The sequence below is a fragment of the Neltuma alba genome, unplaced genomic scaffold, assembly GCF_004799145.2.
Source record: "Neltuma alba isolate B1F8T4 unplaced genomic scaffold, ASM479914v2 tig00012607_pilon, whole genome shotgun sequence".
Classification (NCBI taxonomy): domain Eukaryota; kingdom Viridiplantae; phylum Streptophyta; class Magnoliopsida; order Fabales; family Fabaceae; genus Neltuma; species Neltuma alba.
Genome location: NW_021637052.1, coordinates 5,572 through 77,660, shown reverse-complemented (window position 1 = coordinate 77,660; position 72,089 = coordinate 5,572). Strand labels below are relative to the sequence as shown.

General features: G+C 35.6%; 3 protein-coding genes across 5 annotated transcripts; 2 read left to right on the top strand and 1 right to left on the bottom strand.

Annotated features, from left to right (window-relative positions):
• Nucleotides 1-4,495: 4,495 nt before the first annotated feature.
• On the bottom strand, nt 4,496-6,439 carry LOC114729166 (DEAD-box ATP-dependent RNA helicase 35). The gene has a single exon (XM_028916140.1). It carries the CDS (start codon nt 6,425-6,427, stop codon nt 4,661-4,663), a length of 1,767 nt encoding a protein of 588 aa, XP_028771973.1. The 5' UTR covers nt 6,428-6,439; the 3' UTR covers nt 4,496-4,660.
• An 18,047-nt stretch (nt 6,440-24,486) lies between these two features.
• LOC114729165 (ankyrin-3-like) lies at nt 24,487-28,584 on the top strand. Its single transcript, XM_028916139.1, has 4 exons — nt 24,487-24,804; nt 25,093-25,368; nt 26,589-26,726; nt 26,929-28,584. The coding sequence occupies exons 1-4, from the start codon at nt 24,487-24,489 to the stop codon at nt 28,465-28,467; spliced, it is 2,271 nt and encodes a 756-aa protein (XP_028771972.1). The 3' UTR covers nt 28,468-28,584.
• A 9,318-nt stretch (nt 28,585-37,902) lies between these two features.
• LOC114729155 (urease) lies at nt 37,903-53,071 on the top strand. 3 transcript variants are annotated; one of them, XM_028916129.1, is made up of 19 exons: nt 37,904-38,034; nt 38,131-38,305; nt 38,419-38,492; nt 38,688-38,733; nt 39,348-39,453; nt 40,094-40,236; nt 41,599-41,709; nt 41,779-41,942; nt 42,045-42,423; nt 42,540-42,648; nt 45,328-45,467; nt 45,680-45,817; nt 45,890-45,981; nt 47,796-47,925; nt 48,007-48,165; nt 49,368-49,535; nt 51,326-51,460; nt 51,766-51,837; nt 52,593-53,071. In XM_028916129.1, the coding sequence occupies exons 2-19, from the start codon at nt 38,180-38,182 to the stop codon at nt 52,812-52,814; spliced, it is 2,514 nt and encodes an 837-aa protein (XP_028771962.1). In that variant the 5' UTR covers nt 37,904-38,034; nt 38,131-38,179; the 3' UTR covers nt 52,815-53,071. The 3 variants fall into 3 exon arrangements, with proteins under 3 accessions (XP_028771963.1, XP_028771962.1, XP_028771961.1); XM_028916128.1 differs by having other exon boundaries at nt 38,126-38,305; XM_028916130.1 differs by lacking the exon at nt 49,368-49,535 and having other exon boundaries at nt 37,903-38,034; nt 38,126-38,305.
• The last annotated feature ends 19,018 nt before the right edge of the window (nt 53,072-72,089 follow it).

The window sequence follows — 72,089 nt, the reverse complement described above, 5'->3', positions numbered from 1 at the left end:
TTTTACTAATTGATCCATTTCTTCAGGTTTCTTTCCCAGAGATAAACCATCAGAAATCCCCTTGAGAACTGCGACACACGATAATAACCATCAACCATACAATATTTTATCAGTCTAAACTCTCGTTTCTAGTGGGAAAAGAAACACTTCAAACTCTCGCTAAGCACAAGCTATTGAGTTATACTTTCTGTGAATGCAGAAATCGTTTTTGAGAGATCAGCCACTCTTAATTAGGCTCAACAACGCTCAAATCATCTCCACTCAGATAGATAAGCGTATAAAAAACATATACGTAATATAATTCGATAAAAAGTTATAATATTTCTGAATCATTGGCCTTGCTCTTCAAATTTGGGAAATATATAAAACTTATTTTTAAAAAGTTGTTTTTATCTCTGTATTGTAGAAAATCAAGATATATAAGTACCACATTTCAGCTAATAATAGACTTCCTTAACCACATAAAGTGAACTTCTTTTTTAAGACTATTCCCCTTTTGACCTATAATATGAGTTATCTCAATAAATATATTAAATGAATGTGCAATTTTGCTCATAATTTATTATTTTGGGGAAAATGATAAAAAAATACTCATTGAAATTGAAAAAGATAAAAAAGTGATCCAAATAAATGAAATAACCAATAGGCATGAAGTATGAATTTGGGATTTGCAGATTTTAGTAAAATGACTAATACGCTCTTAGAGTAAGACAAAGAAAAAGCGGTTGAATATTTTCACTTACTGACATGTTGATTAAAATAGGTTGCAAAACTCATTACATAAATGGTCACTTTCATTTTGTAAGTTGTTATTTTCATTATATATTCAGTAAAATTGTGGGTAAAAGTATTAAAAATAGTTGCAAATCTCCTAATGTAAATGGTAACTTGCATTACGCAAGTTGTGATTCTTTTTACTTGTTTTGCAAAAATGTCTGCAAATAGCTTATAACAAATTATAAAACTCTTTATACAAATAGTCATTTTTATTTCAGAAGTTGTCCTCATTGTATGTTTAGTAAAATTATATATAAATATATTAGAAATGGTTACAAATAAAGAGATTGTGAAACACATTATGAAAATTGGTATATTTATTTTGAAAGTTGTTAATCACTTCACAAATGCTGTTAAAAGCTACTCCTCTGATCCTTAATATAAGACATATTTAACTAATTTGATTAAATTAAGGAAATTAGGTAAGTTAGTTAATTATACAAAATATGACACATTTTTCCTAAAATATCATAATTATTTTTCTTAATACCCCATCTTCCTCTTCTATTTAATTATGGTTGAGATAGTATCCATAGGGGTAATTTAGAGAAAATTGATAAATATAAGAAATGAGTCTTATATTTAGGATCAAAACCAACTTAATAATTGAGTCTTTTATTAAGGACCGGAAGAGTACTTTCATTATAATGAAACCTAAAGGAAAACTAAATCCAAGTTCCTCCAGCCATCGAAAAGGATTCTTCGAAATCACATTACCCCCGTCATAGGAGTAAATTGCCGTCGTTGAAGTTAGTTACCGTCATTGAAATACATTACCCTGTCTGAAATAACTCGTACTCCTTGAGATTACCGTCGTCGAGAAGGTCACTAAAGTAACGCCAACTATTATAAACAAACAGGAAGCTTGAATATTGCTCTTCATAAAGCATTTTCGATGGGTCTCCAAAGCTTAAAATGTTATTGTCTAGTATTTCCAAGGAACAAAAAACCGGACCGGACACTAAACCGGTTAATGTAGTGGTTTAAGGGTTAGTGGGTCAGATCGGGTCCAACCGGGATCAGACCGGTAATTATTAAAATAGTATAATTTAATTAAAATGAATAAAAATATATGAAATTTTTTCTTTTTTTTTATTTTTTATTCTATTTTATCTTTTCTTCTTTTCTCTTTACCTATTAAAATCCTTTTTTTAAAATTATTTTATCCCTTTCTTCTCTTTCTCACGTGATACTACTGCCATTTCCCACCATAACCCGCATAAGTCATAACAAGTCAGCTTTTTCTTTCCTTCTCTCTCTTCTCCTTCAACAGTGGACACGGCAGACTTGCTTCTTGAAAACACTCATCATTACTCCTCTTTCTCAATTGCTTTCTGCCTCTCTCATGCTCTTTTCCGGTGTCATTTTTCTTTCTTTATACATATCTCATCCCCCTCCATTGTCTTCCGGCTTCCTCTTCACCGTCTAGTCTCCCACGAGTAGAATCAAAGAAGCATGCACGCAGCAGACTTCCAAACAAATTTCTGAGTCTCTCTCCATGATTTTCTCTGCTCTTACCATGTATCTCAGCAGTGTCCAGTATTTAGTATTTACAGCTTCTTCGACCAACATCAGACGCTTCATGGCTTCTCTGGTGACTAGTGAGAGTGGAAAAGAAGTGATAAAAAAAAAAGGAACCGGCGACCCATCTGACCCAACGATTTTTGCGGTTTGTACTGATTTTTTCCGGTCCATCCCGGTTCTTCCCAATTGATTGTAAGACCGGTTTATAAGCTAAACCAGACCGGACCAGGAACCGGTTCACCGGTTTTCGGTCTGAACCGGCCGGTCCGGTCCGGTTTTTTGAACCTTGAGTATTTCTCTTTCTGGTTCCGTCTCTATTCTTTGCATAAAACTATTTTTAGGGAATATAAAGATGCCTGATTTTCTAGTATTATTAAACTATTTGCCCTGAACTTTATAAAACACATACTGAGATTTACAACTTTCATAGTAAAAGTGATCACTTTGTTAATGAGTTTTGCAACATGTTTTCAGGAGATGGGTAACTTGTTTCTAAAAACCAATAAAATTCTACACTAAATTTGACAAAACACAAAGTGAGATCTACAACTTTCGTAGTGAAAATAACCACTTCTTTAATGAGTTTTGCAACCTGTTTTTAGGGAATGGGCAACTTGTTTCTAAAAACTAATAAAATTCCACGCTGAATTTTACAAAACACATAGTGGGATTTACAATTTTAGTAGTGAAAATGACCGCTTCTTAAATGGATTTTGCAACCTGTTTTTAAAGGATGGGCAAATTGTTTCTGAAAATCAATAAAATTCCACACTGAATTTTACAAAACATATAATGGGATTTACAACTTTCGTAGTAAAAACAACCACTTCTTAAATGGGTTTTGCAACCTGTTTTGAGGGGATGGGCAATTTGTTTCTAAAAACCAACAAAATTTCACGCTAAATTTTACAAAACATATATTGGGATTTATAACTTTCATAGTGAAAGTGATTGTTTTATTAATAAGTTTTACAACCTATTTTTGGGAGATAAGTAACCTGTTTTTGACCACCAATAAAATTTTACGCTGAATTTTTACAAAACACATAGTAAGATTTACAACTTTCATAGTGAAAGTGACCACTTCTGCAATAGATTTTGTAAACCTATTTTCACTGGATGGGCAACTTGTAAACACAAATAAACCATTTAGTGAATGTACACATAAAGTACATCACAATAAACATTGAACTATTAATTTTCATAATTAACTACATGTGTAATGAAATATACCATTCACGTAACGACATTTATCAAAAACCAGCAGACATATGACAGCAGTTATATTACGTAATTGCTTGCCACCATTTTCTGATTTTTGCTACATCATTCACCAAATACTGAATATAAACCCTCAAACCCAATAATCCTGTCTTTATTTCACCACGAAGCAACCACAAAAATGAACAACCCAAACCCCACCATTAACTTCTACTCACTTACGTAATCCCACAGGTTCACTCCCTCTCTTCTTCTCTCTCTCTTTCCTGTTTTTTCTTTGCTTCTTCTCTAAACTTTATTTCTCTCTCTCTCCCCTTTATAGTGTTAGTGATAAGATTGACAAGGGAAGACGAAAGATAAGAGGTACCAAGTCTCAAACCCCAAGCATAATGAAATATTCATTCGGAACATATCAGAACGCCGTAGGAGAGACCACATCTTCTTCTTTTTCATCGAACCCTTTGACAGTTTATGCTTAGCCTTCAGTTTTGCTGCCTATGAAGAAGAAAAGAACCTGAAGAGAGAGAAAAGAGCTTTCTAAACATGAAGTGAAAGAGAAGACAAAAAACGATGAGAAAAAAGGCATTGAGGTAATTTGTTAAAATTTTTAAATCCCAATTCAATACCTGTAGACCTATTTGTCCTTTGTTAAATTAGAATGACTAATCTGGAATTTCAAAATTCAAATAATATTTATATGGGATTTTCCCATTATTTTATAGATTGTTATTTTCTTATGAAGTTTTTTTTTTTTAAAAAACTTCATATATGTTTAATATATATATATATATATATTTTATGAAGTTATATATATTGAATATAAATAAAGTTAACAAATATTGAATTTTAGGTCAGATAATGAGTATGGTAGCAGGGGAAGAGGTTATAGAAAGTACCATACAATTGCAACGAGCCAACGGAGACCATTTACTTCTATGGGCATAAAAATAAGTGCAGCAACAGGAAGTCGTTATAGGGAGAATCTTTCGAGACCGCATGAACATATGATAATCAATCCAGATGAATGAAGCACAACATTGGACATTTAAGATATGAAATACAGTTGATAAAATTTCATCCGACAAAAATCATGTCGCAGTTCCAATACATAAACTGATACACAATGAAGCGGTGCTTTTCATATTTCTCCTCTGTATCCACCAGAACCAAAATAATCCCTTCTGTTATTTGCAATTGCCATGCTCTTCTGATGTTCCAATTTGGGGCAGTCCCGAATGCGATGACCAAGCCCACCACAATACGCACAGCCCTTGACCCCACTTTTATCTGTGATTTCCTCGTTATATTCCATTGGATCATTTAGCTCTGCTAAAACTGGGGGAATGCGCTGTTTAGCTTCTTGCAGCAGATGTTTCAAGTCAAGCAAGGTTGTCTCAGTTTGATTCTTGTTAATGAACGTTGTTGCTATGCCAGTCTTGCCACATCGTCCAGTTCGTCCAATCCTATGAACATAGTTTTCAATTTCAGCAGGCATGTCATAGTTAATAACATGCTGAATATCAGGAAAATCCAATCCTTTGGATGCAACATCAGTTGCAACCAACACATCTTTCTTTCCAGACTTAAAGGCTGCAATTGCATACTCTCTCTCTTCCTGATCTTTGCCTCCATGAATAGCCACTGCTTCCACTCCTTTCAAGAGAAGATATTCATGAATGTCATCCACATCAGCCTTATTCTCACAGAATATTAAAACTGGAGGTGGGGTTTTTTGCAGGCACTCAAGGAGATACACTATTTTTGCCTCTTGCTTAACATACTCTACCTCCTGGATTACGTCAAGATTTGCTGCCCCTGCTCGCCCCACATTGACAATGACTGGTTTCACTAGAGCACTTCTAGCAAAATTCTGAATTTTGGTCGGCATAGTGGCAGAAAATAAGAGCGTCTGCCTTTGAGCTTTGAAGTGATCAAACACTTCTCTAATGTCATCTTCAAATCCCAAATCTACCAATCTATCAGCCTCATCTAATGTTAAATACCTGCAATTATCAAGATTCATTTTTTTCTTTGCTAACATATCCTTTAACCTCCCAGGGGTGGCAACAACAATGTGGACACCCTTCTTCACAACTTCTAGCTGTGACCTCATATCTACCCCACCAATACAAAGCAATGGCCTAAGCTCAGGATATCCAGCTTCTCTCAGAGGTATCAAGAACTGTTCAACTACTTCATAAGTCTGTCTAGCTAGTTCCCTTGATGGGCAAATAATCAGACCAAACGGACCTTCTCCTGGAACAATAGGCATCATAATTTCCTCTTGCAGTGCCACCATAATCATTGGCAACACAAAGACTAGAGTTTTCCCTGATCCTGTGAATGCAATTCCAATCATATCCCTCCCGGATAAGATCACAGGAAGGCCTTGTACTTGGATAGGCGTTGGTTGTACAATACCTTTTGCTTTCAACTTCTTCAAAATAGGCTCAGGAAACCTCATATCCTTGAAATTCTTAATTGGGGGTGGGATGTCTTCACCATCGACTATTATATGCCACTGCTTCCGAATCAAATCGCATGCATTTTTAGACATTCTTCTGATTGGCAAAGGTGGTTTCCATCCAGTAGGCAAAGGATCTGTATAGGTGATTCCCTTCGCCAATTCCCGAACAGACATCAGAGTTTTTCGATCTGACAAGTTCTCGATCATTTCTTTTTCTTGTTGGACAAGCTGCTCTGTTGGACTAATCTCAGGTTGATCCCGTTTCAACTGTGACACCTTAACCAAAAGACTTGGTTTAGCTTCAGCTACTCTTGATTTCTCTAAATCATCATCAACTGTGGCGGAGGATTTTCCTTTTCGCTGAAGAATCTTCTGAGCCTCCATGGCCCTACGCTTGGCCACAGGCACATACTCCACGTAATCATCATCTTCCTCCATATCTATTATGAAATTGACCACAAAATTGCAGTTCCTATAATAGATTTTGGAACAAAACAAAAATTATTACCAACACAAGCAATTAACTAATGACATAAAATTCACTAATTTTAGTGTCCTAAAAGCTAAGGATGGCAATGAGGAATAATAGGGTGAGTTTTTTTACCACTTGTCCCTGTCTTGTTCACTCACGGGTCATTTGGTACACATCAAGTAAAAGAATGAAAATTGAATCGGAAAAAAAAAAATTGTCAGTAACCATCATGTTAAACGACTAATGAAAAAAGCATGACATTGTTTAATAATGACAATAAGGACAAGATAGACATTGCTTGTTAGGGCTGCACAACACAATCTGGACTCAGAGCCCAACCCAAAGTAGGGCTGCACAACGGATAGAGCGACCAGACTGAACTAGAGTCTATCCTGAAGTCTAGTCTGTTTCATAGACGGGCTAGGTTAGGCAATCTGTGGTCCAATCTAGTCTAGTAGCAACCCAAGGTGGAGCTTGACCAGACTTGGTCCACCAAATAGGGCTGCACAAAGACAAGACTCGACCAGGCTAAGCATCAATCTAAAATTTGGTCTAAAAGATAACCGGGATCAACTTTTTTGTCTGAGGACCGGTCCAGTCCGGTTTGGCCTCAAACCATGACTGGGTGGCAACAAAGCTATTGTTTTGGGAGGCTTCAATCCACAGATCAGAAGAAAACCTGCATCATGCATGATGTAGAAGGGAAAAAAATATTCCTTAAAAGGACTTTGTATGTGCCATTTAAATCATGTAGAGCTCCTGACTTGTGACCTGTGAATGTACATCATGCAATAGAATGCAATACCATTAGATGATATAAAGCAATAAAGCAATTTTAACAGTAGCTTCTCATCCCACCACCTTCATCGCATATCTCAACAATTTCTTCCAGGGGCTTGTAATTGTAAAACCAAGCACAATTCCAAAAAAATAAATTAAAGCCAGGTAACGATGAACAATAACAAGCCAGAACCTGAATCCAATAATAAGCATGCAGTAGTACTGTTTCACGCCCTCTGTTGCCAAATAAACATTGAACAGCAAAAAGCCAGGAACCATTTAATGCACTCTATTCCCAAACATCGAAAAATTTTAAGGTCACAGAAATTCCACTCCCTCAGTTGCTTCACCTCGAGAACGAGAAGGGGTGAATGAAGAGGAACAGGAATCCTACCTCACCAAAGAGGATGGAGACGAAGCGGTTCCTGCAGCTCGACAAGGACCCACGACAACAACTCCACAAGCAGCTCGACGAGAAGCCGCAACCCCAAGCAGATTCACGAGGACCCACGAATCACAACCACAAGCGTCGACGACGACGTACGAGTCACGACCACGAGAAACTCAGTGTGGGAACAAGAGCTAAGAGGGAGTGAGGGATGGGCTCGACGAAACAAGACGGCTAGACGGGGGAAAGAGACTGGATCTGCGTTTAATCGAAGGAAACAGAATGGCCGAATGAGATAGCGAAGAAAAAAGATATATTAAAAAGGTTTATATTATTGATTTTTTTTTTTTTGCCAACAGGTTTATATTATTGATAGCCCTTGCAACTTGATTAAATTTTTATTTTAGTCCCTATATTTTTTCCCATCAAAACATTAGCCTCTATTTATATGGATTTGGATTTGAGTTTAAAAGTGATAATAAGTACAGGGATCAAAACTAAAATGTATTAAAGTATAGAAATAAGAACCAATACATTTAAAAAAAAAAACCAGAACCAATTACTGTTAAAAATATAAATTTAAAAAATACAACTTAAATGTGTGATAGGACAAAGAAATATTTTTATTGATAAAATTAATTTTTAACAATAAAATCTAATTTCAAACATTTGAATTTATGCTTTGTTTTCTTATCTTCAAATCTGATATCATCAACATGAGAGGGTGTGATCATTTTTAGCGAGTAGAACCCTTTTTCAATTATATCAACATATTTTTAATTAAGTACAAATGACTTATGTGTTGAGAACTCTTACAAATGACTAGAAATATATTGCTTACAACTGGAAAAAAAAGGATTGAAAATAATCACATAAAGTACTTCTAATAAAAAACATGAGGTAAGGAGCATTTAACATTTTGAAATATTTTTTCAGGCACATCTAGTGTTCTAAAACTTTTTATGGTGCAATTTCAATACTGAACTAATTTTTTTGGTGCAATCTCATTCAATCCTAACCAAAATTTAAGATTGTTAAAATAATGACTAGGAAAATTTTTGACCAAAAATTATCCAAGTGTTAGGGCTGCTGAAATGGAAATCTGACCCCCCCCCCCTAACTTGTTTTATTTATTCTGGTGCAAAAACTTGGTTTCTCCCCTCCGATTCAGGAATTAAAATCTTGTGATATCACTAATGCAATTTCTTTTGACAACCCATTTGTGGTGCCTCTTCTAGCCTCCCTCTATCGCCAAAGAAGTCAAATTTTCATCTTCCTCCAAGCCGCCTCTCCTTTATTATTAGAACCAACAAATCCTAATGCCTTCAACAAACCCACTATCTTTATGTACCCAAATCAAGTGCAGTAGACAAATGTTTCTCTTGTGTGGGTTGGGACATTGGGTGCAAGCTTGCAATGCTTTCCATGGCTAGTTGATATTAGAGACCTACGGATTGGCTAGAATCAAGTAACAAATGGATGGAGACCCCAAGAAAACTTGCCTCTTGTAACCCCAAATACAAGAAACCGAACAAATGATCTAGGTAAGACCTTAAGAGAACTTATCTCTTACAACCTTAGTCATGAAGACACCATAAGGTTCATCATTCCCTTAATAAGGTTGATATGACCAATTATAATTGATATTATTAGAGAAAAAAATACAAGTTTTGGACTGGCTCACTTTCTATCTAGAACCAACATAAAACTTACAATAATCTAGTTAGTAGCAAATTCTACAAAGAGAATTAAATCATTTGCAAACAACAAGTATGACATAGAAGGTCCATTCTTATTCAGTCTAATAGGTCTCTAATTGCTATTATGAATCTCCTCTTATATCGAGTGAGCAAATTTATTAATGCAAATGACAAACAAATAAGGTGATAGAGGATCACTCTTTCTTAGCCACCCTAGACGGGGTGAAAGCTTGTCACACCTTACTTATATAATACCTTAGCATTCATTTAGAACCATTCCAGACCACTTTGGATGGTCTTAAGCTTAAAAATTTCAATTTGGACGTAAATTTTCGAGAAATTACTGTTTACTGTCCAGTTTTCATATTACAGGTCCAACTTTGAAAAATCATAACTAATTCTAGAAAAATCGTATGGAGGTGTTCCAAAATTCTACGGAAAGCTCTTTCAATGCTATTTAAGGGGAAAATACTCAATTGGACTTATTCTTGCCCAATTCGTACAGTTTATTGGATTAAAATTACTATTCATTTGGTAAAATCTGGACTTTCCAGATTCTGCGCCTTAACTTCGAAAATTCATATCTCATTGTATACACATCCAAATGATGTGATTTACCACTCATTTTAAAGCTTGGGATATGCATTATAAGTGTACCAAATTCCGTAGCTTAACTCATTCATATGATAGGTCGAACTGAAGCTTGAAATTAACTGCTTCAGGACCTACGTTTTATCCCTTAATATCTCCTTACTTTAATTCTTTTTATTTCTTTGACATACATAGCATGGGCTTAATCTTTCTCATTCATACTCATATACTTTCATTCATGCCATAAACATCCTAAGCATATACATTGAAGTAATGGCATTCATAACATAATTTATAGCATAGGAGAATTATACATTGAATATTAATATCATTCATTTGCCTTAATAATTCTCCACTTCTTCTCCTTGCTTCTCATGCCATTAGTGCCCATCATTGATTGACCTAAACGGTTGGTTAGGAAGGGGGTGAGATTTGGGGGAATCTCAGTAGCAAACATTACCACATACATGCACAAGATGGATGCTAGTGTATGGTATGTAGTTTTTCATAAATTTAAGTTAACTAGTGACATGCCATCATGCTTTATGCTTGGTATAAAAATGCATGGCCATGGGAACATATTAAAAACATCATTTCCAGCAACAATCATCATGTCACAACATCATTCAAAAAACAAATACAAACCAACACATAAGCATACCATGTCAAGCACATAAAGGGTAAGTTCACTACCTTGCACCTCAAGCTTTCCTCTTACTTTTCCTTTGACTCCCTTGACTTTCCAACCATGTGGGCATTCGGTCAACATCACTAAACATCCTCTTGGATGTTTCAAAGGTCCTAAACATAGCCATAATGATGACACAATCCATTAGGACCATTAGATTACATAAAGTTCAAGACTAGCTTTCTTGAACCTCAACCCCTTTCTCTTAGTCTTAGGATTTTCTTTCTAACTTTTCTAATATAAATCTTATCATTTTACATCCTTATGATCTATTTCCTATCAATTAGGACCACCTTAGATGGCTTTAGATTCAAGAATATCAAATCTGGAAATTTTGGTTCGCGGGTACTGTTCACGCAGAATCTCCAGAATTTTTGCTCAACTTTCAAAATTCATAATTAAATCTAGAAAACTCCAAATTGAGTGCTTCCAAGTCTCACTGAAATCTAATTAAGTTAAATTTAAAGGAAAAATAGTTTCAGGAACCAATTCTACTCAGAACAGTACCAGAATTGTACGGAACTCGACAATCTCCCAAAAGTTCAACACTGTTTCCAGATTTCAAACCCTAACTTTGAAAAATCACCATAAATCGTACACATATCCAAATGGAGTGTTCTACCCATGGATTTAAAGCTCACAGAGTGTACTTTAAGCATGAAAAATTTCAGAATCAGATACGTACAGTAACTGATTCGAAATAGGTATCAAATCAGATGCTACAGCCACCACATACCTTGATCTTGAAGCTTGAACTTTGTTCCTTCTTCTTGGCCTTCACCCCTACATTTTTCTCTCTAAATTTTGACAGAGTTTTTCCTCTTAAACTCATGTTGGCTGAAAATATGAAGGGGAAGAGGCTCTATTTATAGCCAAAAAAGTTGGCTTGAATGGACCAAAATGCCCTTGGTAGCTAATAGAAAGGGTAAGGGCAAATTTGGAAGTTCAAGTGGACTTTTGCATCATCATTGCATCATCTTATTACATCATGCTTACCTCAACCTTCTAGAAGATGCCAAGTGTCATGAAAGTGGTGGAGGAGATGGGAGATTAGATCCTAACCGTTGGATCAAACTTGTTTTATAAGCTTCCTCCGAATTTACTTGACCCACGTTTCTCTGGCTTTCTTTATGGCTTTTCGGAGCTCAGAAAATTGTTCTGTCTGCTTTATAAATTCCCTTTAATTTTAGAGAATATCTATAAATTTTCTTAGGCCATAACACTTCCTTTAAACCTTGCATAAAAATTCATTTACCAAAATGCCCTTTTATCGGCAAAACCGGCTCTTTAATTTCTTAAAGCCACTCTATTGGCCTTTTGGTTGCGGGACTAATTTTATAAATTAGTACAACCTTTCAACCATTTAACCTCATTTTTGTATACATTTTTGAAGTCTCTTGCTATTTTAAATAATTACCTCACATGGTATACTTTTTACCGGTAATAACCTCATAAATTCCGTTGAAGCTGCCTCAGGGGTATTTTCATCTTTTCTCTTCATAGAAGAGCCTTAGAATATTATTTCCAATTTTCTAGGATTTTCTTGGAATTCTCTACGTACTCTTCCATTTTTACCCCTGTTGGTCATAACCTTCTGAATTTACAGTTTAGTCCCTACTTGGACTTAGCTTCATACAATCCTCTCTTTGAGGTTTCTAACTTAACCTTTGGCCTGTGTCTAGCCTCTTTTCTCTTTTTGGGCCTTCGAGACTTTACGGGAGCTTCTAACCTTAATTATACTCGAGCCCCTGAAAACTTTTACTTTGCAGTTTAGTCCCTGAAACTGCTTTAACTTCCTTTCTCATCTTTAAGACTTCTGCTCACAGGGGTCTGGTAACCTATTTAATTTAGGCTATTTTTGGAACCTCTAGGCCTAAAAGTCTGGATGTTACAAAGCTTCCATCTTATTACCCTCCCAAAGAATCTGCATTATAGGTGTGGAGAGGTAAGCATTAATGAGCTTAATCATATTGGCAGGCAAATAAAACTTTTGGAGACATGAAATAATTAACAAAGTCTTATCGGAGTCTATCATAAGCTTTTTCAATATCGATCTTAATTGCCATAAACCCTTTTCTTTCCCTTCATATTTCTTGTAGAGTGAACTACCTCTTGAGCCACTATTATGTTATCTGAGCTAACTCTCCCAAGCACAAAGCTACACTGATTAGGGGCAATGACATGTGGAAGAAATCATTTAATTCTATTTGGGAGCATTAAGTGATCATCTTGTAAAACATGTTACAAAGTCTAATGGGTTTGAAATCATTTATACTTTTTGGGTGTTCTTCTTTGGGAATAAGAATGAGTAGAGTTCTGTTCCCATCTCTGGCTCTAAAAGGCTACTCAAAAGCTTGCTTCTGAAACCCAATGACAAAAGTGCTCACACGTTGCCACTGACTTTGAAAGAACAACATGTTAGTTCATCCAATGAATCTACTTATCATGCTCCATCCATCCTGAACAGATTCTGAAAGAACCTAAGGGTAATTGATTTAATTTCTGGCACATAAAAAAGCTATCTCTTATGAGGCCCAAAAAAAAAAGTAATCTCTTAAATCCGATTAAACTCTAAGAATACTAAAATTATAACAAACTAGGAGTATAAGACAATGCCTAACAGAACTGATGGTAACCTTATGGTTGTAGGAAAGACAAGTTTGGAGTAAGAGGAAGTTTGATTATTATTGGATTAGGTTTCTAGATAAAATACAGAACAAACCTATACGTATAAACAATGTTGCTTATCTAAATTGGATTATTATTAAGCTTTCAATAGAAAAACTTCATTGTTTTTTTTTTTTGGATGCCAAATTTCATTTTCGAAACTGTACATATCACATTTGGCCAAAGTTCAAATTCAAACCAATATCTAACCAAGAATGAGCCAAATGAAGATCCTCTGACACATTTCTAATTAAATTATGGCTAAAGTATACTTTTAATCTTTTAACTTTATATAAGATTTCATTTTGGTCCCTTAACTTTAAAAACTAAATTTTTAATTCTCTAATCCTAAAACTGTTAATAAAAAATCATGATATTGAGCTCTTGAATGCTGATAAAATATTACTAAATGCTAACATATTAAGTTTAATATTTAAAACAACCATGATTGTTATGAAAAATCATCATTTAAGACTAATAATTTTAGGATTAAAAGACTAAAAGTATACTTTTTAAAGTTAAGGGAATAAACTGAAACGTTACATAAAATTAAAGGACCAAATGTATACTTTAGCTTTAAATTATTATTTTCCTATTACTGGCCATAAATCCCAAATAGCTAGCATGCTACAACCGTAAGCCGAGTTTTTTTTTTTTTAAAAAAAAAAGGCAAAAATCATGCTCAAATCTAATGCCCTAAACAACTTTTCAATTAAAAAAAAAATCATATACACGAGAGATTTTTTTTGGCCGAAAGTACATGAGAGATAATAGCCCAGATATTGTTAAAGATTATAAAGAAGTTTTGAATCAATTCCTTATAATTTGTTTTTCTTTTTATTCAATCCTTATTGTTCACTCAATTACTGGTGCCAGTCCTTCTGTCAGATTTCATTAGCTTAAGCTGATAAGAGTGTGATGTGGCATTGAGTAACGTCTGACCAGGCACATACATTGCACATAGATCTTGCATTGGCAAAAAAATCCCTAATTCTTTCGCGTCACCTTTGTCTTCTTCAGCATTTTTGTTAGTTTTCAGGTAGTGGGAATGATTTGATTACTAGATGGGGGAGATAGAGGCGGCTCATCCTCGTTGTAGGACTTACATTAATCAGATTACTTTGTCTATTTTTGTGGTAATGTTGGGTTGGGGCGGTTCAACAACCTTGATCTCAGAAAATGGGGATGAATTTTCTCCAGTCTTTTAACTCTATCTTTGTGGTTGTTGTGTGCGACAACACAACTTGGATAATGAACTTTACCCCAAGGTCTGAAATTATTGATTCAGATTTTCAAAAACAACTTGATCAAGATATACTGTAAATAAGCATGAAAGAGAGATCAAAGACCATCAAGGCACACAAACTCGCTTTTGTAGCAACGCTAGCAATTCTAGAGCATTCCACCGCCATGATGATCGCTTGCTGCGAAGTCTGCAAGCACGAAAAAAGCATTACCACCAATACACTTTTTTAATCCACAAATTTACCAATAATAGAAATCAAAAAATAGAATCTGAAAGTTTTCACCTTTGCAAATATGGAAATTCTAAAGCCTTTTTTCTCTTCGCAAATGCAGAAATTAATAAGCCATGAAAATGCAAACCTCTGTAACAAAATTCCAAACTAACTCGTATAAAAAAAAAATTACAATTTGCTCTCCCACGTGAGAGTTTTTCTCTCTCCTCTGTGAGAGTTTGTTACGGTGGTTATCGCCGATTTCTTGGGAAAGAAACTTCGTCGCCCACTGCGGCGGAGGAAGAAAGAGTGTGCTATATTCTCGTTCATAGCGACAATATAGCGGTGAGGATTTAGAGAGTCTGGTGTGGAGTCCTGTAGATGGAGGGAGAAAGTTCGAGTGTGAAAGAAGTTTTTGGCGGTGGAAGAAGTGGTCGCAGTGGCCTGAAGGCTGAGCTGGTGTGGAAAAATGATGTACAGAGAAAAAACAATGGCGGTGCGTTGGTTGGCAAATTGATAACAGAGAAACACTTGAATAAAGGAACAACGATTCAGATGATTAGAAAGGGATGGAATCTGATGAAGAATGAGGATCTGGAAATTATCGATATTGAGAACCATGCTTTTATGTTCCAATTTCGTCGGAAAGAAGATTATCTGAGAATTTTGCGTGGTAGACCTTGGTCCATTCAAGGTGTGTTATTGAATATTCAGCTATGGCAAGAATATATGGTGTTCAAGGAGGTTGAATTTGAGAGATCGCCATTTTGGATCCAATTCCATGACCTTCCTCTAGAGGCTATGGATTTAGAAAATGCAATCACCTTGGGATCAATGATCGGAGAAGTAGTTATGGTAGAGGATCCTAGAAGAGGTGACTTGTTGACAAGGAACTTCCTGCGTGCAAGAGTGCTCATTGACTTGCGAAAGCCTTTAATCACTGGAATGTGGACACCAAGGCCAGGGAGGGATCCTACTGAGATTAAAGTCAGGTATGAACGATTACAAAATTTCTGTTCCCGCTGTGGTATACTTGGTCATGATATGAGGAGTTGCTCTAGGGGAGTTGATGCGAATGATGAAAATGAACCTCCTGAATATGGGAGTTGGCTTAGTACGCAAAGTGCTAGACCAATTGAAGATGCTATAAAGTGTCATAAGGAAGGTTGGGAAGAATTTGTGAATATTGAAACGAGAAAGGTGCTGAATAAAAGATTGATTCAATCTACACAGGGGAATCCTGAGGATAGGAGGGAACAGGGAATAAAGGGGAAGATGACTTCTTTAGAAACTGAAAAACATAGCACTGTGATGAAAGGGCAACAGGGGAGAGATAAGGAGAATAAGAGGGGAGAGGAGGTGATAGAAAATGATAATCAGGATTCGGTTTGTGTGGTAAGCAATGAGAAAAGGGAATTGACTAGAGGAAGAGAAAAATCTGATTTAAAAAATAATGATGAAAGTGTTCAGCTGAAGATTGGAGTACAAGAAGATTTATCAAAAGCCTTGGTGGTCTATGGTAGCTCTTCTCCTTTATCTGAGGTTACCAAGAAAATGATGAAAGTCAGAATAAAAAGAGAATTAGAAGAGAGGGAGGAAGGTCAGCAACTGAAGAGAAGGAAGCTATGTTTTGCAGATGAAATTGCCTCTGCAAACTATGAGAAACTTGGTGTTGAGCCATCTGTGAATAGAAGAAATGTTAGGAGCTTCAAGAGGCAATCTAGAAGAGGTAGGGGAAGGAGATTGGTAGCTGGCAGGGATTGTAGTGGAAGGGAAGGTGGTAGTAATGATGGTTTAGTGATTAAAGAAATGTGCATGTTGCTTGTTGAGGGGTTTAGTGGCTGTCCTTTAACAGCCACTAAGGATCAATGAAGTTCATATCATGGAATTGTCAAGGTTTGGGGAGGACCTTGACAATGAATAAACTAAGGGATGAGAGTCTGAAGCATAAACCCTTAGTAATCTTCCTAATGGAAACAAGATTGAGAGGTAGGAAGCTGGAGATGTTAAGAAGAAGATGTAGAATGGAGGAAGAGTTTTATGTGGAGCCAAGAGGGAGGAGTGGCGGGTTGGCTCTTTGGTGGTCGTCTGAGGTTATGATTAATGTCTGGTATCACTCTAAAAATATCATTCATGTCAGTTTGGAGTCTATGACCCATAAGGTACCAAAGTATGTGACATTTGCGTATGGAGCTCCTTGTGATGATGAAAAGAAGCTTGTTTGGAACAAAATGAGGAATTTGGCTACTGGAATTAACGAGACATGGTTATGTATGGGTGATTTTAATGATGTGCTGTCTACTAATGAGAAGATGGGAAAATTACCAGTAGACATTCGCAGAGTAATGAATTTCCAATGTATGCTTGCTGACTGTGAACTTTTGGATTTGGGTTTTCAAGGTGCCTGGTATACCTGGTGTAATAAGAGGTTAGGTAATGATCATGTAAAAGAAAGACTTGATAGAGCAGTAGCTAACAATGAGTTCAGAATTACTTTTCAGAATACAACAGTTACTCATGTTGAGCCAGTGGGATCTGATCATCACATGTTAGTTGTTGATTGCGATTATAAGTATGTAAGGGTCCCTAAGGTGTTTAGATTTGAGTCAGTTTGGACTGAACATGAGGATTTCTTATCTGTGGTTAGGAATGGTTGGAGAAGAGGGGATGGTTGTTGGAATGGCAGGGTGGAAGAAGTTGTTGGAAGACTATTATACTGTCAGGAAGATTTAGTAAGATGGGGAAGGAAAGTGTTCCCGAATGCAAAAAAGTTAGTGGAGCACTTGACTTGGAAACTTGCAGTATGTAATAACAGTGTTCCTGATGCAAAGAATAAGTTGGAAGCTGAAACTTTATTGAAACAGATTGAAGAAGCTTGGGATAGGGAGGAAAAATACTGGCTTCAAAGGTCAAGGATTAATTGGCTAACAACAGGTGATCGAAATACCAAATTTTTTCACTCTTGTACTGTGCAGCGTAGGTTAAGAAATAAGGTTGTTAGGCTTAAAAATAATGAGGGGGAGTGGTTAGAAGATGAGGGGGAGATTAATAATGCTTTTATTAAATTCTATTCTGATTTGTTTGCATCAGGAGGAAGGAGGGATATGGAGGATGCTTTGAAATATGTAGAAAAGACAGTTACAAATGAAGATAATCTGTTACTGGAGAAAGAGGTGACTTTAGAGGAAATTAAAGCTGCTGCTTTTCAACTAAATGGAATGAAAGCCCCGGGACCCGATGGCTATTCTGGATGCTTTTTTCATGCTGCTTGGAGTGAAGTGAGTAATGATGTAGTGGAGATGGTCAAAGATTTTTTTGGGGTCAATAGAAGCTTGATACCTATCAATAGTACAAATATTGTACTTATTCCAAAAGTTGAGCATGCTGAGAAAGTGGAGCAGTTTAGGCCAATTGGTTTATGTAATTTTGGTTACAAAATCATTTCAAAAATTTTGGCAAATAGACTAAAGCACTTATTGATGAGAGTTGTGTCAGAAAATCAAAGAGCCTTTGTGGCAGAGAGGTTGATTCAGGATAATATAATAATTGCACAAGAAGGTTTCCATTACCTAAGAAACCGAAAAAAGGGAAAGAGGGTGGAAGTGGCCGTCAAAGTAGATATGAATAAGGCATATGACAGATTAGAATGGTGCTTTATTGAGGAAGTTATGAGGATGATGGGCTTTGGAGAGAGATGGATTCGTTGGGTAATGGAATGTATGAAGTCTGTCAGTCTGAATTTAGTAGTGGCTGGTAAAAAAATTGCAGAGCTGAATATGGAAAGAGGAATTAGACAAGGGGATCCATTGTCCCCTTATCTTTTCATTATTGCAGCTGACATTTTATCTAGAATGGTGCAATGGCATGTTGACAGAAGGAAATTAAAAGGTATCAAGCTTGCTAGTGCTTGTCCAATCCTATCCCATTGTTTTTTTGCTGATGATGCATTATTCTCCATTAATGCAAGAAAACAGAATTGCAAGGTTTTGAAATCAATCTTTGATTGTTATTGTAAAGCTTCTGGGCAAGAAATTAATTTTGATAAATCTTGTGTTTTCTTTTCTAAAAATGCACAAGAACCCCAGAAGAAAGATGTATATGATATTCTGGGAATCAAAGCTACAGAAGATCCTGGGAAATATTTGGGACTGCCTTTATTATGGGGAAGGTCAAAGTCAGAAGCATTAGCATTCGTCAAGAACAGAATGGTAGGAAAGCTGCAGGGGTGGAAGCAAAAATTACTTACTTTTGCTGGGAGGGAAATCTTGATCAAAGCTGTGGCTAATGCAATCCCTATTTTTCCTATGTCATGTTTCAAGTTGCCTATTAAAACATGCATGGAGTTGGATAGCCTGATTTCCAACTTTTGGTGGGGCCAACGAGAGAGGGAAGGAAGAATTCATTGGAGGGCTTGGAAGACCTTGAGTGATGCAAAGAGTGAAGGAGGTATGGGTTTTAGGGATTTAGCACTCTTTAATAAAGCTCTACTTGCTAAGACTGCATGGAGAGTTCTGCAGAATCCTGAGGCTTTATGGTGTCGGATTTTGAAAGGGCTTTATTTCCCTAAGTGTGACTTTATGGAGGCTAAAAGAGGTAGTAAAGCTTCTTGGTGTTGGTCTAGCATGTTGGAGGGAAGGGATTTGTTGCAGAAAGATTTGTGTTGGAAGGTTGGTGATGGTTTAAAGATCAAAATTTTCTCAGACAGATGGATTCCTTCCACTGAAGGTTGCAAATTGTTAGAAAGAACTCCTGATGAAAATTCAAAAGAACTAACTGTAGATAAGCTAATAGTTAATGGTTGCTGGAATTTTGCGGCTGTTGAAGGTATGCTGGATGAGGATGAGAAGTGTGACATTAGAAGAATTAGAATTCCTGCTTTGAACATTAATGATAGACTCGTTTGGTTGAATAGTAAGGATGGTGACTATTCTGTGAAAATGGGTTACAGGACTGCAAAAGAGGAATCCGAGAAGTGTAGGAAAAAAGGTCCTGAATCATCTTACCAACCTTCTAAAAAACTGTGGTGCAGCATTTGGAAGATCAGAATGCCTCCTAAGGTATTACAATTTATGTGGAGAGCAGTTAGTGGTGCTTTAGCAACTAAAGAGGCTCTTTTCAAAAGAAAATGTTCTAACAGCCCTGTATGTGAGATCTGCAAAAGTGGTATGGAAACAATTGAACATTTGTTGTTTTTATGTCCCTGGGCTAGACATTGTTGGTTTGGATCTCCTCTATCTTTACGATTTGAAGAATCTGGTTTGAGTAGTTTTGGAAGATGGATTGAAAATTGGATATTGCAGAAAGAGGGACCTGATGAGGAGGGACTAGCAATTTTTGTAGGGATCTGTTGGGGAATTTGGAAGGCTCGATGTAAGTTTGTGTTTGAGAAGACAGAAGTTGATGCATGTAGTTGTGTGATGAGTGCTTTGAGGCTGGTACGAGATTTCGGTGAAGCAATGGTTAAGAAGAAATTGGTGAGAGCTGCTGTAGAACCTGTTGAGAGAAGCTGTAGACGGGAAAGACCAGCAAGTGGAGAAATAAAACTAAATGTAGATGCTGCATTTTGTCATGATAACAGAAGGGCAGCAATTGGGATTGTGGCAAGAGATGAGGATGGTTTGTTCATTGGGCGTTTGGGAAAGGTGGTGGAAGCTGATTCTGCTTTTATGGCAGAATGTTTGGCTGTGACTGAAGCATTCGAATGTGCTGAGTTTCTCCATGTTGATCGTGCTGTAGTGGAAACTGATTGCCAAGATTTGTTTTACAAATTGAAGAAAATGGATGGTAAGGGGTGTGAATGGGGTAGTTCTGATATGTTGAAGTGGTGTATCATGTTGAGAGGCTCTTTGAGGAATTGGTGTGTGTCCTTGGTGGCTAGATCAGGGAATGAAGCTGCAGATCACATGGCAGCTTGTGCTATAGGAGGAATGGTACCGAATGGATGGCTGAATAGGCCACCATCCTCCTTGTTGACCTTTCTGCAAAAAGACCTCCATGATACTGAACTATCTTCGGTTGCTGATGTGGGAGAAAGAACAGGAATTTGTTGATTTTATTTTATTTCTTTAATCTTGTGCTACTTTCGTTTTGTTCTTATCCTTTTCTGCTTTGTCAGTATCTTTTGGTATTTGTAAGCTTTTGCTTGATTATGAAATAAAAATATCGTACTATTCAGCTAAAAAAAAAAAACTCGTATAATAACAAATGCTAAATCCTCATAGTCCCTGTTGAGATGCCGCCACGGTGCCACCATCTAGATCTCACATTTGGTGGTTGAATCATTAAGCAGATGAAAACACCAAAGAAGACGATGACATGGAAGAATTTTAGGGATTTTTTGCCTGTGCGAAATCGACGCGGCAATGTGCGTGCTTGATTAGATGTTATTCAGCGCCACATCACCCTCTTGCCAGCTTAAACTAACGGAATCTTGACAGAAGGATTGGTTTAATAATTGAACAAACAATAAGGATTAAATAAAATGAAAAAAAAAATTATAAGACCTAACTCAAAATTTGGTCAAACTATAAGGACTTGACTTAGAGGTTAAGTTTTCCAAGATTATATTACCTACTAATTGAAACATATGGAGAATTAGTGTAGAACAAAAATATATTTGCCAATAAAATGTGTGGGAAAATATAAAAAAATTGTTTTGCAGCTCAAGAAAAACCTATATTGGTCATGATTTAGTGCTTATTTGAATTAATTTATTTTAAATTATTTTAGTGAGGTAAATATGTGATATGAGTTAAACCAGAAAAGCATTTTTTTAAGTGCTTTTACGCTTAATGGGCCCATTTGGATTAGAAGTAAAAAAGTAGCTTATGTTTAATTTAACTTTTAAAAAAGTTAGATTGGATAAAAGTTAAATTAGGTAATATGATTTATGTTTTGATTGACTTTTATAAAAATTAGTTTTTAAAAGTAAAAGTTATTTGGATTATGATTGAATAAGTAAGTTTAGTTTGTAAAATGACTAAAATGGGTATAACTTTTATTAACTAACGAAAAATTATTAAAAAAAAATATGAATTTACAAAGTATAATAATTTTAAATTATTTTAATAGGAAGAAGTTAAATTTAATGAATCAAATATATTTAGAAAAGAAATAATAATAACGTGAAAATTTTTGAATTAAATAATATTACATAATTAGATATACCCTACACAATTTATGTAAATATAAAATTAAAAATAATATTTAAAATTAAAAATCTTATAAAAAAACTATGTTAAAAATTATTTTCATTTAATAGAACATAAAGTTATTTATAATATGATAATTTTTTTTAGAACATTGTATTATTAAAAATTTTGAAAATGAAAAAACCAACGTATGAGGGAGAAGAGAAGAAGGGCAAATTTGGTATTCAATTTACAATGAATGCTCTCAGGACGTAACATTAGACCAAACGCACAAATACATAAGCCATAAGCACCTCTTCACCAACTTCTGCTTTTCACCCTGCTTACTCTGGCTTTCGGCCCAAAAAGAGAATGGGCTAAAAGTTTAACCAAACACCCCCTTCAATGTGCAAACTGAGTTTTCTCACTTATAAGTTATTTTTGCCTTTGTACCAAAAAAAAAAGTTATTTTTGCCTCCCAGACCGCTGCACCAACACACACAATGGCAGATAACGGTTATCTAAATTAACTTTGACCATTAAATGATTATGTTTGACTAGTGCCTTTAACAGTCAAACTTAATCATGAATAACAATCCATGGCAGAATTGTTACCAAATAAAATCTCCATGGCGTATAAAACCCATAAAAACTTATAGTATTAGGTGCTCATTCATAGATACTTCTGGAGTATTTAAACATCTTATTCTCATGGATATATTTCGCGACAGTATTTAAAAAACTATAAGATCCTCTTGGTTTTTGATGTTTTAATATTGAACTTCCATTTATTATTTATGTATCCACTTAATAAAAAGCAGGCCAAATCCGGCCATTTAGTGCACCATAAAACATTCAGTCCAAGTGACAAGCCTTTTTTTATTTATGCCCTGTCCATTCCCAACGTGTCACTTTCTTGTATGTATTTTATTCTACTATTCTTTTCTCTTCCCAGTTATTATCCATATAAAAGTTTGGTTATTTTATAATCTCCTTGTAAAATCCCTTAATGAGGATTATATTGTGATTGACCAAAACAAAGTTGTCTTTCATGCTAAACAACATATGACTAGGTTTTCATGTTAATAGCTCTAGAAACCACACCATGAAACTATTTCCTCCCTTCATTCAATCTATAAGCCATTTTCAATAAGTTTTATCAGAACAAAAAAAAATCAAATATTATTAACTCTGTTTTTAAATTTAACAATATTTCAGCTTTACTCATTTTTTATACCCACGCTATTTGAATACACAAAATTTATATTATAAGAAATAAAAAATAAAATTATATGTTTACATAAAAATTTAATCATCTGACTTATAAATAGAAAAATTTCTCCTTACCTAGTAATCAGTATTATGTTTGATGTGCTGATTTTCATAAAAGAGTGATTTTGAAATTAGCACCTTTGACTGAAACTTAACGGAACACATATTTTATCTAGTCATTTACTATTTTCAAATTAGTTAAGAAAAAAAATAATATTATGATAACAAATATATATTAAATGCCTTTTCTTTCCTAGTTTTTCCCAAAGACAATGAAGGAGCAAATCCCCTCCCTAGTACTCTTTTCAGTTTTATTTATAAGGCTCTGTCCATTGAGAACCACGCCTTTTTATGAAGTCCAGCGAGCTATTTCAGTCCTCAGGTAATTTTATAAAGTTGTAAAATGTTTTTTAACATTTAATTAATTTTAACTGATTGTTAATTTTAAAAAATTAATTGACAAGGACTGGTCAAAAGGAAAAAAAAAAAGGAGATGCAAGGAACAATTGGCAAAAAAGCCCTTATTTGAAATTTATTAGTAAAAAACACTTGATATTCTTTTGAGATAACTGAGAGTATTCTCAAATAATTTGAAACCAATCTTTATGACGTCGGGAGTGTTAAAATTATAGCTCTACTAACAAATGCGCTTCTCGATATTTGAACTTATGTTCTCTTCGTTACGGGCATAAGACTATTTATCATTTCAACTAGTTATTGGTTGATATAACCACGTCTTTTTTTTCCTCAAAATAATATTTATTTATTACAAATAACTAACTTAATTAATTTTTTAATCTATTCAAATTAGTCAATTAATTATCATACTCCTCCGGTCCTAATATAAGACCCATTTAACTAATTTGATTAAATTAAAAAAGTTAGATAAGTTAGTTGAGTATAAGAAATGTGAAACGTTTTTTCTAAAATATTATAATCATCTTTCTTAATACTCCTTCTTCCTCTTTTCCTTGATTATGGCTAAAAGAGTATCTATATGAGTAATTTAGAGAAAATTGATAAATATGAGAAATGAGTATTATATTTATAATCAAAACCAACTCAATAATTAAGTCCTATATTAAGGACAGGAGGAGTACTTTGTAATAATTTGAATAGTTAATTAGTTGTTCATGATCCTGGTTTCCTTTGTTTGCTTACCCAATACACTTACCGGCAGTCCCAACACCCAAACGCTCTCAACTGTCTCTGCCAAGTCAAAAAATTCCCAACCAAATTCAAATGTTTTTTTTTTTTTTCCCTCATTTCCCTTTCTCTCTTCTTCTCTATAAATCTTCGTCTCCTTGCTTCGTTTATGACGAAAGGTTTCACAGTGAAGAGCGAGGCTGAAAATGATGATGCTGGTAAGCCCAGGCTCAGGGATTAGAAGGCAGGTGTTTCCGATCAATTACGAAACAGAGGTTTCGCAACGGCTCATCGACGCCGCTCATAATGGCGACACCAACGGTGCTTTGGAATGCATCGCCAATCCTTTCGTCGACGTCAACTTCATCGGAACGGTGAACCTTAAGTGCAGAACGACGGAGATCGTGCTGCACGACCAGTCGCCTCATGAAGTTCGATTCGGATACGAGGAGTTCAAGACGGAGGTCACTGCTCTGTTTCTTGCTGCTCATACAGGGAATTTGATCCTACTTAGGAAGCTCCTGGTAAGGCTCATCAATGCTTCTGAAATACTAAAACAAATAAAGGCAAAAAGAAACTATGGCATTTTATTTTTAAATTTTGAATTGAAATAAGGATCTGAATCTCAATTATTCTTTACTGTTGAATTTTGTGATCAACATTTATATATTTGATTTTGTGCAATAAATTAATTATTATCTACGGGGGAGGCTGATTGATGAAGCTATTTAAATCTGAGCATTTTATTTGATGCATACTTTTTTCTGTTAAACTCTATTAAGAGTATTATGATGTCTTAAAAAATGGGATAGAATGTTGGAGGTGATGTGAATGAGAGATTGTTCCGGGGCTACGCCATAACGGCGGCGGTGAGGGAAGGCCACCGTGAAGTTGTGGAAATACTTATTAACGCCGGAGCGTCTCAGGCGGCATGTGAGGAAGCTCTCATGGAAGCAAGCCTCTTGGATTGGCCCATAGCTGCTGAGCTGCTCATGGAATCCAACATGATACGTCCTCATGTTGCTGTTCATGCCCTTGTCTCTGCCTCTTGCCGAGGATTCACGCATCTTGTCCGTGTTCTCCTCAAGGTAAACTCAACTAGTGATAAAAACACATCATAGATGAGAATTGAAAAGGCGAATATGAGATTGGAAATACCCCTTCTCTAGTCATAAGTAGTCTTAAATATAAAAACTAAAATATAGAAGCTTGATAGCTAATTTACAACCATCATAAAAATTAGTTAACTACTTGTATAAAAATGTGTTTTGGTTTCTCTATAACAGCCATTTTAACCATTTACAGTGAATCCATCCCCATTGATAAAAACTCCTTTTAATATGCGCATTCAGGAAGAATAGTTTCGAAAAAATTATAGATTTAAAAAATCAAATGGATTGAAGTCTTACATTTGTGACCAATAAAGCTGTTTAGATTAAACCAAACCATAATTTGAAAAATAAATTTGTGAATGGACTTTTGAATAATGGATTTTGAGAATACATTTTAAAAGAATGGATTTTGTGAAAAAAATGATTTTGATAAAATAAGAATGTTCGGATGGTTGTTATCAGATTTTTTTTTGGGTTGATGAGTTAATATGATAATTAGATAAAAGATAGATTTTAATTTATATTTTTGTTTGAAATAATAAATTTGTAAATAATAAATGATATATGAAAAAATATAATTAATTAATATTACCTTCAGTTCTTAGTATAAGAGTTAATTAGGTATTCAATTTGATTTTGAATATAAGACACCAGTCTACCTTATCTCACATATTTATCTATTTTTTTCAAAGTAACCCTAATGTTAATTTACACATGTTAAAGGTTCCATCAAATAGCAGTTCCAATACATATTATTAATACATATTTTACAGAATGTAACGCCTATTTAGTATAAATAAATAATTTAACTAATTTTCTTAACATTGACTAATTAGTTATCTAGCTCTTATATCAAAGATCAAAGGTAGTAATTGATATTTATATCCCAAACTATGGTTTTATACCTTCAAAAGCAAAAAAAAAATTCACTTATTCAAACCATGGTTTCAAATTCAAAAGTGACTTTAAGAAAAATATGGTGTTTGGATAGTTTTCTCTTCAAAACCATGGTTTGAAGAAGTATCAGAATACCAACACAAACCCTCCAATTAGCTCCTACCGAAGAGAGCATGAAATATGAATTAGATAGTGAAAAAAATAAAATACTGCTCTTTATGTAACTAATGTATGTAAAGGGTCTTTAAATATCAAATATTAATTTTTTTTCTCCTGAAATCGTTCCCAAACGTTGGCAGCATGGGGTAGATGCCAATGCCATTGACAGGACATTGCTTCAATCTTCAAAACCATTTCTGCACGCTAATGTTCATTGCAATGCACTGTTCGCTGCCGTTGTTAGCAGGCAAATTGATGTTGTGAGATTGCTCTTGCAGGTAATCTTCGCATGCATGAGATCAAATCTCAATTTGAAGCAAAACTGTCTTATATTTTTGTAAAGATTAAAGGCCGTAGGTCTAAACCACGGTACTAACCACTACTCGTACTCAAAACAAAAAAGAGAACAACTTTATGTGATGTGTCATTTAATTAATGCATTAAGTCAAATTGTTTTGTGGATTGCTAAATCATGATCAGGTAGGAATAAGGACAGATATTGAGGCCAAACTAGGGGCTTGGGCATGGGAAACTGATACCGGAGAAGAATTTCGTGTTGGTGCCGGATTAGCCGAAGCATACCCTATAACTTGGTGTGCTGTGGAGTACTTTGAAGCAAGGGGAGCTATATTAAGCATGCTGCTTCATCACCTCTCACCCAACATTTTACACTTTGGAAGGTCCCTTCTCCACCATGCCATTCTTTGTGAGAATGAAAAGGCTGTGAATGTGATCCTAAATTCTGGTGCAAACACAGAATTGCCAGTGCACAAAAAGTTATACGCTATTCACTTGGCTGCACGGCTTGGATCGTGCAACATCCTTCGATTCCTACTTGATGCTGGTTGTAACTTCGACTCACAAACACAATATGGAGATAGTGCATTGATGATCTCTACAAGGCATAAGCATGAGGATTGTCTTAAAGTGTTGGTATCAGCAGGAGCTGATTTGGGTCTTCTAAATTCATCTGGCCAGTCTGTGATGTCAATTGCAAGGTCTGTTAAGTGGATGACCATCTTCCAGAAAGCAATCTTGGACTTGATTCGAGGCGGAAAGGTAGTTAAATCGAGCAATGCGTCTGTGTTTTCGGCTTTAATTTTTGCAACTCGTTCTGATGATGTTGAGGCTTTGAAGGAGCTTATTGGACAGAGGAATATAAATATAGATGAGCAAGATGAAAATGGATTCTCAGCTGCCATGATAGCTGTAGCAGAAGGTAAAGCAGAGGCTTTCAGGTTGCTTCTTAAAGTTGGAGCTGATGTCCTAAAGCTAAGAAACAAGCACAATTTGACAGCCCTTGACCTTATAAATCAAAACAAATCTGGGAAAGCTTTTGAGAAAATAATGCTTGAATTTGCACTTGAAAAGGGGTTTAATGATGTCTCCAATCTTGCATTGAATCCTTTGCATCATGCTGCTCGCCATGGGGACACAAATCTGGTTCATAAATTAATCAAAAAAGGATTTGATGTCAACACTTTCAACAATGATGGATACACCCCATTAATGTTAGCAGCAAGAGAAAGCCAAAGTGATGAAATGTGTAAGCTTTTAATCTCTTGTGGTGCAAAATGTGATATTGAGAATGAGAGACACGAGACAGCTCTTTCACTTGCCAGAAAAAATAGGGTAGGAAATTATGCAGAGCGTGTGATATTGGACGAGCTAGCTCGAAAACGAGTTCTATGTGGGGCTCTTGTGAAGAAGCACACGAGGTGTGGGAAAGGGTCACCACACACTAAAGAATTGAGAATGGTGGAGAGTGGTGGAACACTACGATGGGGAAAATCAAGTGGAAGAAATGTGGTATGTAAAGCTGCTGAGATTGGTGCAAGTGATAAATTCAGATGGAATCGCAGGAGGAAGTATGATGTTGATGAGCCAGGATTGTTCCATGTAGTCACTACAAAAAACAAAGAGTTCCATTTTGTGTGTGGTGGCGGAGTTGAAATGGCTGAATTGTGGGTAAGGGGTATTAAATTGGTCAGCACAGAAGCCATCTTTGGAAGGAATTAAAGATATTGAAAACTATATTGTTTATAGAAGTTGTAGCCTGAGATGTGGTAAGAGACAAAGTAGGAGAAATACCAATGTGTTTTGTAAAGTGGTAAACTAATCAATGGTGTTTGTAAACTATAAATTCACAACTGGGGTCCTTAATGTGAATACTATCATTTACTCATGCTGAGACTTAAACATAAATAAAGCACAATTTAATGAGTTAGAGAAATTATGGTTTTTCAAAACTTAATTACTGCTTTAATTTATATCTTGAATGACTGATAATCGTAATGGGGTGAGCATTATGTTTGAGAACCACTGGAGATGAGGAATGTTTAGAATTGGAAGTGGAAGTGAAATCATGAAGTATTTGGTACTAGGAAACTTATCTCCATTTGGAAACAAATTTCATCAAATTTGATGGGAATTGGCTCCATGGCCTATACCATGGAAATGGTTTGAGTTGCTGAAAGTGAGTTTTCTCAGAGTCTTGTCAGCATCCACATGTTACTCGGACAATCTCCCTCTCTAGCATAAACGACAGCAAAAATTAGATGTGCAAGAGTTATGTCTGGGCTTATGGAGTGTTTTTATCATGGGCTCAAAATGACATAACTTCAATTGCATATACTTTGGGATTCCAACAGTTGCTTCCTAGTTCGTACCATGTGCGTGAAATTTATAAAATCATACGTCATTACCCGGTGACTTGAAGAAACCGTGATTGAGGGTTGGAGGATGCTAGGCGTCATTGATTGGGTCCCTTGTGAGTCCAAGTCAAATTTTAGTTTAAGTTTAACTATTATGTTTCCTTTGTCAGCCCTCATTTCGATGGAGAGAGAAAACAAGGGAGGAAATACGCTAGGAAAGAAAATCGAGAGCGAAGCAAATTTTTTCCTATTTAGATATGCAGAAAACTAGGAGAAAAAATTAAGTATGGGACTAGTCTAAAAAAATGTTTGGAAGCATCCAAAAAATACTTCTTAGAAGTATTTTTTCGCAAAATGAGATAAACTTCTCTATATATTTATTTTGTACACCGTAAAAACACTTTTAAAACTATAAATTTGATTCTATTCAAACACCGCCTAACTTTTCCTCCAACTTTTCTCCCCATATATGAAAACTCATTTTCTTTCCATGTCCTCCATCTTTTATTTCTATATTATATTTTTAGCATTTACTAATAATGTTGAAGAATGTAAATTCAAATTCATTTATTTCTTTTTATCATACCTAATTTTAAAATATTATCCATTTTTTATTTATTTACCTTAAAAAATAATATTTTTGATTTTAAATTATTTGATGATGCTAGTGTTAATATGATTTTTCACTGTGGTATTTAATTTGATTTTAATTTTAAGCATCATATATTTTTTACATAGAAGGGTATTTTAGTCATTCGAATATTTACTTATTGTCTTTCATTCTTATTTTTTCTCATTCATTCAAACAAAGAAGGGTGATAACATTTTTTTCTCAATCTTTTGTTCATTTTCTCTTCTTCTATCTTCTTTTCTCTCAACTCTTCTTCCCATCCAAAGTTTTTTTTTTTTTTTAATGATAGCAAGCCGGAGCATTAATTAACATCAGCCATAGAAATCAAGAAGCAGAGTTATAGTTTTAATTAAGATTAAGATTTTATGGACTTAATTTCTAAAGTAGGGTATTAGATTCTTTTACGCTTATTCAAAGGAATATCGATGTCCCATACTCTTTGAATTTTGAATCAAATTTTCAAATAATACCATATATATTTATACATGCGATCTTGCGTTTTTCTGGGAATATAATTGGACTTTATAATTATTATTATGAGTTTAACATGTCTTTATAACATGTTTTCGTTTTGTTTGGTTATTGAATGAAAGTGGAGGAAAAATTTCTTTTGGTATAAGCAAACAATCCTTAAATCGTTTTAGGTTTGAGATTAATTTATGTCTAGTCAAGAGCGTTAACCTTATAGCCCTCCCAACAAGTATACTTCTCAGGATTCGAATTTGCGTTCTCCTTCTTTCTTACGGAGTGAGATCACTTACGATCTCAACTAATAATTTGTTGGTGAAAGAAAATTTATATATATATATATATATTTATCAATTTATACTTTGCTTGGATGAGCTTAATAAAATATTTTTATATTTTACAAGATAAATTTTTCTCATATTTATTTCAAGTACAAAATCACCTTTCGTATCTAGCTAACCCAAATTGGCATTATACGTTAGATAAATAATTTTAAAAAATAATTATTATAAAAGCAAAATGAATTGAAACCTTATTTTAAAACTAAATCCAACCTTTGAATAGTAGGAACACTAGGAAAATTTAAATTATCTTAGGATTAATATGCTTGCCAATATCATCCGCTGGAGCAAAAGAAACAAAATACTTTAGGAAGGAAAAAGAGAATAACCAATAATATTATTTCTTTGGATTAAGGTGTGTTCAGTACCCTAAAGTATTTTGTTAGGTGCGTTTAGTTCTTAAAGTATCTTGTGATGCATCTAGCATTTTGAAGTATTTTAGCTGTTATGTTTAGTATCTTGAAATATTTCGTGGTGCGTCTAGCACCTCAAAGCATTTTTTTCAAATGCATCTAGTATTGTAAAAAAATACTTTATGGTGTTTAATATACAATTATTTAATGGACCTTTTGATGAGTTAATGACGGAATTAAAACTCTTCATGAAATAATACTTTAAAAGCATGACTGCTTCTAAAAAGACTAATACTTTAAGAGCGAAATTACACCATAAGATATTTTAGAGTATCAGATGTACCTGAAAAATACTTCAAGATATTTTAGAATACTAGGCACACCTTACAAAACACTTCAAAATGTTGGACGTATCGTAACTCTTTTTCAGATTATGCGTTTGATAATTTTAGCCTCTTTGTCAACATTCTCGCATAAGTTTGAATTACAATGGCTAGGATGTATTGCTATTTAAATACAAAAGAACCAGGAACCATTATTGTCATAGTATTATATTCTATGATCGAACACCTCTCAAATAATTATTATGACAAAATCAAGCTTTTGTAGGTTCTGCTTTTGATTGTAAACGTTTGTGGGTCAACTCTTCTAAGAATGTCAGATATCCTTTTTTTTTAAAAAAAGTTAAGGTGCGACTAGCACCCCGAACTATTTTTCCAGATGCGCCCAGTGTCCTAAAGTAATTTTCAGTGCATCTAATATTCCAAACTAATTAAAACGGTGCATCCATATCTCAGGCTAATAGAAAAGTTAAATTTGACCGTTACCTTGCTGACTCAGCCGAAGGTTGACTGAAAAATCCTATGTGGCAGACACGTAGGCGTCTGATGTGTATTATTTTGACGGGTTAAGGTACACTTAGCACCCCGAACTATTTTTTTTAGGTGCGCCCAGTATCCTAAAGTAATTTTTGGTACATCCAGTGTCCCAAACTAACTAAAATGGTGCGTCCACATCCTATGCTAACAAAAAAGTCACGTTTGACCGTAACCTTGCTGACTCAGCTGAATGTTGATCGAAAAATCCTACATGGCGGACACGTAGGCATCTAATGTGTATTATTTTGACTGAAAATTCAATTTATTTTCTCCTCTTCTAACATTTATCTTCTGCCAGTTTTTAGACTTAAAAAAAAAACCACTAATTCACCCTCTTAGATTCTGGTACATGTACCACCCATTCAATCACATTCTCGTCTTTAACATTTTATCTCATTTCTTCCACCACTCCAATTTGAAACCACAACCACCATCACAACACACTTTCGTCTCTGTCAACTCCTCAACCGACTCGCATTTGCTTTCCTCCTCCTAGAACACAGTAAACTTCCCCTTGGTCACTCCATTGACATTGCCGACGCTTCCCGAGAAAACACCCATTGCCACCGGGCTTGTCTCGGGAGCTTTAGTCAAAATAATACACATTAGACACATGCGTGTCTGTCATGTAGGATTTTTCAGTCAACCTTCAGCTGAATCAGTAAGGTAACGGTCAAACAAAACTTTTCTATTAGCCTGGGATATGGACGCACCATTTTAATTAGTTTGGGACACTGGATGCACCAAAACTTACTTTAAGACACTGAGCGTACCTGAAAAAATAGTTCGGGATGCTGGGCGCACCTTAACTCGTCAAAATAATACATATCAGATGCCTGTGTGTCCACCACGTAGGATTTTTCGATCAACCTTTGGCTGAGTCAGCAAAGTAACGGTCAAACTTAACTTTTTTGTTAGCCTGGGATATATATACACCGTTTTAATTAGTTTGGGACACTGGATGCACCGAAAATTACTTTAAGACACTGGACACATCTGGAAAAATAGTTCGAGGTGCTGAGTGTATCTTAACCCTTAAAAAAATTAGAAATTGATTTTTTTTTGGCCTGAAAGAAGTTGATTTTAATTACTCTTCCATCCTTTCGAAAGATCTAATTCTTTTCACTTATCTATTTTAAATGTTGGTTCTTTTAACTAAATTTCTAGTTCAAACTTCTCAATAAAAAGATAATTCATAATTGTATAAATACATTGATAACAAACAAAAAAATAGATGGGTTTTGTAACATCCCAACTTTTGGGCCTAAAAGTACCAGAAATAGTCTGAATTGGATAAGCTACTAGATCCCTTTTGAGCAGAAGTCCTAAAGATGAGAAAGGAAGTCAAAGCCAATGTTTTAAAAGCCGGACCGGACATTAAACCGGAAAGATCAACGGGTCACGGTTCAAACGGTTAGATCGGTCAGACCGGTGGTCGGACCGGTTACATAATAATTAAATAAAAATAATATTATATACATATATAATAATACAAATACAACATATATATACATAAAAAATTAAGAATAAAACATCAAAAAATGTAATATAATTACCATTACAATATGCTTCGCCCATGTATACATGTCCATATATCAACCCTCAGGTAAAAAAATATTAAAATATTAGTTTAGCTTCAGCCTACTCCCTGCCCCAATCTGGTGTTGCCTGACAAATAGTCTAATCAACATTAATCTCTCACACTATTTCAATTCACATATTCTGACCCCCGTTCAATTTTTTATTTTTGCTTCTCACACCTTTTTTACCGTCAGCCTCCTAAACTTCTTCTTCTTTATCTCTCACATTCTCGTTGCTGTTAGCTTCCTGGTCATTGTATTTCATTCAACTTGGATTTTGAAACAAAGAAACACACACCAGACGATTGACAGACGAGCAGGACTGGAGGAGCTGGACCAAGACACGGCCACAAACCTTCATCCATCTCCTTCTCGATTTTTTTTTCTGGTTTTTCTTCACCCATTTCCCTCTACAAGTTTAGCCGTCCGGTTCTTACAGATCCGTTCCGGTTTCCGGCTTAAAAGCGGGTTCCGGTCAGAAAACGACTTTTCTCCGGTTCAAAACGGTCTAATATGAAAAACGGCTCTCACTGAAAAACCAAGCCGTGGCTGAGTCCGGCCAACGGTCTAACCGGTCGGACCGTCCGGTCCGGCTCGGGTTTCTAAACATTGGTCAAAGCAGTTTTAAGGACTAAACTGCAAAATAAAAGTTTTCAGGAGCTCAAGTATAATCAAGGCTAGAGGCTCCAGTAAAGTCTTAAGGGCCCAGAAAGAGAAAAGAGAGTAGAAACAGGCCAGGGGTTAAGTTAGAAGTCTTAAAAAAAGGATTGTATGAAGTTAAGTCCAAGCAGGGACTAAACCGCAAAAATTCAGAAAGTTATGACCAACAGGGGTAAAAATGAAAGAATATACAGAGAACTCCAAGAAAATCCCAAAAAATGGGAAATAATATTCTAAGGCTCTTCTGTAAAGAGAAAAGACGAAAATACCCCTGAGACAACTTAAATGGAATTTATAAGGTTATGGCCGGTAAAAAGTACATGGTTCGAGGTAATTATTTAAAATAGCAAGAGACCTAAAAAATGTACACAAAAATGAGGTTAAATTGTTGGAAGGTTGTACTGATTTATAAAATTAGCCTCGCAACCAAAAGGCTAGTGGAATGACTTTAATAAATTAAAAAGCCGGTTGTACCGATAAAAGGGCATTTTAGTAAATGAATTTTTATGCAAGGCTTAAAGGAAGTGTTATGACCTAAGAAAACTCATAGATACTCTCTAGAATTAAAGGGAATTTATGGAGAATACATAAGAATTTTTTGAGCTCCAGAAGGCTATAAAGAAAGCCGGAGAAACATGGGCCAAATAAATTCGGAGGAAATTTAAGGATTAAGTTTTGATTCAACGGCTCCCTTCTCATCCACCACATTTGTGATGCCTAGCACCTTTTAGAAGAATGAGGTAAGGATGATGCAAAAAAATGATGCAATGATGATGTAAAAGTCAACTTAGAGTTTCAAAATTGGTGTTACCCTTTTTATTAGCTACCAAGGGTATTTTAGTCCATTCAAGCCAAAGTTTTGGCTATAAATACCCCACCTTGGAAGAGCATTTTGACAGCCATTTGTAGAGGGAAAACTTTACCAAAATTTAGAGAGAAAAACGTAGGGGTGAAGGCCAAGAAGAAGGAACAAGATTCAAGCTTCAAGATCAAGGTATGTGATGGTTATAGCATCTGCCTTGATGCCTATTCAAATAAGTTATTCTTTGTATCTGATTCTGGAATTTGGCATGATTAAATTACACTCTGTAATCTTTAAATTCATGGGTAGAACACTTCATTTCGATATGTGTACGATTTATGGTGATTTTTCAAAGTTAGGGTCTGAAATCTAGAAACAGTGTTTAACTTTTGGAAAAGTGACGAATTCCATACAATTCTGGTACTGTTCAGCATAGAATTGGTTCCTGAAACTATTTTTCCTTTAAAGATAACTTAAGGAGATTTCAATGAGCAAAAAATTATGTAGTCTCTTGGTCCTAAAGAATTGGAACCACTCAGTTTTGATTTTTCTATAATTAATTATGAATTTTCAAAGTTGAGCAAAAAATTTAGAATTTCTGCGTGAACAGTACCTGCGAAGCAAAATTTTCAGATTTGATCTTCTTGAATCTAAGGCCATCTAAAGTAGTCCTAATTGATAAGAAATGAATCTCAAGGATGGGAAATGATGAGATTTATGTTAGAAAAGCTAGAAAGAAAACCCTAAAATTAAGAGAAAGGGTTGAGGTTCAAGAGAGCTAGTGTTGAATATTATGTAGTCTCTTGGTCCTAATAGATTGTGTGATCATTATGACTATGTTTAGGACCTTAGAACATCCAAGAAGATGTTTGATGATGTTAACTGAATACCCACATGGTTGAAAAGTCAAGGGAGTCAAAGGAAAAGTACGAGGAAAGCTTGAGGTGCAAGGTAGTGAACTTACCTATTGTCATTGCTTGATGTTGTATGCTTGTGTGTTGCTGTGTACATGTTATATGAATGTTAATGTGACATGTTTTAGCTACTATAATTACTATTCATGATGAGTAGATTATGTCTCCATGGCCATGCATCAAGAAGTTAGCTTTGAGCATGCTAATATATCACTAATTAACAAGAGAATAAACAAGTTGCGTGTAGTGCATTAGCATCCATCTAACATGATTAATATGGTATTGTTTGCTACTGAGATTCTTCCGAATCTCACCCCTCCCTAACCAACCATTTAGGTCAATCATCAATGGGCAATAATGGCATGAGAAGCAAGGAGAAGAAAGCGGAGAATTGTTCATGTTAATGAATCATATTATTATTCAATGTGTAATTCTCCTATTATGTAATTTATGTTATGGATGCCTATGATGCCATGTAATTAATTATAATATTTATGGCATGAATAAAAGTGTATGAGCATAAATAGGAAAGAGTAAGCCCATGTTATATATGCCAAAGAAATAAAAATAATTAAAGTAAGGAGATGTTAAGAGATAAAACGTAGGTCCTCGAGCAATGAGTTGTAACTCCAGTTTGACCTATCAAACGAATGAGTTAAGTTATGAGATTTGGCAAACTCATAGTACACATCCCAAGCTTTAAAATGAGAGGTAGATCACCTCAATTGGATGTGTACACAAGGAGATACGAATTTCCAAATTTGAGCCACAGAATCTGGAAGTTTCAGATTTTATGAAATGAATAGTAATATTTATTGATTAAAATGTATGAATTGGGCAAGGATAAGTCCAATTGGATATTTTTTACTTAAAGAGCATTGAAATAGCTTTCTGTAGAATTTTAGAACACCTCAATACGATTTTTATGGAATTAGTTATGAATTTTTGAAATTAAACCTGTAATCTGAAACTTAAACAGTGAATAGTAATCCGAGTAATTAATTGGAATTTTTAAATCAACGGGCTTGTGTCATGATCTGCTTCAACCATAACGCTTATGAATGCGTACTGTGAGGGGTTAAAAGTAGGACGTTTCAGGTTTAAAAGAACTGGACTTGAACTCTAATGGGTTGTTCTTTTCATTTTTGAACTCTATTAGACTAGGTTTTTTAAGCGCAATTTTCTTTTAAACATCTTAAAATATAAGTCCAACTCTTTAAATGGGCTAGGTTGGTGAGCTTGATGATTCTGGGGTGTTTGAGTAGAAACTAAAAATGTGTTTAGATAGAAATCAAATCATGGTTTCAAAAGTATTTTTACGGTTTATAAAATAAATATGTGAAGGAGTTTGCCTCGTTTTGTGAAAAAGTGCTCCTTAGAAACACTTTTAAGGGTTGCCAAATACTCCCTCAACTATAATTTGAAAAGTGTTTTTATGGTATACAAGAGATTGCCTTGTTTTATGCCAAACACTCCCTCTAATTCTAATCTATAGATTATCTGTGGAAATTCATTTTGTTGAAAAGGCATATCTTCATATTCCTCTTGGCGATGCTTCTCTTCTTAACATCACTTGGCCGATAATTTTTCATTCTCTAGTATTGATGTTACCGCTAAACATTGTTTTCTTGGTTTTAACTCCGTTAAACTAGAATTGTTAAGTACTCCTCCGGTCTGTAATATAAGACTTATTTTTCATATTTATTAATTTTCTCTAAATTGCCCTTATGAATACTCTTTCAAGTATAATCAAGTAGAAGAAAGAGAAGGATATTAAGAAAATGATTATAGTGTTTTAAGAAAAATATGTCACTTTTTTTTATAATTAACTAACTTACCTAACTTTTTCAATCTAATCAAATTAATTAAATGGATCTTATATTAAGGACTTGAGTATTTTTTAACTTGTAATTATTTTATTATGAATGTTATTTTGTCCTGGTCCGGAAAAAAAAAAGAATGTTATTTTGTCTTTCGTTTAAAAAAAAAAAAAGAGCAAAAGTTTAGTGTCTTGCTGAGCTGACGTCTGGCGCAACGACATCCGACACGTGAATCATGGGCAAGCGTCGAAGTTAAAACGAATGCAACGTACAGATGGCAAAAGAAATGGAGTCATCTACTGAGCTGCATAACCGAGCGCAAAAGGACATGAACTAAAGATAAACTCTAAACGTTGCCGAATAAAAAAAAAAAAGGACAGCAATTTATCGCAGTGAATGCATATCACGGTCCTGAGATTCAACTTCTCTCTGTCCTGATAATCGGAGGCACCTCAGCTGAGCTTCTGAATTCTAAAGATTTCACTGTAGGATTGTTAAATCGTTTACTTATTTCAGTACTTGATTTGTAACAGTTTCTTGTCTTCTCTTTCTTGAACTGGCATTTTACTTTTTTAGTTCAGTGAAGCTCCCTTGGCTCCTCCTTGCACTTAGGACTGTGAACACTGAAAAATGAAACTGCTTCCGAGAGAGGTCGACAAGCTAACCCTGCATAATGTCGGCTATCTTGCCCAGAAGCGTCTTGCTCGTGGTTTAAGACTCAATTATACTGAAGCTGTCGCTCTTATAGCCACACAGGTTTGTTTCTATCTCTCTTGGTATAAATTTCCGACCTTTTCTTCAGTGATGTGAAGGAGAAAAATCCTAATGGGATTATCTATTTCAATTTTATTTTTCCTTTCCCCCCGTAGGTTCTAGAATTAGTTCGTGATGGTGAAAAGACTGTTGCTGAATTAATGGACATTGGGAAACGGCTATTGGGAAGGTATTATGTCATTTTCAATCTTTTGATGTCGTGTACAATGTCAACGCCATTTCAATCGCATCCCCTCTCTATTTTCCCCATTTTCGGAAAATAGTTCAATCTCTTCAGTTGATGACCAGCTAATAGAAAATGCAGAAGGAGCTATCTTAAACATCTGAAACTTTCTTCCTTTTTTCATCTTTAACAATATGACAGGAGGCAAGTTCTTCCAGCCGTTCCGCATCTCTTGGATTCTGTTCAGGTAGTCTATATTCTTATTCTGCTTAGTGGTAAGCTAGTTATTAGTGTGGATTTTTATGTTTACCTGGCAATTCAACGTAATCGTTACGTATGACTTGGGTGACTGAGGTGGGACATAGAGTATGAGGTTAGTTACTGAAGTCAATCTTGTTAGTAGAAAGAGAAGCTACATGTGTGAGAAAGCGTGTGGATGAGCTTGATTTATGTGAGAGTCCTTTGCTGATATAAATAGGAAGAACTTGATATGCGTCGTTTCGTTTTTGAATCTCAGGCCAAAAATAAATTGTTTATGAATCAAGTTCTATTATTCCCTCTTTGCTACCGCTTTTAAAATTTCAAATGGACAAGTGCCACTAAAATTTTGTTCTATGCACTGGCTCCCACCGCCCAAAAATTTCAAAACTGCGACTTCTGGCAAATATTCGCAGTTTCTATATGGTTAATAAAGTTAATGTATGGCTAACGTCTTAACCACTGTTAACCACTTGTCTCATTGACTGTTTCAAGTAGGAAAAACCTTGTAATTACCTTCTGCAATTCCCTCGAAGAAAGATAAATTAAAAAAACTTCACCCATATGTTATTTTCATTGATTTACAACATAAATTTTATCTAGGTTGAAGCTACATTTCCTGATGGGACAAAGTTAGTCACCATTCATGATGCAATCGCTTGTGAGAATGGTGACCTAGAACTGGCATTATATGGTTCTTTTCTTCCAGGTATGCCCTTATTTTGATCTTTGGATTAGATTTTTTGCTGGATTTTTTTGCTCAGTGCTTTCACCTAAGAGCATGCTATTACCATTCTGAAAACTGATATGATTCTTATAAATTTGCAGAATTCATTTTTTGTATTTGCAGACCAGATTTAATTTATGATATGACTTTGCTAACTTTATAGTTTATCTGTCTCCATTTATTAACAAATTTGTTATAATTTTTACCAATTTAATTTAAAATCTGCATTTTCATTGTTAATGAGAGAAAACAAGTTCATCTTCTTTCCTTCAAGAATTCTTGGGTGATGAATACTTTCTAACCCAACATAATGAGAATTTTGTGAGGAAAAATCCTTGATTTACCAACGAAGAAATGCTCCCCGTTTTTGAGTGAAATAGCTTAGCTGTCTATCATTACCTAAAACACTTAGTGGTACATCCATCTTGAATTAATATTCCTTTCAGACTTATCTCAATCGAAACATACAGAAATAAAAAGGTTCAATGCGCTTTATGAAATCTGTATCTCCTGTTATATTGGTTGAAAATCATAGATTTGACTTGAGGAAATACGGAGGTAGTAATTGATGGTTGAGCCTGTACTTATATTAGCTTTTCTCTGTTGGGAATGTTTTTGGCAGTACCTTCACTTGACAAGTTTCCGGCAATCGAAGATAATAGAATACCTGGTGAGATAATTTCTGGGGATGGAAATCTGGTTCTTAACTCTGGAAGGAAAGCAGTAGTTCTCAAAGTTGTCAACATTGGGGACAGGCCAATACAGGTGAATTCAATAAATTGCCTTTCAGATCCTTTTTAGAGTCAGCAGTTGGAAGACATTTGCGGTCATGGTGCTCAAAAAAGAAAAAAAATCTTTTTATTGAAATTTATTTATGCCTTGTTATTGTTATTCAATGATTAGTCAGCAGACTAATTAGAATTTATCTAAATAAAAACGGAAAAACTGAGATAAAGCAGGTCAAAACAGTGTTCTGTCCTAAGCTTCTATTAATTCTTACTTTCCTTTTTGTGTTTCTAGTTCTGCCACGAATCACACCTCTATAATCATCTAGATCTGATCTATAGTAGCATCCAGCTGATTGAGGATGGCAAGGAAATCTATGGACTGTTAAACGTTTATTTATTATCTTTTCTGTTTTAAGGTGGTTATTTGATGATAGTTAAAGTTGTCTGCAGATATGGAAACAGAGCAATTCTAATTGAAATAAAGCCCATGAATGAGCCGTAAGAGGTTATTAGCCTTGAGAAGTATTATTACCAGCAAACTTGTGATGCTTTGAGGATCCACTCTCAAACTGCTAATGTCATCATCTCAAATCATTCAAAAGTTCTTCTCTTGTTCTCTCATTTGATTGAGGATTCGATTGGGTAGTGATTGATGTGCTTTACCACAATCTCTATTCAGACATGCCAACAACATGAATATGCAACAAAACCCCAGAACATTAATTGCATGAATAACAGAGTTTCAAATCTTAGTGAACACCTCAACAAATGACTTAATACTTGTTGGTAAGTTGCAAAAATCTATAATCTGTGGTTTCAAACTGATTCACGTAATGATATTTATTTGTTGTACTTAGTACTGGGGGATGGTGACATGTTAATTAATTATAGTATGCAAAGTGAAGTGCTGAGTGGAGAATATGGGGAGCAACAAAGGAAGATTGTGAAAACTTTGTTCAAGTCTAACAGAAGGTGTATTCTTGCGTCAATTGGCTGGATGCCTTGGTAAATAAAAGATGGAGTTTTGGATGAGCAGAAATACAAGAATGAGAGGACAAATTGATGGGAGAGATAAATGCCATGCCTTGTTATACTGCATTTCAATATTTCATTTTTTTTATATTATTTACAAATGTGCTGATTAGTATGCTGCACCACCATTAAATAACAATAAAGATACTTGGATTACATAGCAGTCAATTTATAGAAGAATTTCATTGAAAAGGATTTTAATTAGATGAATTTGAAACTAAAGAAACCAATTTAAAATAATTAATAGAGCGACTATAATATTATTTTAAAGCAAAGTTATAAAGTTGAAGCTGTTTAATTTCGCATTTGCTGGTTCAACAGAACTTAATTGAACGGACCATTTTGTAATATTTCAGACAATTTTCAGGTTGGCAGCCACTATCACTTCATTGAAGTAAATCCTTACTTAGTATTTGATCGAAGGAAAGCATATGGCATGCGTCTCAATATAGCAGCAGGGACTGCAGTACGCTTTGAGGTAGAATTCTGCATTGTATTCTCCTTCCATGTTTATCACCTTTAACTGAAGCATATCTCTTCTTGCCAGCCAGGGGATAGCAAAAGTGTTAAACTTGTAAGCATCGGAGGTAACAAAGTCATCAGAGGTGGTAATAGCATTGCTGATGGACCAGTGAATGATGCCAATTTGGAAGCAGCCATGGAGGCTGTAAGCATAAGGAAGTTTGGACACATGGAAGAAGAAAATGCAAGGTGATCCGAGCAATGATTATATATATCTGTTTATTTCTTTGCTCACTCTGCCTTTTTGAATAAATAGAATAATTATTTGTTTCCTCAAATATGATATTTCAGTGAAGGTATTGCAGGACAAGACTCCTCTGTCACCACAACGATTTCTCATGACAAATATGCCAACATGTATGGCCCTACTACTGGTGACAAAATCCGTCTTGGTGACACTGACTTATTTGCTGAAATTGAACAAGACTTTTCTGTCTATGGTGATGAATGTGTTTTTGGAGGTGGGAAAGTTACAAGAGATGGAATGGGTCAGTCATGCGGGCATCCATCTTCTTGCACCTTGGACACTGTAATTACAAATGCTGTGATCATTGATTACAGTGGAATTATCAAGGCAGATATTGGCATTAAAGATGGCCATATTGTATCAATTGGAAAAGCAGGAAATCCAGATGTTATGAGTGGTGTATCTCCTAATATGGTTATTGGGGTAAGTGCTCTTTCAGAGTCACAAAGCAATGAGCTTTTCTCCCCCTCTATAGAAGCCATAGTGGAATTTGTAGATCATATCTTAACATCGCTTATATATATGTCATCCATGTCTAGGTCAACACTGAAGTTATTGCTGGGGAAGGATTAATTGTAACAGCTGGCGGCATAGACTGTCACGTGCATTTTATATGCCCTCAATTAGCATACGAGGCAATATCAAGTGGTGAGTTCCATGACTACAAACATTTATTCTGAAAGTGCTAAGTACTTGTTTTTGCCATTTAATAGCACATTTTACTGTAATAATTAACATAGACTCGCACAATGGTGAATGAAACATTGATGCCTGATGTGTTTAAATCAGAAGTGACATCAATACTACTTAGAGGCCATTTGGTACAAAATGGGAATGGGATAGCTCTGTCCTATAAACAATAGAAGCGTTCTTTCCTATAAAGCTACTTTGTCGTCTATCAAAGGCAATAAAAATAATTTTCCTTACCTTTCTCCTTCAAATAACCTTTCTATATACCAAACACACCACTAAAGGCAAATGTTATGGTAATGTTGTGCTAAATGAATTGTTCTCTCGCCTTTTACAAATCATAATTTTTGTGCAAGTATAGAGAGAGAAGAACTAAGTAGTGTTGTGACTTTAGTTTAACGAATGGTGCTCGAATATAGTCTAAGCATGGCCGAACTTGCCAAAACCTTGCACGGACCTAGTCCAAGCTTGGCTGAGTGTGTTGACACTTGCCATGACCTTGCTCGGACCTAGTCCAAGCTTGCCTGGACCTTGCCCATGCCTGTCCACACTTGCCACAGCCTCGCTCAAACATGCCCACACTTGCCACGGTCCTTTCTAGATCAAGTCCAGGCATGCCCATACTTGGTATGACCTTGTCTGGAGTTGCCCACACTTGCCACAACCATGTCCAGGTCTAGTATAAGCATGCCCATACTGACCATGTCCAGATCGAGTATAAGCATGCCCACACTTGGCACAGCCTTGTCCAGACTTGCCCACACTTGCCTAGACCTAGTCCAAGTGATGCAACACATACTTACACACACTTAGGCTCACGCAAACAAAGATGATTTAATGGAAAGGAGATAGAAATAACAGAGGATAAAGGGAGGGAGGTGCAGAAACAAAGAGGGAGGAAGGGGAGAACGAACATGAAAATGAGGGAGAGATTAACAGAAGAGAGGGAGAGTGGAATTGCGTAGTCTCAAAATTCATCAAAATCTATCTATTATAAGTACCTAACAACATCTATTTATAGACTTAGGTTTCCTTTCTATGAAGAAATCTCCTATCTTTCCTATGAAGAAACTTCAGTCCACTTGCTAAGACAGTCATCACTTGCCAAAATAATAATAAAGCATACCTGGGTTTCCTTCCTAAGAAGGAAACTTAAAAACTAATTAAAAACACCAAAAAAAAAAAAGTCTATTACTTGCAAGCTATAGCAGAAAATAAATAAAATATTAAAGTAACCTAGGCTTCCTGAAAATATTAACTCTTATATTCCATCATCAAGGTAGCCACCATCTTACCCTGAGCTTTGCCAAGACTTGCTTGGACTAGCTTGGAGCTTGCTCATACTTGCCATCAATATTGAGTTCTTCCTTATGGAATGTAACCTCTAGGCCTTTCTCGCTGTGAGGATGAGATGGAATGGGAGAAGGACAAATTAGAGTGATTTGGGTTGAATCTTGGTGGATCATGGCAAAAAAGCCGCTTTGCCACTTAGAATACTTAGTCACGTATTTAGGTCGTTTGTAAAGGATTGCACCACCGCTTGATGGGAATTTCTTCAAGCATGATGACTAGTTGCACGAATCAATGGTTCCTCTCATACTAGGTTAAATTACTATTGTTGGTAACAATAAAGCTATTATCAAGCTGATAGAATACTTATTAGTGTGTGATAATGGGTGATTTGGAGGAGTCAGAGAAATATTAGGAATAAATATTATATTTAAATTATTTTAGATATTTTCTGTTTTATTTAGGTTATTTTTTGATTTGTTGAGTATTCCTCAAGTTTAGGAAAAATGGATTATGATACTTGCATATTAAGTCAATAATTTTGTTTATTTATTTATTATCTAGGTAGTTATTTCCCATTATCTGAGTTGTGGATTATGGGAGTATTTTTAGGAGTTATTAGTTATCTTTTGGCCTTTAAATATTAAGTTTCACCTCATGTAAAAATAATCAGTGAAATAAAATAAAAATTCAGTGACTTGGAGATTCTCCCCTTCACTGCTAAGTTTATTTAACCGAGATTCTTGCTTAAGTAATCCTTGGTGGATTTTATCTTTGGCTGTTGGAGAGTGAAAGTGAGATCCTTACTTTATTTTCTAATATATTAACCCTCATGTTTCCTTTTTCCTTCAGTATTTCTATATTTTGGAATGATCTCTGCCATAGACCCTTAGGTTCAAGTTGTTCTTTAACATTGTCTCAAAGCCTGGTTGAACGTATAGTTCCATTTGGATTTTTGTTGTCCCTAGTCTTAAAGCTAGCATGAATGAACTTGATTTATTATGTGTAGATTTACATAAATTCTGCCTATTTTTTGTCCATGTTGATTTTCTAATAGTGAATTGTAAGGCTGCCAGAATTCAATAGAAAGGACAGACTTGTGTGGTCAATGAATGTTGTTCACTTGTGTTGCATCTACATGGTTACTTCATCGCCGTCATCATATATTATTTTCGATGCACTAGACTGGTTGGTGGTGTTACACTTCTCTCTCACAATCTGTCAACAAAGCTCTAATTTTAGAGAATAGTTTGATTTTTATCCTTTTCTCACTTTCACATGGCTGATATCAGCAATGGCAAACGAGCTTGATGGAATTTAATGAGTCGTTTTGTGACTTATTTGCAGGAATCACAACTTTAGTGGGAGGTGGAACAGGACCAGCGGATGGGACACGGGCAACAACTTGCACACCAGCACCAATTCAGATGAAATTAATGCTGCAATCAACAGATCCTCTTCCACTGAACTTTGGTTTTACTGGCAAAGCATGTTTTCCTCATTCTCTTCTGTTTATACTGAATGCTTGTTCTTAGCCGCTTAACTTTGGTTTTACTGGCAAAGCATGTTTTCTTCATTCTCTCCTGATTATACTGCACACTTGCTTTTGGCAATTCTGTAAAGTTAATTTCTTTTGTCTTGCCATGTTGCACGATACACTTTTATCTCATTTGATTGAACCATCCACTGGTTTCTGCAGGGAAATTCTTCCAAGCCTGATGGACTACCTGAAATAGTCAAGGCTGGAGCTATGGGACTGAAGCTTCATGAGGACTGGGGATGCACCCCAGCTGCAATAGATAGTTGTTTAACTGTTGCAGAACTCTATGACATCCAGGCATTGCTTTGATAGATGAGTCTTTTCGTTTTTGTAATTTTAATTTTGTGTTGCTAACTTTTATTGTAACAGGTTAATATACATACTGACACATTAAATGAATCTGGATTTGTGGAACATACAATCGCTTCGTTTAAAGGAAGAACTATTCATACTTATCATAGGTATATGTTGTGGATTTACCTGTACCTCCTCTTGTCATTCAGGAGTGGAACCAATTTATTGTACATTTTTTTAGCACTAGAACATTTGATGCTATCCTTAATTGACTCTGGGGTGGGAGATGAAATAGACAATTGACTAAAAATTTCTTCTTTTCATGTGACAGAACACTACCGCACCTACACTTGCACTATGATCTTGTATTTGGATAAGATGCAAAAGGTCTCCTTAAGCTTTGGGTTACTTGCAAACAGCCCCTTGAACTTTCAAAATCAGCAGTTAGGTTGCTAAATTTTTGCAGTCCAAAAATGGGGCCTTTTATTTAATTTCCTAGTGACAGAGTTAGTTCATTTGCTGCTTCAGATTCCTATATATCAGCTAGAGATAACTGCATTCAAAAGTGCCATTTTGAGAGGGAAAATGAGTTGGTGCTGTGTTCCAAGAAAATCAGACTGAGGGACCTGTTTTTTGGAATCTTAAAGTTGACCCAATTTCCAATCTTATTAAGTTTAGAGACCATTTGCAAGCAAACCAAAATTTATGGGGCTTTTTCAAATTTTCCATTTACATCTACAGTCACATACTATACGGAGGGAAAATTGGCTAAAGTTTATGAGACTAGTTGGGTCCTGTAGGGCTGGCTAATTTAAGCTCGTCAGTTTTGTATAGGGTTGACCTGGCCCGTATTTCCACCTCTAGCAAGTAGAGTTGGAAAAAGGGGTCAAGCCCGTTTAGGTCGGAAAATTGTGAGGGCTGGGCTTAAAATTTTTCCCTTCAAATGGGAAACGGGCTTAAAGGGCCTGGCCGAGAGCTTAAACGAGCCGGCCAATTTAACCTTTTTATAATTTTTTTTAAAATTTTTTGGTACAATTCTAATATTATTAATTTTTTTACATTGTTAATGATAGTTTAAATATTTAGTTGTTATTATCATTTTGAAATTAAATTTCACATAATGGTCTAATTTATTGGTTTTAGACAATAATTTGTTCGATTAAATTTTAAAAAATGGGTTAATTTGGACTTTAATGATGATTGGATTTATATTATATGTGTTGATATTTTTAAACTATATATATTTTATAAGAGATTATTTTTATATTTATATAACTTGTGATTCTATAATTTGAATTGGAAATTTACGAGTTTCAACAACAATACTTCTCAAACTAAAGTAAAATAATAGCTAGATTATAAAATTTAAAATTGAAATTCCTATAAAGGAGAAAAATTTGATATTTTTGCTACGAAAGAAGAGCATACTTATGAAGAAGAGCAATTGATTATAGTGATAATGAAGTTTCAAAAAATTAATGATAGTGTTCGTCTATTGTACATTTACACTATTGATAGGACTTTTGGATATTGTTGTCTTTGTTGATGGATGTTTTAGATATTCTTGGATGTTGACAGGTATTTAGATATGATGATATTTGTATTTGTGACTTAATTTTATTCATAGTTATGTCTTTTATTCATAATTTCATTGGTTTATTTTCATTTTTTGACAAAAAATGTGAGAAATATGAAAAATAGCTCCCCCCCCCTAAATGAGCTGAAAGCCTGCCGGCTAGCTTGAGCTAGTCAGCTTAAGGGATGGGCCCAGCAAATTAGAGTATCCTTAAAATTTCGGCCCTGTAGGGTTGACCTTTTTAAGCCGCTGGCTCATATTTCCATTTCTAGCTAGTGATCCAAAGTCTGATGGTGGGGTTGGCTGTTCTGTATTGTCGCATCTTGCCACTGATCAGAATGTAAACTGAAAACCAGTGTGTAGACTTTGTCTAACTTGGCTGACTTTTACATGCAATTTGGGCAGTGAAGGTGCTGGTGGTGGCCATGCCCCAGATATCATCAAAGTATGTGGTGTGAAGAATGTCCTGCCGTCATCAACTAACCCTACACGACCTTTTACATCTAATACAGTAGATGAAAGTCTTGACATGTTGGTAAGTAAAAATCTGCTGCTAGTAATAATTATGTTGTTTGTGCCATGGACTTAAGGTCTCAGTTTAGATAGTGACCTGCAGATGGTCTGCCATCACCTTGATAAGAACATTCCAGAAGATGTAGCTTTTGCAGAATCTAGGATAAGGGCTGAAACAATTGCCGCTGAAGATATTTTGCATGATATTGGAGCAATTAGCATTATATCTTCTGATTCACAGGCTATGGGTCGAATTGGAGAGGTTTTTCCTTCACTCAAATCAACACCATTAATTAATACTGTGTCAGTAATCTTGGTGATTATATGCATTTACTTCCTCATTTCTTGGGCTTCAGTTTGGCCGACAGATTCTCATGATATTTATATTCTTATGGTCATATTTTATCTTGTGTGTCACATTAAGATTCATGATTCAAATGGCCTTTCCACTTTCCTAGTCCATTGTATTATTTTGCTTCGATCATGGATTTATTTCCTTGTCTTTCCCATCTTTTGTTTAGTCATGGTGCTCTGGCCAACCATCTCTTATGTAAGTTTTACTCCTTTGTTCAAATAAAATGCTTTCACAGATCTCACAATGTCTCGGAAATGTTCATAATTAATTCAGGTTTTTTTTCTTTCTTCTTTTTGGGGGTCTTGACCATGTGCGTAGAGAAAAAGGGTACTTGCATCAAGAGCATAATTAAATCCTGAAAACTATAAGGTGTCAGCCTGCGGTCTGTCTCTCAATCTGATACTTTTTCTAGTACATAATTGATATCTCTGGACCAAATATATGCCTGCTGTCATAATGTGAATTGCGCATTACGGAATTCCATTGTTGTCATTTCTCCTTCCCTCCAATTTTTGTCTTGATCATGTAAATAAAGGAAATGAGTTCATCATCCCAAATTCATCAAATTTGGACTGTCCAAATTTAGTTTCTTTTTTATTTCTATTTTTTTAAATAATTATTTTAATGGGTATAAAATCAAAAACAAAGATAATCTCTCAACTATCATTTTTTTGAATGATGGTTTTTTTATTGAAAAATAATTTATTAAAAATATTAAATCTAGACCATCCATATCTCATCCGGACAGTTCAGATTGCTCATCCGGTGATGAGCACTGGATGCTCATCCCAGTCCATAAATAAAGGGGGGGTACTTGTATCAAAAGCGTAACTAAATCCTGAACAAGAAAGGGTGTGAATCTGTGGCATGCCTCTCAATATGTTCATGATCTTTGGCCCAAAAAAAACTGTTTAAGACCCTTGTTTTTGTAAGTAGTTGATAACTGCTTACCAAAACATATGCCTGCTGTTGTAATGTGAATAGCGGCTTTTGGAATACAATAGTTATCATTTCACCTTCCCTCAATTTTTTTATTTGTTCGTTCTTCAGTGAAAATCAATTTTAACATGATTCTCATGCTTAGAGCTATTGGATTCTTTGTATTTTAGGTGATATGTAGAACTTGGCAGACTGCCAATAAGATGAAGTTGCAGAGAGGAGCACTTCTGCCTAGTGATTCAAACAATGATAACTCTCGAATCAAAAGATATGTTGCAAAATACACCATAAATCCAGCAATAGCAAATGGGTTCTCACAGTTTGTTGGTTCAGTTGAGGTATGATGTATATTTCATGCCTTTCCATATTAAGAATGAATTTTTCATGAAAGGAAAAATCTAAATTTTGCACCTATACTATGTCAAAGAACCCTTGGTTTAATTCATTACTTCCTGAAATAGGATGTAATTGTCATTATACCTTCTGACCAATTGAAATAAAAATGTTATGGGGATGTGGCGCTGAGAGAGAAGAGGAAAAGAACAAGTGCAGGTTATTGAACTCTGAAATGGTAATATAAGGGGAGGGGGCATAGGAGAGAGAATGCTCTCCTCTCAAATATTCATACGTGAGTAGTCTTGCTTTGCTATTGTTTTCATTTAGCTTTCATTTCTGTGACTAGTTTGCTGTAATTCTGGGTTTAATTGCCTGCAGACTTTCAATTATCTTAGTAAGAATAGGACCACTGGCTACCACCTTCATTCTGACATTGATTAAGATTAATCTCATATTTGAGCATAAATAATACATATTACAGCTTGGTTCTGTCAGCTTTGGTATTTGAAATGGTTGGCCAGGGCACGATAAGAACAGGGATGGCAGGATAATGGAAGTTTTGGAGAAGAGGGTTGAATCTGCAGATTCTGATGTTGCAATGATGAAGGAGTACTTTTCTCACCTTCAGGACAAACTCGATTGGCTTCCATTGGGAAACACAGGTGATGGCAGAGGAAAGGAGGTTGTGGGAGCTAGTTCGAGTTGCTGGTTGAGTCAAGGGACAAATAGGGGGATGAAGCAAACGATGGGAAGGTGCTTGAACAGAAGGATATGCTCGCTTAGAGGAAGCTCAAAAATACTCATGCTTGCTGGAGATGACCCTGTAACGATAAGGTGGTTCATTGGAGTGATATGTTTTTAGTCAATAATATTGGCGAGGAATAAAAGGTTGAAGCTGCTGCAGTGAGTATGGAGGATAAGGCCTTAATGGGCTTCAATGGAATGCTCTTGGCCTCTTGGGTATCCATAGCATTGTGGGAAGCTTTTAAGGATCTAGTGAGTCAGTTACACAGTAAGCAACTGGAAAAGATGTTGGGAACCTGATTAAGCTTGGAAACCAGGTTTTTAAGCTTGATAACTGGTGCCAAAATGATCGACCTATATTGTGCCTTGCCTCAGAGCCTCAGGTGTTAAGGCGAGCACCTTTGACTACGCTGGTCAGTAGTGAGCTTTAAGGATCAGGTTGCCTTCTAGCAAGGGAACACAATGGTGGTGTTTATTCATTGATTGGACATTGAAAGATGTGAGACCTGGCTCTAGTAAGTAATTGTACAGGATTCCAGCAAGGTTTTCTTGGTTTTCCAGCAATGAGATCCAAGTTGAATCAGGCTCGTATGCTAAATTGATGTTAGAAGGGTGAAGGGGGAAAGAGAAGGAAGAGGGATAATTTGAGGAGGGAGAAGCAGAGGAAATTGAGGGATACAGAGCTCAAAAATATTCAATATTATTGTACTCATCAGAAGTTCTAATAATTGAGGAATAAGTGGGGCTATTTGCGGAAGCATAATTCTAAATCTAGTTAAACGCTGCTATTACCCCCAAAAAAAGTAGGATAAACTTATATTCTAGTTGAAGATAACTACATCCTAGATAGAATAAGATAGATAGGATAAGATAATCCCGAATATCTTTTCTTACTTTGACACTGGGAGAATCTAACTCTTAAGAGACAAGCATATAATAGATTTTGTCAGAGTTACAGATTTTCCTAAGATTTTCGTAATCTCAGGCTGAATTTTCCATTTTCCATTTTCCATCACTAAGATGATATCAATCCACTGATTCTCTGCAGGTGGGTAAGTTAGCTGATCTAGTGCTATGGAAACCATCATTTTTTGGTGCAAAACCTGAGATGGTCATCAAAGGCGGTGCAATTGCATGGGCTAACATGGGTGATCCAAATGCAAGTATCCCCACACCTGAACCGGTAAAGTTTACCCATCTGACTAGATTGACTTGGCTATTATATCAAAGATGGTGGTCATGCTTATCGTTAGAGGGATTCAGTAACATCTAATCCTCCTTTTGTTCCAAAAATTACGCTTCCGTAGCTTTTGATATATGTTACAAACCCCCCCGGGGGGGGGTTGCCCCTACATGCTCTATTTTTCCGTTATTTAAGCTAGCTTTTGCACAATGTATTTTCCCAAAGGTATTGGTGAGAGTCTAAGTAGTTAGGACAATTCTGGTTTCCTGTACTTCAACTAAAGCGAAAATACTAAATTTTTGTAGGTGATGATGAGGCCTATGTTCGGTGCATTTGGCAAGGCTGCTAGTAATCACTCCATTGCTTTTGTGAGCAAGGCATGAAACCTTCTTTCTCTTTTTCAAATAAATTTAGATCCTCTCCCTTTCCAATCCCTTCCATTTATCTCAATTCTAATCTGTCAGCATAGGACTGATCTGAATTGTTATACCATATTGGAGGTGCAATATTCACTTCTTTCCTTTCCCATTTTATTTGGATTATGGATCTATATGAAAATGATTGAGTGGAACCATCAGAAGACCCGTCAAATCAATCCAATGACTAAAAATTAGAGTTGAAACAAATGGAAAGTTTTGCGTAAAGAAGGTAGGGTTAAGGTCCAAATTTACCCATAAAGTATTTGTGAATGAACATCTGGCACCATAACGCTCACCTTGGTTTAAAATTGCCCATGAAGATTCTAAATGGATGCAAGCCATGGATGTTAATTTAAGCAAATGTCCATTAGCTTTTAGAATATAAACACGTGTGGGGCCCATCATTGTAAAGTAACAAGCGTTCGCTTAAATAAACAGCCATGACATTTTTGCACCCTTTTAGAATCCTCATGGGGATTTTTACACTCAAGTGAACATTATAATGCAAGGCGCCCGTTTGTGGATACTTCATGGTTTTTCTAGGCCTATCAAGTCATATCTGAGTATTATTAGGCCCAAGTGACTGTAACTATCCGAATGTGATTTTTCCATGCATAAGGTTCTAGACCTTACTTAAGAGTAATCAGGTTATTTGTTTCTTCTGCTCTGATTCTTGACTCACGTTGTTGCTTTCTTACAAAACTAACAAACAGGCAGCGCTAGAGGAGGGAGTAAAAGCTTCATATGGTCTGCTCAAGAGGGTGGAAGCCGTGGCGAATGTGAGGAAGCTCACAAAACAAGACATGAAGCTCAATGACGCGCTTCCTCATATCACTGTGGACCCTGAGAGTTTCACTGTTACAGCTGATGGCGAGGTCCTTACCTGCGTTGCAGCCTCCTCTGTTCCCCTTTCTCGGAACTATTTCCTCTTTTAATCTCAACCATGTGCACTTCAGTCCATGGAATTGGTGTCTTAGGAAAGAAGGACTATCCTATGTTCAATCTTTTGATCTTTTTTTTTGTTTTTGGGGTAAAAACAACTTGTATTAGATTTCGTGTGGTTCAACAATAATGAGTTTCGACCGAATCTCTCGTAAAACTTGCCATTGCTGAATCTGTCCCACAATTTGATTACCCAACATTATTATCATTCGTCGTAATCTGATGCTTTGCAATATATAGTGTGTAGATAGATTTGGATTCTCTGGTACTGCTACAATTTCGATTTCTAATTTTGCTTAAAAGAAAAACTTGATACTTGGATGTTAAAAGAATATACAAAATAGTAGTATTTTCATTATAAATTAAAAAAAAATAATTATCAAAAGTAAAAATAAAAATGGTATCCCTTTTTATAGTAAGACTAATCTTATTGAAGATAAGTAAAATGCTATGCCTAATGGCGTTTATTAGCCAATTTTAACAGTTCAAAATCTGCTGTGAAAATGAAAAAGGCAACATTTTATTCTTTTATAATTTTTAATCAGGTCATTGTAGGTATTATCACTATGCGAATGGCGACTAACGCTCTCTCTGATAGCGGTGGAGGAGGTCTACTGGACGATGGTGATCCAGTGACAAGAAGAAGGAAAAAATACCAAAAAGTTAGAAAGGAACAGGCAGGAAACTCTGAGAAAGTACAAGAGAAGGAATCAGAAAGTCAAAAAGAAGAGAATGCTGAATCCTTCAAAGAAAAGCTGATGGGAAAGGATCCAAACAAGTGCTCAAGTGATCAGAAAGGGAGCAAAGTCTTTGATGATGCTTGGAACGATTATCTTGATTTGATGAAAGGCTATTTCAGTAATGAAATGGTAGATAATGATCAAAACCAGACCAAGGATGAAGATAAGGACTTCCCAATGCTAAAGGTTTCTAGGGAAGAGTTTGAGCTTTGGTGTGCACCATGGAGAAAATCATTGATCATAAAACTATTGGGGAAAACGATCCCATTACGGACCATGAAAGAACACCTAGAGAGAATATGGAAAACTAAAGAGCCTTCCACCACCAGGGACTTAGACAATGGGTTCTTTGTCGCTTCCTTTGACGATGAGGAAGATATGAATCTCATTTATCAAGAGGGACCATGGATGATAGCAGATAGATATCTCATTGTGCAAAGATGGAGGCCTAATTTTGATCCATGGAATGCTGAAATACAGAAGAAGATAGGAGCATGGGTCAGAATTCCACTATTACCTCTAGAGTTTTTCAACATTGAAAGCTTGAGAAGAATCGGGAACATTTTAGGAAGAACATTAAAAGTAGACATGATCACCTATACTTGTGAAAGGGGAAGGTTTGCTCGTATTTGCATGGAAATGGATCTTCAAAAGAGGCTCAAATCAGGCGTAACCATATTTGGAACTAGAAGGGTAGTAGAATATGAAGGTCTCCATTTGATTTGTTCCAATTGTGGCAAGTACGGACATCACCGAGATGTTTGTCCAAAGAACTGTAAAACTCAGAAAGATAGTGAAAAGGCATCTCCGTTATCAACAAAGGAAGCCCAGAATCAGACCAGCAAGATAGTTCATGCTAAGTTAAATGCAGAAACAAAAGAACCAAGTACCAATCAGCAGAAGAATCTCCACAATATCTCAGAAAGCAGAATCTCAAAGAGGCCAAATGAGGAACCAGATGCTGGAGGTGCGACTAGAGTTAACACACCACTGCGATTAGAAAGGCTTGGCGTGTGGAATCTAGTTCAACGGTCGAGAGGAAAAAAATTTGGAAACAATGCTAATCTTGGTGCATGAGCAAATACTCAAGAGAAGAATCAGTTGAGTATTAAGAGCGCCAATCAAGCTCACGAACCTCGCAACGGAAAGAAAAATGAAATCCAAAATAGGATAGAGAGTGCTAAAATAGCACAAGTGGGAACCGGTAATCCTAGATACTCTAGGAAGGAATCACTATTTATGAAAAGGTGGGTCCCGGTGGAGCAGAAAAATTTATCTAAAAATAAGAATGGAAAATCAAGAAAGGATATTATTTTCCCAGAAGCAACAAGAAGCAACATGACCCAAGATTCAGGAAAAATAGATTTTTGGTGGGCCCACAATCCTTTTGAAGTGCTTATGGATACAAGTGATAATAGGCCTAAAAGTGACGTCAACATTGTAAGCTCTTCTATCTCTAATGGGCCTCACTTAAAAAACAATTCTAAAGATAAAAACAAGCAGTCTTTGGACGACATTCAAATGCCTTCGGAGAACCAGATTTGTGATGCTGTGATGGTCCAATCTCCAACAGAAAGAGTCCAAGTGTTGCACTCTCCTCCATCAACAATCAACTCAGGTAATATTTCTAACTCTCAGGGGTTTGTAAGCTTGAACGCCCCTCCCTCAAATTCTTCATGAATTGTTTATTTTGGAATTGTAGAGGCACAGGGTCCAAGGCCTTTCCTGGGCTCATTAGAGGGGGAAAAAAGGTATAAGGTTAATTTTTGTGCTTTATTTGAAAGTAAATTTGGTGGAGAAAAAGCAAAGAAAAATTAGTAAAAGCCTCGGTTTCCAATATTGTGAAATTGTTGATTCCTCGGGTTTTTGAGAGGGTATTTGGGCTTCTTAGAATAATGACAATTTTGTGTTCTCCATTATTGAAGCAAATGACCAATTTATTCATGTGATGGCTGAAAACAAAGATAAAAAAAATTTTGTTGCCTTGGTTTATGCCTCCTTGGTTTATAGGAGGGGACTTCAACGGCACTCTTTTTGTTCGCGAACGCAAAACTAATGCCATAAAAACCACTTCGATGGATAGAGAATTCTACAGCTAGGTTCAAAATATGGAACTATATGACATGGGATGTTCTGGACCTTTTTACACTTGGAAAAGGGAGGGATGTGAAAGTCGTATTGATCGTGTCCTTTCCAACATAAAGGCCAAGAACATGTACATTGATGCTATTGTGAAGAACCTTTCGTGGTTTAAATCTGACCATCGACCACTCCTTCTGCAGCTCTGTATAGATATGTTTTCTCACAAAAAATTTAATCATCCATTTCAATTTAATGCCCCTTGGATTCTCTATGATGATTTTAGCATATTAGTCAAAGAGAATTGGAAGACAAGCTTAAATTGGATTGAGAATATTGATAACTTCACAAAAGATCTTGTTGAGTGGAGCAAGATGACCTTCGGCCACTTGGGAAGGAAGAAAAGTTTATTGATGGGAAGACTTGAGGGCATATCTCGCACCATCTCTTCCTCGGGACCTTCCTCTTCTATGGAACAACTCCAACAAAAACTTTAGGTTGAGCTAGAGGAGATCATCATTCAAGAAGAACTCTTGTGGGCTCAAAAAGCCAAATGTGAATGGTATAATCTTGGGGACAATAACTCAAAATTCTTTCATGCCAGAGCCAGTAGCAAGCATCGTCAAAATAGAATTGAAGCAATTCAAAAAAGCAACAGTGAATGGACTAACGATGTTGATGCTATAAGAAGCATGGCTGCGGATTTTTTTATGAGCTTGTTCAAGGATGAAGGAATCATGGTAAGAAACTTGGATACTAATATCACCTATCCAGAGATTAATAATGAGAAAATGATGACTTTGTCCAAAAATATAGAAGGTGAGGAAATTAAAGCAACTCTATTCAGTATGGGTGCTCTAAAATCCCCAAGACCTGACGGTATGAATGCTCTCTTTTATCAAAGTCAATGGGAATTTGTTGGTAACTCGATCACTAATTTGGTGCAAAAAGGCTTTATTGAGCTAGAAATTATTGCATCTATCAATCATACTTTTATTGTTCTCATTCCTAAGAAGGACAAACCAAAGACTATTAGAGACTTTTGCCCTATTAGCTTTTGCAATGTTATTTACAAGATCATTACAAAGGTGATTGTGAATAGAATGAAGAGTTTTTTGCCCGATATTATTTCTCTTAACCAATGCAACTTTATACCAGGTCGTACAAGTGTAGATAATATCATCATAGCCTAGGAAGTGGTCTATTTGATGAGAAATATGAAGGGTAAAAGAGGCTTTATGGCAATCAAGATAGATCTAAGGAAAGCATATGACCGCATTAGTTGGGAATTTGTTTGCAACTGCCTTGATGAGATTAATATACCAAAAGATATGAAAGAAGTTATTATCTCACGCATCTCTTCATCCTCAATGCAGATCCTTTGGGAAGGGGAATAAGCCAATAAGTTTAATCCCTCTTGAGGCCTCCGTCAAGGCCATCCTCTTTCCCACCTCTTCATTCTTTGCATGGAGAAATTAGCACGCATAATCCATAATGAGATGAGCTGAGGGCACCGTAAACCCATCAACCTAGGTAAGAATAGCCCTTCCATATCACATTTATTTTTTGTTGATGATTTGCTAATTTTTGCAAAAGCTAGCAGAGAACAGGTGAAAGTTATTAAAAACTGTTTGAAGCAATTCTATGAAGCATCGAGATAAAAAGTGAATGAAGGAAAAACCAAAGTGTTCTTTTCAAGCAATGTGAATCACAACAAAGCAGGCCAACTTAGTGAGGAACTTGGATTTGCACGCACGGCGGACCTTGGCAACTATCTCGGTGTTCCCTTGAACCATGATTGTGTTTCAAAGGAGACATACCAATACATTATAGATAAAATGAAAAGCAAGCTCAGTAGCTGGAAGATCAATAGCGTGTCTTTCGCAGGACGGGACATACTAGTCAAATCTATTGTTAATGCCATGCCTACCTACGTCATGCAAACGGCCTATATCCCGAATATTACCTGTAATACTATTGAAAAACAGGCTCAAGACTTCCTTTGAGGATCCTCTGATGAGAAACATAGGATGCACCTTGTCTCATAGGATGAGGTGTGTAAGGATAAGCATTCTGGTGGTCTTGGTATGCGTGACATGAAGCAACAAAACTGAGCTTTTATGATGAAACTTGGTTGGGGACTAGTTACCACACGAGACTTTCTTTGGGTCAAGGTGATTCGCCACAAGTATAGATGTGGAAATGATCTTATTCCCCATATTAACATCAAGAAAGTAGGTTTTAATACTTGGAGAGGAATTAAAAGCAGTTGTCATCATGTGAAAGAGGGAATAGAAGAAGCCAAAGTTAGCCATATTAATGACATTACCCGATGGAAGTGGAATAAAAGTGGTGCCTTTACCACAAAATCAACCTACACGTCCCTCAATTCTCCCTTAGTTGATAAGCCTGGTAACTAGAAGCATATTTGGAAGCTGAATGTCCCCCAAAGGTGTAAAACTTTCGCTTGGTTACTGCATCATAAACACTTGATTACCAATAAACGCAAGCATAAAAGGGGCTTGCACCAAGATGGCCTTTATGGTAAATGTAAACAAGATGTTGAAGATAAGATACATGCACTCTGAGATTGTCAAGAAATTCGAAAGTTTTGGGAACCCATTATCAAGCAAAGTTATCATAACAGCTTCTTTAACACTGACTTGCAAAACTAGCTTCACATTAATGAAACCAAATTAGTTGGGTTCATTGAAGGCAACTGAAAGGATTTTTTTGTGATTGCTTATTGGCTTCTTTGGAGAACTAGAAATGAGTTTATTCACTCTAACAGTATCTTGGATTTATCGGTGGTAAAAAGGAGAGCTCATGCAATCATTCAATGCATGAACAATACCACAAGCAAACTCAAGAGAGTTAACATGAATACAAACCAATGTCAAGTGACTTAAAATAAATGCTAATGACCAGTCTGCCAAGCTAGTGGTAGAAGTAGATGGAGGTTACTCTTTTCACTCTTAGCAAGCTGCTTGTGGAGGTATCCTAAGATCTAAAAATTTTCTCCCCAAGTTAGACCATGGAGATAATCTCACGACAGAGCTTTGGGACTGTTTAATGGGATTGAAAAGAGCTTGGGATACTGGAGAACGAGATATATGTCTAAGAAGTGACTCTGTTGATACTATAAATCTTATCATGGCCAGTGAAAATAACCTCCATGAAGATTGGGGTGTGATTCAGGAAATCAAAAGTATGATGACTTGGAATTGGAAAGTAAGGCTCCAAGTGGTTAGTCAAAACTCCATTCAACTAGCAAATAATCTCGCTAAACAAGCAACGAGTGGTCGTTGGGACCTGTAACTCATGAGCATTGATTTTGTTTTGTGGACCCTTGCGTCTTAGCTTACTATTTAGTTCTATTGTCTTTTTATTCCTGTGTATAAAAAAAAATTTTAATTAGGTCTCAATACATTGAATATGTCAAAATAGGAATAAGACCAGATGTTTGGTATAGATGTCCCTTCAATGTCAAATATTTACTTCTATTGAGTATAACTAGGTTTTTAGCTGACTTTTCATTAAATTTTATGTTGCTTCTTATCTTTTTTTTTTGAATAAGAAGGATTTATTACTCAAATATGTACAAGAGAGATACACGAGGACGAGGCAAGTAAAGAGGAAAGCAAGAAAACAAATTATCCTATGCTAGTGCCTTTAAGAGAGCTCATTGCTTGCAAAGTGTGATTAGTTAGAGCAATGGCTTCATTAATTAGGCTAAGAGCGTGCTTAAGTGCAAACAAACAAGTGCTTCACACAGTCCACAGCTTCCAACACATAATACAGAAGAAAACATTCCATAAGGGCTTGTCTTGGTTGTTTTTGAGATTCTCCTTGAGCCATTCTTCAAGGGGCTGTGTGTTAAGGTAGGCCATCTCAAGGTTTAGCAGTATAATAGACTAGTATGCCTTTGCTTCTTTGCATAATCTAAAAATATGGTTGATGTCTTCCAGTCCCTCTCCACAAATTTGACACCTCTTATCTATAGCCATATGACATCCCACTCTTTTGCTATTAGTGAGCAGTCTATTGTTCAGGGTTAGCTAAAGGAAGGTACGAATCTGTTCGGGTCTCGGCCACTTCCACGCGATGCTCCACTTCTTACTTTCCTCATTCCATTGCTCTTCCTTTAGTAGAGTGTAAGCTACTCGTACTGAGAATTTGCCACTATAAGATCAGGTACAGGTGGCTAGAGGGTCGCTTACTGAGGGAGGCTGAGGTCAGCAATTCGGCTTATGATGTCTTGAGGCAGGATTGCTTTAAAAGCATCCTAGTGCCAATCTCCAGATGCATCCACATATTATGAAATGGTCTTCTGGAGCTCATTTTCAGGTATTGGGGCATAGAAGAGGTAGCAGAGCAAGCCCATATGTCCTATCCAATGGTCCAACCAGAACCTAGTCTTCTTTCCATCACCAATGCTCTATTTTACTCATAGTGTAAGATCGTCCCAAATATTGTGCAGGCTTTGCCAGAGGTAGGATGCATTTCTTGTGGTGGGGTTATGGTGGGTCGTATCGTCCCATTTATACTTGGCCCTAATCACTTTGACCCAAAAGAGGTCAGGCTAGGTTATGATAGTGTAAGCTAGCTTCATTAGGAAGGCTGAATTCTGGGCTTCTAAGTCTTTTATCCCACAACCACCTTGAGTTTTGGGCTGAATTTAGTAAGTGAGTACTTCGCTGGTCCTCCATTTCACCACACATAAACTTTTGAATATGAGCTTGGATTCTGCTGCATGTTGCTTTAGGAAGCTGAGTGGTCTGCATAGTATAATATGGTATTGCTGGTAACACTGACTAAGCGATAGTGATGTAACTGGCCAGTGAGAGTGATTCTGCTTTCCAACCTGAGTTTATTCCTGCCTTTCTCCTCCACGTGGCTATAGGTGTCCTTAGTGATTCGACTATGAAGCAGAGGGACTCCCAAGTACTTCCTTAGGTGCTCAGCTCTATGGTAGTTTAATTTACTGTAGATTAGGTGGGATTAGTGTACTTTGACATTTTTGGAAAAAAGAATCATGGTTTTCTCAGTGTTGACTTTGTGTCCTAAGGCCATACAGAAATCTTCTAGCATCTTATGAATCAGTCTAACTTGACTTAGTTAAGTGGAGCTGAAGAAGATTAAGTCGTTTGCAAAGAAGAGGTAAGACAAAGGGGGGCCATCCTTGCTTTGCCTAATTGGGTGCTAGTGTCCGTTTTTAACCTTATGATCAATCGCTTAAGATAATCTTTTCATGCACAAGACAAAGATGTATGGAGATAGGGGGTCACCCTGCCTAATGCCTCTTTGTGGCTAGAACTGATCTGTTGGTTGCCCATTCCAGTGTACTTGCATTGTTAGAGTGGTAATGTAATTCATAATAAGGGTTATCAACTTTTCTGGAAATCTTGCCTCAGTCAGTACATCTTTTATGAAGCCCCATCTAAGACGGTCAAAAGCTTTGTCCAAGTCTACTTTTATAGCCATCCACCCTATTTTCCCAGTTTTTGACTTCATTAAGTGAATCATCTCTTGGGCAATGATTATATTATCTATGATATTCCTTCCCTTGATGAAGCTAGCCTAGTTGGGGAGGACAAAAAGTGGCATCACCATCTTCAGTCTATTGGTAATGACATTGGTGATTATCTTATACACAGTCATACAGAGGCTAATGGGTTTAAACTCTTTTATTATTTAAAGGTGATCAACTTTTAGAATCAAGGAGATAAGGGTGTGGTTGAACTGAGGATTGATGCTACAAATGGCAAAGGTTGCCTTCACTTTGGCAAAAAATAGAGCCTCCAATAATGTCCCATTGAGATTAGTAGAAGAGTGCATAAAGCCCATCAACTTTGGGGGATTTCAAAGGGTGCATATCAAAGAGGGCTTATTTAGCTTTATTCTTCGTTACAGGAGAGTCAAGTAAGGAAAGCAAGGAATCAGAAAGTAAGGGGAACGTACCAGTGCATAAGTAAGCTTGAGGTTGTAAGAGGTCAATAAAGTATAATCCCTTATAGTACTCCATTGCTAGTTTGTGTAGGCAATCTTAATTAGATTCCCAACTTCCATCAGGATCTTTAAGAAGTAGGATCCTATTTTGCTATTGCCTTGTGAGCACTTTGTGTGGTGATAGTGCATGTTGCGATCACCATCTTAGATCCACTGACTGCTAGATTTATGCACTCATAAGAGTTTTTCTTGCAAAGAACTTGCTTGATAATCATTAAGGAGTGAGTATTCGATGGCAAGGAGTCACTCACACTGAGGGTTTCTCTCAAGGGCCTTTTGAACTCCAATAAGGCGGGCCTGAATTTTCTTTTTATTCTAGCCAATCATCCCAAAGGTATCTCTATTCCATCGTTAGGCTTCGCTTGTGAACTTGGTAATGTTGTCTGCCAACCCAGTATTTTTGTCCCAAGTTTGGTTAACAAACTCTTTGAAAATTGGGTGGAGGTTCCAGGAGGCTAGGAACTTAAAGTATGGTGTATTGGCCTTACTTCTACCCTTAGGCTTAATTAAGATGGGCCTGTGGTCACTAAAAATTCTTGGAAGATGCATGACCTGCATGTTAGGCTAGTCCATCAGCCATTTGTTGTTCTTTAAAGCCCTATCTAGCCATACAAAGAGGTTCCCTCTTTGCCATGTGAATTTTGGGCCGATAAAACCTAAATCATTTAAGCCTTATTGTTGCATAAATTTTTAGAAAACGCTGCACCCTCATTTCCATTCATCACTGTTAATTGTGGCATTGAAGTCGCTAGCAAGAAGCCATGGATCATTGTCCCAAGGTGCTAATAAGCGAGATCATGCCATAGTTTCTCTCTTCGCAGTGGTTGGGCTGCCATAAATAGCAGTAAAGACGCAGCCTTTTATGCTGTTTATTTCGGTGACTTTTAAGTGGATGAATTATTGATGATTGCTTAAATCTAAATTCTAATCAAATCCTTCCACATCAGCCAAATCCCCCCCAAAAACCCATGTGGCTCAATTCTGTGGGATTTTGAGTAGCCTACTTTCCTAATAACCATATCTGCTTTCATTCCAGAAATGCACGGTTCTACAAGGGCGACGACGTCTGAATTATACCCGTGGAGGAGTGATTTTAGAATGGAGTGGAATTTTGGTGAGGCTACCCTTTGGCAGTTCCAGATAAAGAAGGATAGGTTCATAAAGAGGAATGAAAAGATTGATTAATGCTCTATATTGGAGTGCTCTGTAGTGAGATCGTCCTTAAATTCGCCTTCATTAGCTTCTACGTAGGAGTTATTGTCATCGGAGGTGATAGGCCTTCCTAGCACATCAGCTAAAGCCTTACTGAGTTCTTTAGAAAGGGAGCCTATAGCGTCTTTGAACCTGGACTTTAGGCTTTTCACTCCAATATTGGATTGTAGCTTGAAACCCATTTTAGATGGGCTTTACTTAGGGGCCTTTGGTTGGAGGTTCTCTTCGCTTACACTGCCCGAGGTTTGGGCTTTACTTGGGATGGGCCAATGTTTTTTAATGGTTTGGTGTTTGGGAATTCCATTTTTAATGTGGACTGTTCGAACGAAATGACTGTATGTTTTGCGGGGTCAAGGGACGTTGGCCTGCGTATTTCTCTGTAAGCATTTGTCTCAAAGAGTGACTCGGGGGTACCCTATCAGGATTATGGGTTGGAGTTTTGTCCTTTACAGCTTCTTTCCCTCTTTTTGCCATTGACCCGGGGATTTCACCTTTTTTCTTCCATATTTTTAGAGTCTCAGTGAGATTGCTCTAGGCCCCATCCTTGCTTGTTTTAGTTGTGATATTGCCATCTTTGTGAATATCTGAATTGTCCGAGGTTGCTAGGACATCAAATCTATTCCCTTCAACTGAGGAGCTTTAGCAGTCACTTTTCTGTTCCCTCTTTCGTTCCTCCATTATCGTGACAGGACTTGCATCCATTCACCAAATATTTGAGATTCACGCACTTTATTGTCACTCTCTTTAGTTTTGACGACTGACGTGGTTGGGATTGGTCACCGGAGTAGTCATCGCTGTGTTCATAGGTAAGGGTGGAAACAGGCCAGACCAGGCCAGGCTTTGCTCTTAACAGGCCAGGCCTGTTTTGGAGCCTATTGGCCTGAGCCTGGCCTGTGGCCTGTTACAGGCTTATTTTTCAGCCTGAGCCTGGCCTGTATAAAGGCCTGGCCTGGCCTGAAGCCTGTTAAAAGCCTGTATTTTTAAAAACTTCAAATTATAATAATTATTTTTTTAAAAAAGCTAATATTAAAAAAACGTACATAATAATTAAATTTTTAGTCTTGTCTTTTATTTAAATTTTGGTATCATAAGTACTATTTTAAATCTTAATTATAATTTATAAGAATATTATTGAAAACTAATTGTAATTATATGTTAAAATTTGAAATAAGACTACGTTTAAGTACACACAAAAAATTAAAATTAAGACAAATAAATAAAGAGGAAAAAAAATACTAATTTTCTAATGAATAAAGAGGGTATCATACTTAAATTAAAATAATACGTAAGTTAGTTAATTTATCATTCTTGCAACAAAATTTTTCTTTCCTATTTTCTTTATATTTTTCAGATTTAAAAATCACATTATTTATTGATATTATTATTTTAAATTATATTTTTATCTTCACTTGTCATCTAAATTTCAAAATCTAAGAAAAGATTAAGCTATTAACTATATATTAAAATTAAAAAATAAATTAAAAGAGCACATTAACAATAATAGCATTAATTAATTTTTTCATATATTATGATTATAAATTCCTAACAGGCCCAGGCCGGCCTAACAGGCTTAACATGCTTTTTAAAAAGCCTAAGCCTGGTCTGTTTAACTAAACAGGCCTTCAAACAAGCCTGAGCCTGTCTTTTTTGGGAAACAGGCCAGGCCAAATGCAAGCCAGGCCATAGGCCCCTGACAGGCCGCCTAGCCTGTTTCCATCCCTATTCATAGGGGGTTCTATCGGGGCTTGTTGCTGCATTCTCTATAGGTAACCTATTTCTAGATGCCCATATCTACCGCAATGATAGCATATGGTTGGAAGACCTTCATATTCCACAAATTGCGTCTCTCTATCAAGTTTGGTTCTTGAAACCAAGGGTTTAGTGAGGTTAAGTTTCATTGCTAATCGTGCAAATCTGGCTTTATCGTCCCCTTCTGTTTTGTAACTAATTTTCAGGACTTGCTCAATCACCTTGCGTTGAGCACAGGATGTTCTTGTGGTAATAGTGATAAGGGAGTCCTGGTAATCTGACCCATCCATATACCTGCCTTATCTCTGGATTGAGGGGAGAAAACGTTGGCTCCTAAGGGTGGACTATTAAGTAGTGCCCAAGGACTACCCACGGGTCCCAAGCATGGCACGGTGTAAGTCAAATTCATTTTCAAATTTCACTATAAAGCATCCTCCATCTAGTTCTGTGAGCTTGAGTCCTCCTGTGGGTGTCCACATACTGATAATCTTGTTATATAAGCGATCTTGCCGGATGTAGTGGCCTAACAGTTTGACGACGATGGCTAAGCACATACACCTAACCATGATGTCCTTCACCCTTTACGAGAAAGTGATGGAAGGGATTAGACCCTCTGTGTTCACCTGCACATCATACTCAGCAATAATTATTTCTTCTCTAGTCGACTCTGGGATTTCCTCAAGCTGATTACTCATCCCTATAAGTTTATCTTTGAAGGAGGGGCGTGGGTTCTTTGAGTTTAGTGCTATTTCTTCATGCTCTGTTACGTCCATGGCTTCTATGAGCTCCTCCATGAAGAGCTGGTTAGATACGTGGGACTAGTCTTGGTTTGCCTCAGTTAGAACAATACGTTCCTGTGTGTCTATGTCAATAGATGCTTCATCGCTTTCTCATAGTCTGACTTTCTTCGAAGTACGTTGTTCTTCCGTTCTTGGCATTCGTTCACCCTTAGCAACTAGTTCTACATTCACACTCTACTCCATCTCAGCACTTCATGGAGCAACACTTGTTGTTGAATCCCTTATTGGCGAGCACACCATGAGAGTGGTGAGGCAGCAACACTCTTTGGACTCCGCTGTAGTAGGCAACGGAGTAAGGTTCTCAGATGTTCCTGCTGTAGTGGGTTGCAAGAAGTAGGCACAATAATCAAGAGAGAGCTCCTCTCTCTAAAATTCTCTCTCTTTGTTTCACCTTCTCTCTTCAGCAAAATATTTAACATTATGTTCCTTCTTATCTTTATTATAAAGTATCAACTAACAAGTATTCTTGTTCTTTTTGTATAAGACATTTGTTTAGTTTCAAGGAGCATTGAATATTGTGTCATATATGCCCATATTTAATAAGGGTAATGATGAGAGAATAAAAATTAATATAACGTTAGAGTTTAGTATCGTTAACAAGAATAATATTGAAAATCACTATAAATTTATAAAAAAAAAGTTAATGTTTTTAATTGTTTTTATTAATACATGTGAATTAGTTAAAAATAAATTATAATAATAGAGAGAGGCAGGAGTAGAATTTTTGTAGTCACAACTCACAAATTTGTGGACAATATGTGTATTAATATAATCCTATAGTCCTATTTACGAGTTAGTTTATTAAATTTTTAACACGAGTGTATTGTTTTATCTTTAATTTATTATCGTGTTGATTGTTGTTTTTTTAAAGAGTATATGTATTAGCCGTTAAATTTTAAAGCAAATTAATAATGTTTAAAATTTTTCTTGATTCTAATAAATAGGGAAAAAGATATAGAAATACCTTTAAATATATAAAATCCCATATCAATACTAGTGAAAAGCAAAAATCCAAATCAGAATAGGAGTACTGATTTGGCATTTCTAAATTTAGCCAAAAGACAAGCTTGCCCTCATAAATTGACAAAAGCAAAGACAATATAAAAAGCAAGTTAGTGTAATCTATTTATATAACAATGCTGTCAATTGATATGAAAGAGTTGTCATTATACCAAACAAGGAGGCAGCATGTGACTTGCTTAAGTTTTCCAATTGATTTGTTATGTAATGAATTTCACTAATTACTTATTGTTAATATATATAAAATGTTGTCAATCTATTAGGAAGAGTTGTCAACAGCCTTAACTAGTTAGCAGCATGTGATTTGCCTAATTGCGCCAATTGGTTTATCTTGTAATAAATTTTTATGATTACTTATTGTCAATACATATAAAAGTATTGTTAATCTATTTGGAAGAGTTGTCAATGTACTTAACAAAGTTATAATGAATTTTTCTGATTAGTTATTGCCAATACATATAAAAATATTGTTAATCTATTTGAAAGAATTGTTAACGTGACTAACAAAGTTTTAATAAATTTCACTTATTACTATTGCCAACATATATAAAAACGGTGTTAATTTAGTTGGAAAAATTGTCACGACTTATTAAAATAAATGAATGAGAGCACTCCCTCAAAGTTATTTACAACTTTTGCTTATTTACAACTGCTATATAGCAATTCACTATATCCCATTAACTATTCACCATCACAATCTTGCAGTTGATAAACACTTTTTCCAAATTACAAAATTGTTAAAATGAATTAATAGAGTCCCTCCTCTATTTCGGATGAAAGAAAGCCAGGTAGATTCTCCATCCATTATTGTAATGCTTGGAATTTTGGTCCATTGCTTACCTTTTTCTTTCCCTCTGCCTTGAATCCATCTCTTTCCATCAGCCTCTTCTTTTCATCTTTCTACATTTGGTTACCACTTACTACTCTCAAACCCAGCAAATGAAGTCCGTTCAACTCCTCCCCGTTGCTCAAAATCTTTTCCTTATTACCCCAAAACCAAATTCGTGAATGCCGTCAAGAAGGGCAAGGACGCAAGGTCGACAGAGTCAGGTTCAGGAAATATGGTTCTACCCTTCAACTCGCCGTCGTCAATTGCCACCGAACAACCATCATCGTACTCAATGACCCAAACCTTGTCGATATTCTAGCTATTAATGGTGTCGATATTTCTGTCTTCAAATGTGATTTAGGTATGAGTTGTTTGATTTCATTGGCAATTTGTTGCTCCCCTTCCTCACGTTTGTTGGGTTGTTCTCACTCTTTCACCAAGCACAAGGAGGACATAATCCAGCAGAGATCGAGCTAGTAGTGGTTGTATGGGGTGCTTGTGGGAGACAGAAAGTGAGCAGGCGATGGAAAGAGATAGTGGAAGAAGGAAGGATCAGAGAGGACACTATAGTAAATCAACAACTTTCAAAAATCCCAATTTGATATCTGGATACTGATTTGAGATAAGTGAAATTAAAGTCACTGATATGGCATTTTCAAATTTACTTTCCTTCCTATAAAAAAAATGGCATTTTCATATTTTAAAGGTATTTATTTAGGATTTTCCCAATAAAATATGTTGATAAAATAACTTAAAAATAAAATTAAATGTATATACTTTTAAAGATAAAAAAAAAATTGAAAGTCAATTTGTAAAAAGCATGGTATGCTGATGCCATGATATTTGCAATATATTTTTTTATTTTATAGCTCTACTGTTTATATGAGAGAATAACAGATAAGCCTTGAAAGAGAAAATTAGTGAATAATGATAGTTAGGTTTTCAACAATTTCTTAAATAAGTAGAAATTAATGAATGTAACTCTTAGTTTGGAACTGAGATTCCTATTCAAGGATATTTACAAATCTAATGTCATTTACCTCAAATTATATTGTAGGCCCAGCTACAATTGGAGCTTAATGAATACTTGCTCTATCTTTTTTTTTTTTTAATGAAAAACAACTATCACTCTTATCTTATTTCTATTTATAAGAAACATTTGCAAGATATCTTAAATTGTTTTGGCTAGTTTTTTATTTTGTCATCATTAATTACTTATTTTATGAATCATTGCTCATCCATCTTTTTTATCAAATATTCTCTTTCTTTCATAATTCTCTTTTTTAAAAAAATTTTCTTACTTTGTCCCTTGTACACTCTCTCACACATAAATAAAAGTATTTTTTTTAGGAGAAAAATTACAATTTTTACATATTTATTGTTTTTAACTAATTTTTTTATCTATGTGATTTGGTCATGTGTTTCTTGTAAAAGGGGACAGAAGGAGTATACTCCCTGCTCCTTAGTACTACCTTTGACCCTTAATATAATACTCTTCCGATCCTAAATATAAAACTTATTTTTTAGCGTAAATTACACTATAAAATGGTCTTATATTTTAAACCGGATGAGTATTTAGTTGGCTAATTTGAAAAAAATTAAAAAGACTAAAGAATTATTTAATTATAGTATATGTTAAATGATCTCTCTAATTAGTTGTGTATATCATTAAATTATAGATCAGCTTATAAGCTGGGAAAATTAGTTGGAAGAAAAATGATAAATATAATATTTAAAGTAATTTATTTAACTTTCTTAATCTACCTAAATTAGTCAATTTAGTCACTGGATGTAGCATAAGAGTTAATTAAGACATGTTAGATTTGATTTTAAATATAAGACATTAAATTTACTATGTTTGTCATTTTTATCATTTTTCTTAAATTGATTTATATCACTTATGAACTGATATATATTAGGGAAATCATGTCATATTTTTTATGGTAAACTAATTAATTTGACTTTCTTAATCTATTCAATTTAATAAGTTGTTATTATTAAATATCCAAGGAGAGAGTATTTTGTTTTTATTTAACACGGTAGTTTCACTTTTTCCCACCTGCTTCATGCCACACTACCACTTTATTTCTATTTATAAGTCCATTGTAGAATAATTAATCACTTTTTTTTCAATTTTACTGGTATTAAATACAATAAAAAATTAAGTGAGAAAAAATATACAAGTATTTTTTTTCCAACACTCTTTCTTTAATTGTGGCAAGTTTGAAAAATTTTATGAATTTCATATATCCCTTAATATGCAAGAATGCCACACAAATAACTTATATATAAGAATATGTCAATATGCACAAATGACTTGACTTGTTTCTTTTTCTTTGTCCCACACTCGTAGCCTCTTGTCTCCATGCTCTGGTTACACTAGATAGGCAAGACCAGAACACTACAAAAAAATATGTTAATTCTAGCGGTTAGAGTGTTACATTTCTAGCGGTTTTAACCGCAACAAATCAAATTTGTAGCGGTTAAGGAAACCGCTAGAAAAACAGGTGCAAGAAAAAATTTCTAGCGGTTATCGCAACCGCTACACATCATGGTCAAAACGATAGAAAATTTCTAGCGGTTTTATAACCGCTAGAAAAGTTCCCGGAAAAAAATTTCTAGCGGTTTTATAACCGCTAGAAACCTGCAAAACGAAATCCATTTTGCCGGGAATTAAATAATTTCAGTAGCCCGCGAAAATTACTAGCGGTTATAGAACCGCTAGAAATGTTTGGAATAACCGCTAGAAATGTTTGGGAAATTAAATTTTCCCGCCAATTGAATTTTAGGAATGGCGGGGAAAAATTTTCTAGCGGTTTGAACCGCTAGAAATTTTGGCGCAAAATTTAAATTTGCCGAAATATTTCTAGCGGTTCCGGAACCGCTAGAAATGTTTACCATGCCAGAAAAAAAAATTTATGGTTTTTCATATTATAATTTTAAAAACCATTAAATAAATTATGTTGAAGAATTTTTGTTAATTTGTATAATTAGTTATATGTTACATTTTATATATTCAAATTTTGTAATAAAAAATATGTAATTAAATGATGAATGTGTCAAAAGAAGTGAATTTAATTTAATAAGATAATTTAATTGAATATTTAATAAGATAGTTGAATTGAAGATGATATATTTTGTAATATTGAACCTATAGTATTAGGTTGATGAGTATTTGAATCAGTTGAGGAGGGCATGACAAGTGTGGAGAAGAAAAATCTGAAAGGAAAGGAGAAATAAATATGTTAGTAAATTTTAAATAAAAACAAATAAAAGATACAATGAATTATAAAATAAAATTCACTTACCATAGAGTAAAGAGAAAAAAACCACCATATGAGATAGTAAGAAAAAAAGAGAGAATTATGAAGAAGAATAGGAGAGGAAGGAAAAGAGATGGAGTAAATGAATGTAGAGAAGATATGGTATTTATAGAGATCAGCAACACATTTGTAGCGGTGTTTTTGTCGCGTTTTATTGCATTTTGTAGCTGTTATTCATTTTCTAGCGTATATATAAGCGCTAGTATTTCGTAGCGGTTATATATGTAGCGGTTATTAACCGCTAGAAATTTAGTTTTTTTTTTTTAAATCTGAACGAATTTTAATTTACAGATATGTATTTTGTAGCGGTTAATAACCGTTACAAATTACAATTTCGTAAAGTCATCGTGATAATACATTTGTAGCGGTTATTAACCGCTACAAATGCAATTTCGTGAAAATACATTTGTAGCGGTTGATAACCGCTACAAATTACAATTTCGTGAAAAAACTTTGTAGCGGTTATGTAACCGCTACAAATGAAAATTTTTTTATTTTTAAAAAAACTGTACGAATTTTAATTTATACATATGTATTTATGGACGAAAATTTTTTTAAATAATTTATTTTGGATGCTGCTATTCTCCATCATCATCTGGCCTGAAAGGACACATTTTAAAAAAATTTGTTAAATTTATATTGTATTTGGAAAAAATTAGTAATTAGTAGTTAATTATTTAAATAATTTAAGAAAAGACGTGTACTTGATAAGTGGCAAATTATCATCTCCTTGAGGAAAGAAGTCTTCAAAATTCGAGGGTTGGAAGGGTTCACTGTCGTAAATAATGTCACCATCACCCATATCGTAAAGATCCCGTGGCTTGAGGTGAACGACCATATTCCAGTCTTTATGTTTCTCGTCCTCGACATAGTAAATTTGGTGTGCCTCAGAAGCAAGGATATATGGCTCATCATCTTCAGATGCCCCCGTATGAATAAGTCTAGAGAAATTGACTGAGGTGATGCCCAAATGGTCAGTAGCGAGTCCCCGTGAAGTTGTCGTATTTGCCCAGGAGCATTTGAACAGTGTCACGGTGAAAAGCTGGTAACTCAACTCAATAATGTCAATTAGCTTTCCATAGTAAGTGACGCCTCCAAAGCGCATATCGCCATCACTACTGCTAGCATAACATCTCGTTCCGAATGTCCGCAAACTCCAGAGTTTTGTGTGAGCAATCCCTGATCACGTCCAACCGTACAGAACTTGAAGCCGTTGACATTGTACGCGGTAAACCTTCGTGCATGGTCTAACGGACCGAGAGAAAGAGCTTTGAATTCATCTGTGTATGGGCTGTTGTCATTACGTATTCGACGTGTAAACCAACTGGGAAACTCTTTGTGGACTCTTTTATCAATGTCAGCAGAACGCGCACGGCCCCGTAGCTGACGCCTGAGATAACTCCTAAACTCACTATAGTAAAGTGTAATTTGTTAGAAGAGTCAGTAAGAAACAAATATAAAGTGTAAAAGCTAGTGAGCTTATATGATATATATACTTACTGCATGA

What these genes read in the sequence shown, in the direction of transcription:
- LOC114729166 (XM_028916140.1), bottom strand. Translation starts at nt 6,427, where the DNA reads ATGGAGGAAGATGATGATTACGTGGAGTATGTGCCTGTGGCCAAGCGT.
- LOC114729165 (XM_028916139.1), top strand. Translation starts at nt 24,487, where the DNA reads ATGATGATGCTGGTAAGCCCAGGCTCAGGGATTAGAAGGCAGGTGTTT. An exon ending in TTGTCCGTGTTCTCCTCAAG is followed by an intron (nt 25,369 to 26,588) that starts GTAAACTCAACT and finishes AAACGTTGGCAG; the next exon opens with CATGGGGTAGATGCCAATGC. An exon ending in TTGTGAGATTGCTCTTGCAG is followed by an intron (nt 26,727 to 26,928) that starts GTAATCTTCGCA and finishes AATCATGATCAG; the next exon opens with GTAGGAATAAGGACAGATAT.
- LOC114729155 (XM_028916129.1), top strand. Translation starts at nt 38,180, where the DNA reads ATGAAACTGCTTCCGAGAGAGGTCGACAAGCTAACCCTGCATAATGTC. An exon ending in CAGAACTCTATGACATCCAG is followed by an intron (nt 45,818 to 45,889) that starts GCATTGCTTTGA and finishes TTATTGTAACAG; the next exon opens with GTTAATATACATACTGACAC. An exon ending in CTATGGGTCGAATTGGAGAG is followed by an intron (nt 48,166 to 49,367) that starts GTTTTTCCTTCA and finishes TTTGTATTTTAG; the next exon opens with GTGATATGTAGAACTTGGCA.